The 72,089-nt window shown below is 37.2% G+C and overlaps 4 protein-coding genes and 1 long non-coding RNA gene across 5 annotated transcripts; 2 read left to right on the forward strand and 3 right to left on the reverse strand.

Annotated features, from left to right (window-relative positions):
* Positions 1-2,999: 2,999 nt before the first annotated feature.
* Positions 3,000-4,586, forward strand: irgq2 (immunity-related GTPase family, q2). The gene is made up of 2 exons (XM_059339211.1): positions 3,000-3,182; positions 3,438-4,586. The coding sequence occupies exon 2, from the start codon at positions 3,440-3,442 to the stop codon at positions 4,577-4,579; it is 1,140 nt and encodes a 379-aa protein (XP_059195194.1). The 5' UTR covers positions 3,000-3,182; positions 3,438-3,439; the 3' UTR covers positions 4,580-4,586.
* Positions 4,587-9,906: 5,320 nt separating this feature from the next.
* On the forward strand, positions 9,907-27,754 carry si:dkey-24p1.1 (uncharacterized protein LOC556718 homolog). The gene is made up of 15 exons (XM_059339080.1): positions 9,907-10,381; positions 11,543-11,833; positions 12,676-12,930; positions 13,082-13,348; positions 13,471-13,770; positions 16,187-16,480; positions 17,483-17,755; positions 20,597-20,866; positions 20,978-21,056; positions 21,458-21,521; positions 22,068-22,204; positions 22,380-22,437; positions 26,015-26,088; positions 26,176-26,239; positions 27,314-27,754. Exons 1-15 carry the CDS (start codon positions 9,907-9,909, stop codon positions 27,530-27,532), a joined length of 3,120 nt encoding a protein of 1,039 aa, XP_059195063.1. The 3' UTR covers positions 27,533-27,754.
* A 452-nt stretch (positions 27,755-28,206) lies between these two features.
* On the reverse strand, positions 28,207-43,105 carry LOC131975709 (myelin-associated glycoprotein-like). Its single transcript, XM_059338451.1, has 11 exons — positions 43,061-43,105; positions 38,793-38,874; positions 38,281-38,622; positions 37,277-37,579; positions 36,343-36,600; positions 35,999-36,262; positions 33,045-33,311; positions 31,527-31,826; positions 31,332-31,422; positions 31,097-31,151; positions 28,207-28,958 (listed from the first exon to the last, which is right to left on the reverse strand). Exons 2-11 carry the CDS (start codon positions 38,836-38,838, stop codon positions 28,749-28,751), a joined length of 2,136 nt encoding a protein of 711 aa, XP_059194434.1. The 5' UTR covers positions 38,839-38,874; positions 43,061-43,105; the 3' UTR covers positions 28,207-28,748.
* A 1,575-nt stretch (positions 43,106-44,680) lies between these two features.
* LOC131976160 (myelin-associated glycoprotein-like) lies at positions 44,681-57,063 on the reverse strand. Its single transcript, XM_059339081.1, has 8 exons — positions 57,036-57,063; positions 55,237-55,533; positions 52,261-52,518; positions 51,923-52,180; positions 47,978-48,277; positions 47,783-47,873; positions 47,548-47,602; positions 44,681-45,530 (listed from the first exon to the last, which is right to left on the reverse strand). Exons 1-8 carry the CDS (start codon positions 57,061-57,063, stop codon positions 45,216-45,218), a joined length of 1,602 nt encoding a protein of 533 aa, XP_059195064.1. The 3' UTR covers positions 44,681-45,215.
* A 5,536-nt stretch (positions 57,064-62,599) lies between these two features.
* LOC131975710 (uncharacterized) lies at positions 62,600-65,518 on the reverse strand. Its single transcript, XR_009394746.1, has 3 exons — positions 65,460-65,518; positions 63,003-63,084; positions 62,600-62,831 (listed from the first exon to the last, which is right to left on the reverse strand). It is a non-coding gene; the product is annotated as an uncharacterized LOC131975710 (long non-coding RNA).
* Positions 65,519-72,089: the final 6,571 nt, after the last annotated feature.

Genomic DNA, 72,089 nt, shown 5'->3' on the forward strand with positions numbered 1-72,089 from the left:
AAAAAAGTACATTTTGCGCTATTTTGGAGCATTTTAAAATTTGACCATTTTTGACTTTTTGTTATAGTAGGCTATGACTTTTTTTGAGGGGGTCATTTTTGGACATCACATAATATGGTGTGTTTCTGTCATTTCTGGCCATATTATGCTCTAATATGTATCAACAGAATATAATTGGGCCATTTCTAGCATTTTATAATTTGACCTTTTTTGACAAAAGTCAACATACTATAGTATGAGAAACTCTTAAAAAGTGTGTTGAGTGAATGTTAATCTTTTTTTGTATAAAGCATTTATTTAAACTGGGTACAAAAAAAGTATCTTCTACTCCTCTGACTCTGTAAAGACATTAGCATCACAAAAAGACTGCAACTTGTTACTTTTAGCAAGACAATGCTAACAAATTTAACTTGGAAATAAACTCGTATACGGTGTAAAAACCAAACCAAACTAATTCTCAGCACTGTCTTCTGCTGATACAAAGAGAGGAAATCATTGTGTGGCAGGATGTGAGCCAAAAATAGCATCTGAGAAAGCAACCAGGTGGCAGATGTTTTGCATATTAGGTTCCTCTTAACAGAAAAGAAAGCAAGACTGCAGCTTGGTGCACATACCGTGTACAGGCCTCCCTTCTTTGTTCCTCTTTACTGGTAATGGCTTCATCAGGCCTGTGTTGGGAAACCCAAACTCAGAACAACTTTCACATTTATATCTTCATGAAAAGACGGTCGAACTGCCATATTTATGATTATGTTTCATGTTCAGTGAATCAGCATTAAAGGAGGGCAGTGCATTCAAATGATTATTGTTGCATTTTTTTTAAATTATTAATTATTCAGAAAGTAGCAGGCTCAATTTGAAGAGTATACTGAGGATACTGATATCAGATCTAAGGAATCTATAGAGCCCAAGCATGTTAGGACACCATGTCGGTTGTTTAAAAAAATGCTGCAAAGTTATTGGCTGTTTTGGCCATTTTCAAAGCGTCATGTGACCTCAATGAACATGCAGTTTAAGGCAAAAACCACATCGTTTTTCTCATGTTGCACAAGTGTTCCATTTCCGTCTACTGTATGTGAATATTTGTGCACACTGAGATCCCTAAACAGGCTGAATGACATAAACTGGGTATCAGTGGAAAGCTGAGACTCTTGTGGATTCAATGAGTCCAGTTCTCTTCATGTGGGACAAACTAGAGAGCGTCAAAAATATATGGGACATGAAAATGGACTTTAGAAAGCTTGTTATGACCCATTATACACCATAATATGCTTCAATAAATAAATAATTCATTCATTAAGTCATTTTAATTAGATGTTTTTGACCAGAACAACTTGATACACAGTGCTGGACTTCATCCCAAATGAATCTTCAGGTTCACAGCTTTCAAATGATGTCACCACTTCTATGTGGTATTTATTGTTGACCTGCTATCTCCCCCTAAACATCCACTGCCCACAACCACCAATTCTCAAAAAAAAGGAATGGTAATTGGATAAAGAGACAGGAAACATTAAAAAAGAGACAGAGAGTTTGAAATGTAAGTTCTCCAGATAGAATTGAACTGTGGAAATGTGATATGTTTTATATATATATATATATATATATATATATATATATATATATATATATATATATATATATATATATATATATATATATATATATACAATTGAGTTTCTTTTTTTATAGAATATACATTTATTTTTCTTTTTTTAAAGGCTTTCTCTGCTGATTAGTTTTTCCTTGTCTGTTGTGCTTATTAGTACTGTAATAATAATGATGTAAGCTGTTTAAAAATAAATGTAAATGTTGCACAAATGATGCTTTATGTTCATATTTTGCTCTACATGTGTGTGCCTTCATGTACTTATGTTGGCTCATGCATGCAGGAAGATGACTTTACATGAACACACACAGAGGGATTTTGGATTAAGGTTGAGCTAACGGGATTAGAATGTTCCACTCGCTGGACGGACACCTTTAAATAGATCAACCTGTTGGTGCTGGAGCTGCAGAGCTGCAGAAGATTCAACAGTTTTCAACCTCAGGGCTGCTTCTCCTGCAGATCTCCTGGTAAGTGTGTGCAGGATTGTGTTGAATTTAAACTTTGCGTTACCAGAAAGTACATTTTCATTGTGAATTATTTCATTACAGATAGAGAATCAGACTAACAGTCCCACTGATAAGTGACAGTAATGCATTTCTAGCATTTCATTCTAGGATTTTTACATGGACCCTAGCCTGTGGTTTATTGCTATAGTATAAATGGATCATGTTAACCTTAAGTACATGTGTAAAAACTCACACACTAGTAGTGAATGAGCAAGTTCTCCCTGTGACACCAGAAATGTTATTTGTTTTCAGGTTTATTCTGCAAGTACATGCAAACTATTTATTTTATTATTTTTATTGATATACAGTCAAATTATAAAACCACCCTTGTTTTCTTCAGTTTCGTGTTCATTTTAATGCCTGGTACAACTAAAGGTACATTTTGTTTTTACTGTTTTCAATGAATCAAACTGATGCAGAAGGGCTTAAATCTCCGCTTAGCATGCTAATGGTGAGATAGCACATTATGCAGTATGCTGCACTAAAATTACATTAACAAGAACCCAATTAGCTGATATACTATATTGCATGTAGGTATCCCATATCAAATGATTATGGGCATTACGCTAAGCAACATGAATGTCATCCCTGAATTACATAGTAATGCAACATAAGAAGTGAATGAAGCTAAATCTCCGCTTAGTATGCTAATCATGCTAATCATGCTACAACAACGTCTGCAACTCCATAAAACAGTTACTTTTCATAAGGTACCACACCATCCAGCACATACACATTGAACATTGATATTCGCTGGAAACTATTTGAATATTATTGGAAAATTGAACCTTGTAGCCACTTTAAAACTCCTAAAGTAGGTAGGCTAAATAGACTTACAGATGACATGAGTCAGGGTGGAAATCCAGAGTGAATTGTGTTACTGACCAGGTGTAGGCCTATCACACAATGGGGCGGAGCTCCCCTAAAAGGTGTCAGATTGGAAACAAATCGACAATGCCGCAACACGTCCTACATGAATAATGATATTTTGAAAAATGAATTAATAAATCTTCAAAATTGAGGATGCACACCTTCGTGCCATGCGCAAGACACATACGAAATCTGAGGTCAGTCTAACTAATGTTTAGCGAGATTGTTCATTATTGATCATTATTTGTCCAAACTGTACCTTTAGTTGTATCAGGCATTAAAATGAACAAGAAATTAAAGAAAAGAAGGGTCTAATGATTTTTTCCATGACCAATGGAAAATTAAATTTCATTGCCTCTTTTTCTTGTCTTTTCTTGGGTGGGAAAATATCCTTAAAGTATCCTTAAATCCTTTGTGGTCTGTTCTGTTAACTATCTATGTTTTTTTCACAGACATGGCTGATGTCATCAAAAGCCTGAACCTCCTTGAGACTCTCAAAGAGTCTATAGAGAACAACAAGTTGTCCGATGTCAAGGATGCAGTGGAAGATCTCCTCATCAGCAGGATCAACCTGGCTGTGGTGGGGGACCGCGGAGATGAAAAAGCTACCTTCATAAACTGCCTCCTTGGCCTCGGTCCTGGGGACGATGGATCAGCTCCATCTCCGTCTCCTGCTGCCCCGGAGGAAGTGGCGTGCTACCTGAACCCTAAACATCCCGACTTCCGCTTGTGGGATCTGCCACCGGTCCCATCCACCTCTCCATTCCAACCTGAGGGCTACATGGAGAAAGTTAAGTTCCCTCGCTACAATGCTGTCTTCGTTACATTCACACAGACGCCTCATCCCCACAGTGTGGAGGTGTTCCTGGAGGCCCGGTCGCTGCAGCAACAAACCGTCTACTTCATTCTCTTCACTTCGGCAAAAGACACAGAAAAAAACCTGGAGGAAAAGAGGAAAGCAAGTCTGGTGGCGCTGACTTCACACGGTGTGAGTCTGCCTAAAGTCTACCTGGTGCGACCCTCCACGCTGGAGAAGTTGGACTTCCCCGGCCTGTTGGAAGAAATGGCAAGGGACCTTCCAGAGATCCGAGCCCACGCTCTTCTTCTGGCTCTCCCGACTCTAACGCCCACCCTGATCACTCAAAAAAAGGAGTCGTTTAAGGCACTAGTATGGGCAGCTGCCTCTCTATCTGGCGGGGTTTCTGCTATCCCTGTTCCCTTTGTGGCCTCGATGGTGGACTCAAGCGTTGGAGTTCGGATTCTAACAAAAGCACAATCATCTCTGTGCCTGGACAATGAATCCGTCGAGCGGTTGGCCCGGCAGCGGGGCGCGGATCCCGCACGACTCAAAGAGCTGCGGACTTGCGTTCTGTCGGTAGAAGTCACTAAAGGTGAAGTGAAAAAGCGGCTGGCGGCTGCAGAAAAGGAAATAGCCACGGTTTCGTCCAAGCTGGTGGAGATGGCGATGCCCAGACACGCCCGCTCTGTCAGCCGCTCCTTCGCCGCCATGCTGCAGGCCTTAAATGGCGCCATCGACGAAATGGCGGCTGATGCTGAGAAGATAATGGCTGCCGCACTCGGGAAGGGGAAGTGAACTCTGTTTTTTTTTTATTTCTTTGTGTAAGATTTCCTGTTTATGTGTGGTTTATCTCTACTTTTATGTTTTTGCATATAAAACACTATAGAAATGGGGTTTTTTTAAATACGTTTTCACTAATTTACTCAATGTGATATTGGTTTTTAAGAGAAAGCTGAAATCACATTAAGTTCACTGAGACTTTATTCTGATGTTTTCTCTCTATGCACAAGAGCATTTTGTATAGTGTTTATTTGTACACATGTCATATACTATGATTGAAGTTAATGCAGTGCTTTTAAAAGCGATGCACCTGTTTTAGGCTCTTCCCTGAATTGAGAAGATTGATAGTTAGCCTAGCTTAGCATAAAAACTGGAAAAGGGTGAAAAGCTCACCTGGCTCTGTGTTAATTTAAAAAATTTTTTGAATATCACCCCCTCGAAAGCTCAGAATTTTCCTTCAAATAAACAAAGAGAAATGTAAAAAAGTACAATTTGTAGTTTTTGGATGGTTTGTGGCAAATTCACTGCAGCCATGTATCAACAGACCATAATTGACCCATTTGACTATTTTTGACAAAAATCGACATGCTATAGTATGACTTTTTTTGAGGGGGTCATTTTTTGGACATCCCATAATATGGTGTTTTTACTATACTATACTATTCTAACAAAAGCACAATCATCTCTGTGCCTGGACAATGAATCCGTCGAGTGGTCGGCCCGGCAGCGGGGCGCGGATCCCGCACGACTCAAAGAACTGCGGACTTGCGTTCTGTCGGTAGAAGTCACAAAAGGTGAAGTGAAAAAGCGTCTGGCGGCTGCAGAAAAGGAACTAGCCACGGTTTCGTCCAAGCTGGTAGAGATGACGATGCCCGTTTTGTCAGCCGCTGCAGGCCTTAAATAGCGTCGAAATGGCGGCTGAGGCTGAGAAGATAGTGGCTGCCGCACTCGGGGAGGGGAAGTTAACGCTGGGGTTTTTTTTATTTTTATTTCTTTGTGTATGACTTCCATTTTTTTTAACCATGTGTGGTTTATCTTTACTTTTATGTTTTTGCATATAAAACACTAAATGTTTGTTTGATACGTTTTCACTCTTTGCAATGATCTTGAGGTTTTAAATGACGCTGTAAAGACTTTGTAAGCATTCATTCTGCTCATAGATGTCAAAAAAAGTGTGAACGGCTCAGTGCCTAGTGTTGAAACCACTGTGAACAGTGGCTGTCACTCATGATTAAAGCAATAAATAGAGGAAGTGGGAGGAGGCTGCATACATAGTTGACACAGAGAATACTATATCTCCTTCAGTAATGTAACTATAAAAGATTTTGTTCTCTGGCTTGCATGATTGGGCATGCAAATTTGACTTTAGATTTTAGATCGACTGTGAAAACTTCCTTTTTTTAAAAAGCTTACTCTTAGTTAAGCAGGGATGACGTGTGACTGTTATAAGTGGATTCTCTGAGGTAAGAACAAGCTTATTTTTATTTCTTTCAATCTGAAATGTTTCCTCTATTTGACTGCCTCATATAAAGGAAACATACTCTCTGTTTGTAAAGACTTAGCTCACTCAATAAGGTGGTACAGGGTCCAAAGTTGATTTTTTTTTTTTTTTTTAAAGGATAATAATGATAATCACTGGCATTTGTAAGTGAAGTATATACTGTATGGAGCTTAAAATGATTAACTCTTGACAATATGATGTTTACATTTTGAGTAGAGGGATCTGAATCTGTATTGTAAACGCACTACATAGAGTGTGGGACTTCTTTGAATGCATGTTTCTGTTTCTCCAAGTCGTATTTGAGGTAGTCAAAGGAAAAAGAAACTGAATCTGTGGCCTGAAATATAAAAATGTAATATTTGGGCTCTGTTTTAGCAAGAAACTGGGGGTGTGTAAAAAAACAACAACATTTGGCCTCAATATTTTGTTTGGCTCCTTCTCTCAGTCTCAAAAATATATATTTTAAAGAAATTCTACTATTTGTGTTCAAAAAGATAACCCACATTTACGCACTTTTGGAGGATTCCCAGCTATCTTGAGCTGTGGAGGAAAGGCAGACTCTCAAAGTGTCAGGGGAAAAAAAGAGGAAGTAGAAAAATGTAATTTGCACTGAATAAATAACTAAAGACCCATCTGCACTGCATCTTCCTATATCTAGCTATAGTATCTTAATTATATTGTTTTGAGGATAATTGATCTACTGACCATAGCTTTGTGTGCTTATTTAATTATTAGTAGTATCATTATGTGCTTATTTAATTATGTTATTGTTAATAGGATTGACATTATTAGCTTTTTCATGCTTTTCAAGCTACTCAGCTGTTGAATATGGTGATTTGTTACCTAAAATATTTATTTAATATAATTATTCTTCTTTTCGAACTGAAAAATAAACATCAACATAAACAACAACGTAGGCTAGATGCATATACATACACATAAACACATAGACACATTATACAGATGTACATATAAACATATAGACATTTACACACATACAGTAAAAATAGACCTATACATGTACATGCATATGCCCCGTCTAAGTAATGAACCAGTTGACTTAATATTCAATATGCATTTCCTTATATCATTTTGGTCCGAAAAAAAAGGGAAGAGGCTGAAATAAAAAATACTTCTCTAGGCCTCTCCCCTGGTACTCCACACTTCAAATAAGAGAGTTTCTCTATATATAGCCACTTAATGTCAAATAAATGTAGATTATTATTATTATAATTATCTATTTATTTTTATTTTTTCAGGCAACCATAGTACATCAAACAATTTAGATCTGAGAATTTCTACTACTCCCGCAAAGAAAACAAACAAACAACAACAACAAAACACAACACTGAAGGCTGTTACAAGAACGTCCTCATCCAGTTTGCAACCTTTACTTATTAAGCATATCATTTTTCATAAGCCTTTTGAACTTGACAATTGTTGTGCATGACTTCATTTCACCGCTGCAGTTGTTCCATTTTCTCTTTTACTTGTAGTGCAATGCAACTTAGAATTAGTCCTTATCATAGGTGTTTTCAGTACACATATACCTGGCAGGGCATGTGTACTTACTCTGACCTGAAACAACCCCTGGATACTTTGTGGAACTTTTTGATGAATTACTTCAAACATAAACTGTGATATTTTAAAATCAACTAAGTCTCTAAATTTGAGCGTTTCCAATCTGATAAAGAGTTGGTTTGTTGGCTGTGTGTAGTCAGCGTTACAAACAATTCTAATAGCTCTTTTCTGCACAATATATATAGACTCCGTGTTTGTTTTGTAAGTGCTTCCTCATATCTCGACACAATAGCTCAAGTAGCCGAGTATAAAAGAGCAATACAATGTATATAATGAGGCCAGACTGACCAGGTGCTTAGCTCTGAGTAGCACTGCAGTTGATTTTGATACCTTCAACTTAATGTAGCTTATGTGTGCCTTTCAATTTAATTCATCATCAATTATAACTCCTAGAAATGTAATAGTAGTTACTTGTTTAATTTCTGTGTTATTTATCCTCAGTTTCTTATTTGTCTTGATTTGGCGATTACCAAAAATAATACATTTAGTCTTACTTAGATTCAATGTCAATTTGTTCTCGTCAAACCACGCCTTTAACATTGAAAGTTCTCTTTCCACCGTATCCAGGAGTTGCTGCAAGTTTTCCCCTCAACAAAATAATTTTCTATCATCTGCAAATATAATGGGCTTCAAATTATCACATACTTCACCTATATTATTTATGTACAAAATAAACAGAAAAGGGCCCAACGCAGACCCCTGGGGAACCCCACAAGTAATATTCTGTATTTTAGATCTTGTTCCTCGTAGTTCCACATATTGCTTGTTTGTCCTGTAAATAGCTCAATATCCAATTATATGCTGTTCCTCTGATTCCATATCTTATCAACTTTCTCATCAACAATTCATGGTCTACGGTATCAAATGCTTTTTTTCAGATCAAGAAACACACCTATTGCATATTCTTTCTTTTCTATTGCTGATGTTATCTTGCATACTGCATGTGTAGTTGGCCTGTTGGTTCTGAATCCATATTGCTGTTCCTACAGTATGTTGTGTTTTGTTATAAAACCCTCTAGTCTTTTAATGAATATTTTTTTCAAATATTTTCGACAGTTGTGGTAGCAATGAAACAAGTCTATAGTTTGATAATACATTTTTTTTCTCCTGTCTTGTAGATAGGCACGACTTTAGCTAATTTCATTTTTTGAGGAAATTCACCAGTTATTAGGGAATGATTACAGATGTTTGTGAGGGGTTTTGTTAAACATTAAATTATGTATTTTTAAGGACATACTGAGTCCATCACAATCTACCGATTTCTTACTTCTTAATTAGTTTTTTTAACGATCAATAATCAATTATGATTGAGAGAAAGTCAAGACTTTTTTTTATCTCCTCAAGCTCCTCAGGGGATACACGACTCTTCTTAGTCACCATATTGATTTATTATATATTTTTACTTATTTAAAGAATTCTTACAAAGAAAAAATTACTTGCTGCACTGGCAGATAATTTTACTTGTTTCGAGCATGTATTTGCTTAATTCTAGTTATTTATTTCTTCTTTTTTGTCAGTTGGTTTTTGCAGTGTGGTCACATGGTGAGTTTATACACTGTAAAAAATGTCTGTAGATTTTACAGTGAAAAACTGCTAAACCACGACAGTAAAAGACCGTAAAATGGCAAATGGGTTAATTTGGTTTCATTTACAATGAAGCACCGTAAATGTATATATCAGCCAAAACAGTATTTTTTACATTAAAAAAAATACATTACTGTAATACAAGCCATGACTGCAATTTTTGCATTTATTTTTTGTAAAAATATTTTTTCTCACTGTTAAATGTACTAAACACCATATCTCTAACAGAAATATACTGTAATATTTAATGGTAAAATCTTTAATTTATGCGGCATTTATAAATAATTTTCTTGTCAATTATATGGCAGAACAGCGTATCTTTTGATGAAAAAACTTTTTATTTTTTACGGTAAAATATGGAATAAAATGGCAATCTTGAACGTGAAATCAACAGTGCTAATATAATTTTACCGTGATATTACAATTAGTTGCACCGTATTTATTACGGTAAAGTTTTGGCAACCACAGCTGCTGGTTTTTTACCGTAAAACAACACTTGTTTTTTTACAGTGTACAGTAACGTCCTTTTTAAAAGCTGTTCCCTGTGGTTTTCATCTTTTATTTGTGTTGTTTCAGGTATCAACCTTTAGTGCCACATTAAGATGAATCCCCCGACTGCCGGCTGGCTGGTACTTCTGGCCCTAATAACAAGTAGGAGGAGTTTTATTACGCCACTATGACCATAATGTTTGCTTCTCTCAAGTCACATACATTACTTGACTTTTCCAATTGTGTTTTCACCTCCACAGATATCTGTGGCCAACCACAGACCTTCAGACTAGCAGACACTAGCTTGAGAGCTACAGAGGGGTCCTGCGTCGAAATGAAATGCAGTGTCAGTTATGGAGGTGTCACTGCTAATGCATACTTCTTTTGGATAATGAATTCAACTTGGAATGACAAGGTGCTAAGTGGCACTGTCATTTACAGCACAAATGTTAGAGTACGTCCTGTCAGTCAAGGCTTTGCAGACAGAGTGACATATACCGGCTCTTCATCTTCAACTTGGAACAGTTATGACCCACCAGAGTCCTGCAGTATTTCAATTTGCAACCTGAAGAAAAGTGACAGTGGAGACTATCTTTTTAGATATCTAGATGAAAAGACACCTTATAAATACATGACTGATAAGTTGACCCTCACTGTTACAGGTAAGTGCAAACATTTGAATACTGAAATATATTTAAGGAAAATGCATAGAAAATATATTGAGAGATATGCTGGTCTGGAGGCAGAAATGATCTGATTGGTTGAGTAGACATTTAATAACATGAATATAATAATATAATAACATAATAACATTTACAGGATATTTTGTTTTATATTTCCAGAAAAAGAAATAGGATTATCAGAATTCAGTTGTTGAGGGAAAAAGCATTTTAAAGGGTAAAGTTCTACATTTATGATAGTCAGTGTTTTGGAAAGTGGAGGTTTTAATGGTATATTAAAACAGTGACATTATGAGGCATGAATTTTATACCGAACAGGGACAGCTCTCCCTCCTTTGTGAGTCAATGCACTTCTGATGCCGTATTGATAGCCAGACAAAGATTATTAGTTCCTTTAGAGATTTTGAGATTACCCAACAGCATCAGTGGAGTGGATGGAAATATTGTGGGGGTGTTGAGTTTAACAGCTCCGTCACAGCCCACAAATTGACATTAAAAATTAAAGGCAGCTGAACCCATTTTATTTTTTCTAAAATCTTCATCAATAATTTCTGACATTTCACTGGAGTATACAGTACATGATTGTATTTGTTTTTTGACATTTTTAAAATAAAATGACAAAAAACACCTCAAAACGGACTGTCTGTGTTGGCTGTTCACCTACAGTCATGGACATAATTATTAAACCACCTTTTTCCTTCAATTTCTTGTTCAACTAAAGGTACATTTGTTTGGACAAATATAATGATAACAGCAAAAATAGCTCATAAGAGTTTAATTTAAGAGCTGACATCTAGACATTTAAAATGTTTTTTTCAATGATGATTTTGGTTATTATCAAGAAAACCATGGAAAATGTCTAGATAGGATATATCTGTTAAAGAGAGTATGCAGTTTTTAAGAGTCAATACTGCAAATTTAGTTTTTCAGACACACATTAGGAAAGAATAAGAATATAATCTAGTGTGTTTTAGACTTGAACTTGTGCGTTTGTCCATTGGCTCCATGAATTTTAACTCATCACAATGCTCCAGAGCAGTCAGATATTAATTAATTCATTAATGAATTAATTCAGTATTCACCTCTGTAACAAATTTTCCCCATTAAATCACACCTAATATATTCTCCTTTTCATATTTTCAGCAAATCCATGCCCCATCACTTTTGACAAACCGGCCGTCGTAGTTGAAAATGCCCCTGTGACACTCAAATGCTCAACTTTGAGTTCATGTTCTTCAAACCTACAAATTGGAGGTTTGGAACAACTTGATCCATCTCCGACCTCAGGGCCTCAACCACCATATACCAGAAATCGGAAAACCACTACCGTCAGTTTTACAGCAAACTGGCAGGATGATGGGAAGGAGTTTTCATGCCAAACACAAGACAACACCGACACACATTTGATCCGGAAAATCAAAACAACTGTGGAATGTAAGTTCATGAAGTTTATTTTTGGTCATATTTATTATTTATCTAAAAAATTGAACACAAGTTTGGGACCCTCTCAAATAGATTTTTTATACATGTATAGAGTAACTAATACTGGGAAACTAGTTTTTCTTAATATGATTTTTTTTAATGTAATACAAACTATCTGTCAAAATATCAAAATACCTGTATACCTCTAATTTATATGGTAACTGTTGCTAAATATTTGCTAAATATTTTCAACATTAAATTAAGGAGTGGAACCCAAGCTGAGCAAAATGGTCGGGTGATGCAATCAGTTATAACCATTGCACTTTTAAATGTGTCTTGTTTTAACATCAGAATTAGCCAGCAGAATTATTTTTTTACTTTTTAGGAGTAATAGAAGAATAAGAACATTTGGGGGATGTTTGTTAATTTAAATGGTCAGAATTGTGGTATGCAAAACAACTTTATTGCATAATTCCCATGCTCTAACAGGTTTTATTAATGAACAGCTTTGATACCGTAAAGAGATAAAAAAAATTCTAAATAAAAAGTAAAATTTATGAGATAAAACTCGAAATTATGACATAAAATGTTGAAATCATGAGATAAAAATTCAAAATGATGAGATAAAAAGTCCAAATTATGAGATAAAAAGTCAAAATTATGAGATATAAAGTCATAATTTTGAGATACTACTGTGGTTATATGTTAGACCACGTTAGATACCTACAGTAATGAAACTGCATGTTTATTACAGTATGGCTCTATTCTGCACATTTCATTTTGGTAAAAGTCCACATATGCTGTGTGTTGATTTGTCTGATTTCTTCTGATTGGTATTACATTCGTTGACACAGATCCTCCCAAAGACACATCGGCTAAAAAAAGCAATGAAAACGATGTGGAAGGACAAACTGTGACTTTAACTTGCGCTGCCAAAGGAAATCCTGCTCCCACCTTTACCTGGTTTAAAAATAAAAATGCAAAACTTGGACAAGGGGCAGAATGGACGATTAGATCAATTACGGAGTCAGAGAATGGAGAATATCATTGTGAAGCTACAAACAAATATAACACAGAAAAGTCCAACCCAGTCTTCATAAATGTTAAATGTGAGTACTTGTTTTTTTTTCTTTAATCAATTTCATGTGGTGGGTTTGAGAAGTATATATATATATTTATATATATATATATATTAGTTTGATTTATTTTCTAGTAACATCATGATTTGAGATATGATTGTGAGTCAATCTTTTGTTTCAGATAAGCCTGAAGTCAGGTTGACGCCCTCTGCTTCTGAAGTAACACAAGGAGATAAAGTGACTTTAACATGTGAAGTGAAGAGAGCAAACCCAAACCCAGCTCCTTACAGCTTTACTTGGCTTCTAAATGGTACAACTATTGTTCAGGGGTGGACGAACCGGTATGTCATCGAACGAATCGAGCCTGAGCAAAGAGGCAGATACAAATGTCAAACCACTAACGATGCCGGTACTGGAACATCATATGAACGTCAAATTAAAGTTAAATGTAAGTTCTGCAGCTCCTTCTTCTGCATATATGTCAGAGAGTTGTACTGACAGAGAAAATTAAATAAATCCACTAACTGCATCAGCATAGAAAGCATAATAAAAGTGATTTCTTCCTTCCAGACGGCCCAAGGACGACGAAAATATCCATCGGTCAACATGATAATAAAGTGAAAGTTGGTGCCTCTCTGACATTCACCTGCAACACTGATGCCAATCCTGCCCCACATACGTACTTCTGGTCCCGCCGATACAAGGAAAACCGTAAACAGACGTCACAGTGGCAGTTCAAGACAACTTCTACTGGAAATGAACAATATTTAAATTCAGTACAAAGAGGAGATGAAGCATGTTACACATGCAATGCAACCAACAACATCAATGGAGGGAAAGACAGTGAGCGGCTGTGCATAGAAGTCCTCTGTAAGTAATTTTGTTGTTTCCTTGGGTTGTTTAATTTTCTTTAAACTTTTACATCAAAGTACTGAAACTCAGTATTTACACCTGATTGGGAAAAATATCTGTTTGCTCTCTGGAGGAGATTTAACAAGATGAAAAATATCAATAAATGGCTAATATGATTCTGCAGCCAACAGCTGTTTTACAGTTACTAATTCACCTAATATATATAAACATGTTCTATATTATTTTTGGCCCTGAGAGCTCACAGCGCTGTAACTTAAGAAAACACATGTAAATACACAAAACACAAGAAAATTGAGAAAACATCTTCATCAATTTGACAACGCAAGAGCAGCATTTAGAAACGCTGCAAAGACCACAACACAACAGAAGTGTTTCCAGAGGACACTTAAAAACAATGCACACGTCTGGACACGATTGTGATATTATCACGTTATTTAAAGATCATTTTATATCACACTTAAATGCTCAATCAAAACTGTTTTACAGGAGGAGGATTTTAAACAGCTGTTCTATTGCATCTTGCTTTTTTTTGTCCTTTCAATTATTATTTTTTTTTTTTTGCAAAGCTTGTCTTTACTCTCTAAAATAATCGAGCATCTACATAACTTTTCATAACTGTCTTCCTTATTATTAAGTAAACCTACAAGTAAAGTACAAGTAAACCTTTTATAAGAAAATAGAAATAAAAAAATACATCAACAAACAGCCCCAGGATTAAATAACAATGGGTGCAAATCTCTAGGCCTATAGTGCTTTGCCTTATTAAAAAAATGAACAACAAACAGAACAAGCATCAAACAAACAACACCAACTTAGTGATCTCTGTTTGTTTACAAAAAGCACCTTACCATCACTATGTTTAGGATCAAGCGGAGACTCTGTGAATAATTAGCCATGCTGCCGTGTTTAATCCGTCGCGCATGTGATCAAGGATCACGGTCGAAACTGTCACTAAGCGATTATGTGACGATTGAAAACCATACGTCACCTCCGGAGTCCAGACACGCAGAGTGAGCGGACATTTGAGAGGGCGTGGCCTGAGACTTTCCCAGCAGCAACTCTTCCCCTTAAAGGTAACACGGCTATGTATGTCATAAGTGGCCTCTGTGAACTCCGAATGACGGAAATCTGTCGTAGTGATGGAGAACTTTAATCCATGAGCCCGCTAATGTTACCACGATATGGTTCGCGGCTAACGTTAGCACGCTATCTATCGGCCGTTAACGTTAGCATGCTGTCGGTCGGCCGCTAACGTTAGCATGCTATCGATCGGCCGCTAACGTTAGCATGCTGTCGGTCGGCCGCTAATGTTAGCATGCTGTCGGTCGGCCGCTAACGTTAGCATGCTACCGATTGGCCGCTAACGTTAGCACGCTATCTATCGGCCGCTAACGTTAGCATGCTATCGATCGGCCGCTAACGTTAGCATGCTATCGATCGGCCGCTTACGTTAGCATGCTATCGATCGGCCGCTAACGTTAGCATGCTATCGATCGGCCGCTTACGTTAGCATGCTATCAATCGGCCGCTAACGTTAGCATGCTGTCGGTCGGCCGCTAACGTTAGCATGCTACCGATTGGCCGCTAACGTTAGCATGCTATGATCGTTATAACATTGATCATTATCTTGAAATAACGTGATAATGTCACAAGCGTGTCCAGACGTGTGCATTGTGTTGTGGTCTTTCTGTGCAGCGTTTTCTAAATGCTTCGCTTGTGTTGGCAAATTGATGAAGATGTTTTTTCTTTGCTTGTGTTTTATGTATTTGCATGTGTTTTCGTAAGTTGCAGCGCTGTGAGCTCTCAGGGACACTATATTATTATTTTTAATCCATGCAAATAAAGGGCACATTTTCATTTTTACGCTTCAGTTTCTATACAGATTGAACAACAAGATATGTGTTGATTAGAGACGTGTCTTCTTTTCCTTTTCTTTTTTCCTCCATGTTATGTTGAAATAATGAGATAGAAAGTAGAAATTTTAGGATAAAAAGTTAAAATTACGAGATAAAAAGTCAAAATGATGTGATAGAAAGTCAAATTATGAGAGAAAAATTCAGAATTATGAAATAGAAAGTCATAATTATGAGATAAAAAGTAGAAATCATGAGATAGAAAGTTGAAATTATGAGATTAAACCTCGAAATTATGAGATAAAAAGTCATGATTATGAAATTATGAAATAAAAAGTCACAATTATGAGATACAAAGAAATTATGACTTTTATCTCATAATTTTAACTTTTTAAACTCATAATTTAGACTTAATATGGGCAAAAAAGCGCCAAGTTTTCATTTTTATAACTGGCGAATATGGGCTACCGTAGTTTGAACTTTAAGTTTAAGACTCCTGTAATTAGAAAAAAGAAGAATGTTTTCCTCCTGAAAATCTCACAGCTGCTTTTTCTCCTCAGATGCTCCAACCAAACCCTTGCTGTCTATGGTTACTGAGGCCAGGGAGGGTCAGCCCATCACCATCACCTGCACTGTTGAAAGTTCCCCACAGTCAATACTGGAGTTGATGAGGACTTCTAGTTCTAATCCCAAATCTACAAAATGGCCTTACACTCCACTAGATTTTCACGGCTCCCCCAACACTCTCCTGCACACATTTAATGTAACTTCAGACGACACAGGAGATTACACCTGCAACGCCGCCAACGACCTCGGCTCAGAGAAGAGCAACCCAGTCAGGCTGGTGGTAAAATGTGAGTGATTCAGCAACAACAACAAACAAATCATCTAAAACATCCATCTGACTTTTCTCTTTTTAAAAAGTCATAAATATGAGATAAAATGTTGAAATTATGAGACACAATCTGCTACCAACACAAACATTTAAATCATCTTCTCCATAATCAAACAATGTTTGGATCTGACTTTTCTCATTTTTCAAAATCATAATTATGAGATAAAATGTAGAAATTGAGATAAATATGAGATAAAAAGTCAAAATTATGAGATAAAATGTCGAAATTGAGATAAATATGAGATAAAAAGTCAAAATTATGAGATAAAAAGTCATAAATATGAGTTAAAAAATCATAATTATGAGATAAAAAGTCAAAATTATGAGATAAAAAGACATAAATATGAGATAAAAAGTCAGAATTTTGAGATAAAATGTCAAAATAACTAGATAAAAAGTCATATATAAGATGAAAAGTCAAAATTATGAGAAAAAAATCATAATTCAAGATAAAAAGTCAAAATTATTTGATAAAAAGTGTCAAATTATGAAATAGAAACCGAAATGAGATAAAAAGTAAAATAAAATGAGATAAAAAGTAAAATTAAGAGATAAAAAGTCATTATTATGAGATTAAGAGTCATAATTATGAGATAAAAAGTCATTATTATGGGATAAAATGTTGAAATTCTGAGATGAAAGTCATAATTTTTAAATAAAAAAATATCAAAATTATGAGATAAAAAGTCACAATTATTTGATAACAAAGTCAAAATTATGAGATAAAAAGTAATTATTATGGGATAAAATGTTGAAATTCTGAAATGAAAGTCATAATTTTTAGATAAAAAAATATCAAAATTATGAGATAAAAAGTCACAATTATTTGATAAAAAAGTCAAAATTATGAGATAAAAAGTCGAAATTATGAGATAAATAATTTTTAAATTAAGAGACATAATCTATGCCAATGTTTGGATCTGACTTTTCTCTTCTTTTACTGTATTCTTGGTAAATGCAGATCGTCCCAAAGACGTGACTGTAGAACCTCGACCGTCCCTTGTTGTGAAGGAAAACACGTCGTTGACGCTGAAGTGCAGTGTCAAATCCCACCCAGCAGCAACAAGAGTCTCATGGACGAAGACGACAGTTGGGAAAGGAAGTGAAATCATCCGGACGGGTTTGGAATTCACTCTGAAGTCTGTCAGTCCTTCTGACAGTGGAAAGTACAGCTGCACTGCCACTAATGAGATAGGAACCGGAAACTCACAGCAAGCTGAGGTTAAAGTCAAGTGTGAGTACAGTGATGCACTAACATACTATTAGACATTACATAACACATTGTCAATGCTGTAAATACTGACTCTGAGAGCAAAACAAACAAAAAAATTAAGAATCTGAATGAACGTTACTAGAAGGTGCTGTAAATTTCAAGTGTAATTTGAGTTCTTATAAAAACAAATTACGTGAATTAATCAAAAGTTTACTCACCCAATCCTATTTTCTGGCACGATGACAATAAAAATAGCTCGTAAGAGTTAAATTTAACCCATTTTGGCCTAAAACGCCTGAAAAAAAAATGCCTGTAAAACCTCTGGGTGATTTTAAAATAAGCCCCTAAAACCTGAAGTTTTTCTGCAAATTCAACAAAAGTGTCAACTCTTCCTACTAAATAATAGATTTTTCAGCCTCTGTAGCAGATAGAAATGAAATTCAAAAAGTATTTGAGAGCTTATAGCTGTTAAATCTGAGCTCCCTCCGCTATAGTTGTCTTCCCCCATGTTTTCAGTTTTGGAAAAGTCCCATGTTGCATTGCGACACTCCCACATGTATTCTCATTTTGTGTCTTTTTGTGTCTTTTGTTGGTCATTTTGTGTCTTTTTTTAGTCATTTTGTGTCATTTTTAGTCATTTTGTGTCTTTTTTGAGTCATTTTGTGGATTTTTTTGGTCATTTTGTGTCTTTCTTTGGTGATGATTTCAAAGTTCTGGAAAAGTCCCATGTTGCATTGCGACACTCCCACGTGTATTCTGATGCATTTCATTGGCCGAGAGACCCAAAATAGGTGGAAATAACTACAAATACTACAAAACGACGTATCCGCTTTCCCGGCTTTAATGGTAGAATAACGCGACATTGCCCCCGGTTTTAATGATAGAAATGCGGTAATTCTTTCCCGGCTTAAATGGGTTAAGAGCTGATATCTAGACATTTTAGCCACTGGAGCCAAGGGTCAGCACGCCCAGGTACCCGCCTTTGCCTGCCGGCCGACTCACTATGCACCCGACCCTTAAGCCTAACTCTGCAGGTGGCGGGCCCACAGTTTGGTGGGTCCACGGCCGGGCCCCGTGGACAAAGGTAGGAGGAGGCCCCGGGGAAGACCCAGAACACGGTGGAGGGATTATATCTCTCTCCTGGCCTGGGAACGCCTCGGGGTCCCCCAGGAGGAGCTGGACGTTGTGTCTGGGGAGAGGGACGTCTGGAGGGCCTTTATCCTGCTGCCCCCGCGATCCGGCTCCAGATAAGCGGAGACATTTTCCATGGTTTTCTTGATAATGATTTTGGTTATTATCAAGAAAACCATGAAAAAATGGCTAGGTATCAGCCCTTAAATTAAACTCGTATCAGCTATTTTAGTTGTTATCATTATATTTGTCCAAACAAATGAACCTTTAGTTGTACCAGGCATTAAAATGAACAAGAAATTGAAGAAAAAGGATGTTCTAATAAGTTTTTCCATGACCTGTATTGGAGTCCTCCTGGTGTGTTCACCCCCAATGCAAAACCAATTTTTTTTTCAGGTCAATAGCATATAAAGTAAATGCAAAGACTAGAACAGATGCAACATTCAGCCCATGTCATGCAAACGACACGAATCCTGCAATGCAAATGAAGCGATATTCTTGCTCCTCAGATAGTTGCTTGAGTGTAATTTTCAGCTCAGCCGTGTCATCCCGCATCGCATAGCGCTGACCGAGAAAACAAGCACTTAAAAAGCATCTCTTATCTTTTCAGTTGTGCTGTATATAGGGATAGGTACCTTTCACATTTGAACCGATACGGTACCGATACCCGGTACCTGGGAATCGGTACCGGTACTCAATGGTACCAATTTTCGGTACTTTTGCGTTTGTTTATGTGGTAATAAATGTTAATTTGTTTAATAATAAAAAAAAAAATTCAATTCAACATATTTATTTCTCAAAATATAAACTTTAAAAAATATATCAAAACAATATAAAATCCAGGATGAGCAGTGCTTTATTGTTGAGTGAACGTGCATTTTGTAACATGAAGGTTGCAGTGTTATCAAAGAATGCAGAGGAGCGCTCTCAGGTTGCAAGTGCACAGAGGAGGAAAAAAAAAGGTTGCAAGTGCACGTGTGATTTGTTGTGATGACGTCGTAGCTGTGCGGCGCAGCACCGGTCAGACAGTATTGTGGGCGTGGCGTGGTTAATAAACAAAGTTGAGTCGGGCTGCTCTGTGCACATGTTGAGGATGACGCAGGCGTCCGAGGGATTTAATTTCAGCGAGGCAGTTTGGAGTAAAGTGGCAGGTAATATTCCTGAGTTGAAGAGCGGAGTATTAGCGGAGGACCAGAGATGCAGCAGCTAGCTGCTAGCTGTTAATGACCGGTCTACAGAAGAATGGAGAGAGCAAACGGAGTAAGGAAGGTCCAATCTGGAGGCAGACGAAGGCCAAGCCCGGGTAGAGACATTGGAGAGATAGCAGCTGGCGGCTAGCAGGCCTAGAGCCGGCTGTTGGTCTCTGCGCCGGGGTGGAAGAGGGCAGCAGCTAGTGGCTAGTGGCCGCGGTGAGCAGACAGGACCAGACGAGGAGGTAAATAAAAAAATAAAAAAGATCGTCAGCACGCTTGTTAATCAAAGACGTCAAATGAAAACAGGTTGAAATCAATGATCAGTTTAAAGTTAACGCCGTTAAGGTACCGAAACATGGTACCGTTTGATTTTACATGAATCGGTACTCGGTAGTATCGACGGAATTCGGTCGGTACCTATAAAAGTACCGAATTCGGTACCCATCCCTAGCTGTATAACTGTATGATCTTTAAACACTGAGATGTTAAGTAAATAAGCATGGCCTGCTTGCCTTTCTCCTACATTTCTTTTCCTTAGATGCTCCAAAACTCACAAAGATCACGAGAGCAGCAGAGCAGCTGAAACCTGACGGGAGCAGATCTGTGAAACTGAGCTGCAGCAGTGAAAGCTTTCCCCCAGTTACACAATACTCATGGTACAAGATAAATGCTAAGGGAGAGGATACAAAAGTGTCTGATGGTGAGAGCTACACGGTGTTCTCAGACAAGCCAGGAGACTACTACTGCAGCGCAAAAAATGAAATGAGTGTAAGAGTGACTAAATCTGTCCCAGTCCATCTGTTTGACGGTGAGTTAATTTAAATGCCTCGTCTATTTACGTGTGCTGTGTTTTCCTTTCATATGGGAGACATGTTGGAATGTTAAAAAATCATTAACTGATGCTTTCTTTTAACCACAGGAAGCTTGAAGAGGGCCCTGATTATTATCCTTTTGGTTTTCATCCTGCTTTTCATTGTCGTAGTTGTCTTTGTCTACAGGTAAAGTGTGAAAACTAGAATTCATCATTTTAGGAGTATACTAAATATAATGATATCATATGAAACTAGAAGATCTAAGAATCTACAGAGCCCAAGCATGTTAAATGTTGAAATTATGAGATTAAAAGTCATAATTATGAGATAAGAAGTCAAAATGGTGAGATAAAAAGTCAAAATTGTGAGATAAAAAGTCATAATTTTGAGATAAAAAGTCAAACTTATGAGATGTGGTATCTCAAATTAATCTTCAGGTTCACAGCTTTCAGATGATGTTCACCACTTCTATGTGGCATTTATTGTTGACCTGCTATCATCATCCACTGCCCACAACCACCAAAAAGCTCTTTGAACAATAACAGGTTAATATGTTTAACTGCTGTCATGTCTCTTTATGTCTTCAGATACAAGAGGAAGAAATCAGCCCCCCAAGGAACGACCACTACACCTTCCTGTGTTGGTTTTCTGGTGATGACTCTCTCGTGTACAATGTTTTCTGCTTTTTTAAACCTCTGAAGTCCAGGAGATTTTGGTTCAAATTTTATAAACTTCGTCTGCATTCATTTTTGTCTCTGTTTAGCATCTTTCAGTCTGTCCTTACATCACATGCATGGCTTGTTTTTCTCCACACAAACTTGGCTATCAGTCAATAAGTAATTTTATTTTAATTAACAAAGTATAAAGCTGCCAGGAACCCAAAATACAAACAAAAGACACAGGTGTCTATGGAAATGTACCATTATCCCCCATTTATACACACACAAAACAGTCATTTGCATGTAAATTTTTCATTTTTTTCATTTTTAAAATGGTCTAGAAACATAAACGGCACACTGTGAAAGCTCCTATGATTGAACTTTAACTGGCTTTCTCAGCTTGTCTACATATCATATATAAATAAAGTCATTACTGTAAATAAAACGTGTATTTTCAATAAATAGATGGACTCCAGAGGGTTATTGAATGGATCTGGAGGAAAATGACTCTTTGCATAATGTGTGTGAACTGATCCAGGGCGGGTGGAGCGGTTCCAGGAGGAATCGGATGAACAACCTGGCTACGGCAGAGCCTTTCAGGAGCAGAGACGACCTGCTGCCGGAGCAGCGGCCCTGTCCCAAGGCCCGGCGCTGCCAGACGCGTCCAGACAGCACGTAAGACAGCCGCCCCCCAGGACAAGGCCCCCTCTGTGGGACTGAGAGCTGCAATCAAAGCCTCCATTTAAGCTCCTTCAGACATGAACAGCACAATCAGACTCTCCCCTGTTGTTACTAGCATCACTCACTGAGCTTCATGTTTCTGTTCTTGTCTTCGTTGTTGTTTCCGCAGCCCCAAACCCAACATCGACAGTGTTTACTGTACTGTGAATCTGCCCTCCGCAACACAAGTGAGTCAAGCAATTCACTTCTAAAGAGAGCAGAACATGAAAGCAGTTGACTTTGCTTTAAAAATGACAATGAAAGAAGTAAAGTATATGAGCGTTTACAGGTGGAGCTAATGTTACACACATAGTTGTAAGTGTCTTCTGTGGCTCTGAGAGCAGCTTCTTAGTCTTTGAAAGAAAAACAACTGGTGATGTGTTCAGGGTTAGCTCAACGTGGGCTTGGAAACTTGAGATCAAACAGGAACAGCGTGCAGTGTGAAATATGTGGTCGTTTACCAGGTACAGGAAGTTTGTTTCTACAAGGTCTCTGTAGGGTTTTGATATCAAGCTATGACATTTTTTTTATGACATTTTGATGTCATATTATACTGTAACTGTTTCATGACATTTTGACGCCCTGTTTTTTTAATGGAATTTTGAAGTCATAGTATACCATGATGTTTTTTTTCATGTTTTTTATGCCATACTATACTACGTTTTTTTATAAAATTTTGGTGCCTTACTAGCCTGGGTATACCCAGACTGCCTTGCGCGCTCGAATTTAATTTCGAACCTCCAGGCAGTCTGGAATCCAGGAAGGATTGTCTGAGAATCCAGGCTGAGATCACCGGCGTTATGGTAGCGGGGCTATTAGCGCCGTTAGCGGCTAATAGCTAATAGCCGCTAATAGCTAATAGCCCCGTTACCGCGGACAGCGGAGCCCCCAGAGACCCGCAGCAGCTTGTTTATTGCCCATAAAATCAGTGGATGTGTGTGGCTGAATGACATGAGGGGGAATAAAGCGTGAAAATAAATAATCTTGCAGAAAGCGAGAACTGGAGAAGCAAAGCAGCAGCAACACTCTCTCACAGACACACACACAACAAACATCCATCTCTGTTGCTCTACTACGTCATCTGGTATAACTGATCTGATTGGCTAAGAGCTACCTACAGACGCTTTGATAGACATTCTAAGCGTCCAATAAACGGCTCCGGAGGATCGTAAACCACACCTCCTCTACGGAGAAAAGCATTGTTCGTTGCCAGACTAGATCTCATTTGAGAATAGTCTGGTGTTAGCCAGGCTAGTGCCTTACACTAATTTTTAACGAAATTTTGTCATACTATACTATGACCTTTTTTATACTGGGCAATTTCTTGCATTTTTAGGCATTTACAAATTTGACCATTTTTGACAAAAATCAACTTTTTTTAAGGGTGTAATTTTTGGACATCCCATAATATCGCCTCCCATCTCACTGTTACTTTGGACAGATAATATACCACATGTATCAACAGACCATAATTGATCCTTTGTTAGCATTTTTAGGCATTTTAAAATTTGACAATCTTGACAGCACAGCAAGACATCATTACTCCTGAAAGTCGTCTGCTTTCCTCTGTTTCCTTATTGTTTTTATAGATCACAACTGAACTTTTTGCCACCTGTCTGCGCACACAACTGCCAGTGACATAGCTGTAATGCCAACTCCAAATATACTAATAGTATGATGTCAAAATTTCATTAAAAAAAGGTCATAATATAGTATGGCATCAAAAACATGAAAAAGGTCATAGTACAGTAAGATATTAATATTTTATGTAAAAAAAAAAGGTCATAGTGTTATGAAAACGGTCATAGTATATAAAGTATGACGTCAAAATGTCACAAAAAATGTCATATTATAGTATGTTGTCAAAATTTCATAAAAAGGTCATAATAAAGTGAGACATTAAAAAAAAAAAAAAACTCATAGATGGTATGACATCAAAATTTCATAAAAACGGCCAAGGAACAGTAAGGCTAGGGTCATTTTTGGACATCCCATAATATGGTGTTTTACTGTCATTTCTGGCAATATTATGCTCTAATATGTATCAACAGACTATAGTTGATTAATCTGAAGCACTTTAGGCATTTTCAAATTTGACCATTTTTGACAAAAATCGACATACTATAGTATCCTGCATGTCTTCCCCTCTGTCTACCCCTTTTATTCTGAATTTCTCTATCAATAAAGCTATTTAAAAAATGGTCACATTTTAAAATGCCTAAAAATTACCAAAAAACACCGTATTATGCGATGTCCAAAAGCTGAAGAAAAGTCATAGTATGTCGATTTTTGTCAAAAAAGGTCAAATTTTAAAATGTCTAAAAATGCTTCAAATGGGTCAATCATATTCTGTTGATACATATAAGAGCATAAAATGGCCAGAAATGACAGAAAAACACCATATTATTGGATTTCGAAAAATTACCCCCTTAAGAAAAAGTCATTTTTTAAAATGCCTAAAAAATGGTTCAGATTGGTCTGTTGATACGTATCAGAGCATAATATGGGATGTCCAAAAATGACCCCCTCAAAAAAAGTCATACAAAAGTTGATTTTTGTCAACAAAAAAAAAAGGTCAAATTTTAAAATGCCTCAAAATGCTTGGTCAATTATACTCTGTTGATACATGTGATAGTATAGTTTGTCAAAAATAGCGGAAAAAAACATATTATGGGATGTCCAAAAATGACCCCCTAAAACAAAAGTCATACAAAATTGGTCAAATTTTAAAATGTCTAAAAATGCTTCAAATGGGTCAATTATAGTCTGTTGATACATATTAGATACAAATTTTTGCCAAAAATGACAGAAAAACACCATATTATGGGATGTCCAAAAGCTGAAAAAAGTCATACTGTCAATTTTTTGTTAAAAATTGTCAAATTTTAAAATGACTAAAAATGCTTAAAATGGGTCAATTATACTATTGATACACATTAGAGCATAATTTGTCCAGAAATCACTGATTAAAAAAAAGTCATACTATAGTATGTCGATTTTTGTCAGAAATGGTCAAATTTTAAAATGCCTAAAAATGCTTCAAATGGGTCAGTTTATACTCTGTTGATACATATTAGAGCATAATATATAAATGACAGAAAAACACCATATTATGGGATGTCAAAAAATTCCCCCCTTAAGAAAAAGTCATACCTACGTATGACTTTTCAGTTTGTTGATTTCTGTCAGAAATGGTCAAATTTTAAAATGCCTAAAAAATGCTTCAAATTAGTCTGTTGATACTTATTAGAGCATAATATGGCCAGACATGACAGAAAAACACCATATTATGCGATGTCCAAAAGCCGAAAAAAAGTCATAATATGTCGATTTTTGTCAGAAATGGTCAAATTTTAAAATGGGTCAGTTTATATTCTGTATATATATATATATATATATATATATATATATATATATACAGAAAAACACCATATTATGCCGATTTTTGTCAAAATATACCTAAAATACCTTTTGTTATACATTATTGATGCATCATTTAAACATTAACCAGGCTGTGCTTACATCCACATTAGGTTTAATCATTAGTGTAGGTTTGTGTTAGAAAGGCAAATGTGCCATCAGATGATGGCGCTGTGGCTCGGGCCCATTGTGCTCTAGCTTTGTCTTGACTGTTTGCCAGAACAGTTTGGCTTTCACTATTCAAAGTGGTGAAGCCATGAATGCCCAGCTTCCTCTTTTCAGGCTGAATGAACAGTTTGAGCTGTGACTGTACATGAACTGTGTCTTGTGTCCACATGTGCTCAGGGTCCTTCTGCAGCCAGGCAGCCACAGGACGACTCTCTCCACTACGCTTCTGTACACTTTGGAAATAAGCAAATGTGAGAATATGTCTCTTTTTATATAATCCCAGAACAGTAAAGGTTGTCCTACGTGTCAAACTCATGATCAAATGTGTTTTTTTATAGGAACAAAGGGGCAAAAGTGGAGGATGTTTATGCCATAGTGTCCAAGCAGAAACAACCTAATAAGGTCAGAAATCCATAAACCAAGTTATTTTCATGTAACATTCAGTGTCGCTTTGGTGCTTTTCTCACATCACTATTTACATTTGCACAACAGTTAGTTCAACCTCAACAACATTTAGTCATTTGTGCTCATCATAGTAGCAGTTTATAACATTATCATTTGCTTATGTCATGTCAGTCAAAATTATTACACTGCAAAAAATTAAATGTAAGTAAGATTAAATATCTTAGATCAAGGGGATATATGCTTATTTGACAGAACAAAAACTAAATTACTTAAAAAAGACACAAAATGACCAAAAAAGAAAAAAAAATTTTTTTTAAAAGGCACAAAATTATTAAAAAAAGACACACTATTATAAAAAAAAGACACAAAATAATAAAAAAGACACAAAATAATAAAAAAGGCACACTATTATTAAAAAAGACACAAAATAATTAAAAAAGACACAAAATTATTAAAAAAGACACAAATGTACTAAAAAAAGACACAAAATGACTGAAAAAGACACACAATTATTTAAAAAAGACACAAAATTATTTAAAAAAAGACAAAATTGTTAAAAAAGACACAAATTTACTAAAAAAAGACACAAAATTACTAAAAAAAGACACAAAATTATTAAAAAAGACACAAATTTACTAAAAAAAGACACAAAATTACTAAAAAAAGACACAAAATTATTAAAAAAAGACACAAAATTACCAAAAAAGACACAAAATTATTAAAAAAGACACAAATTTACTAAAAAAAGACACAAAATTACTAAAAAAGACACAAAATTATTAAAAAAAGACACAAAATTACCAAAAAAGACACAAAATTATTAAAAAAAAGACACAACATTTTTCACTGTAAAATCTACAGACATTTTTTTACAGTAACCACAATACTGTAGCAAAGAAGATGCTTCCTGCTTATAATTTCCTGTAATAGACAGATAATATCATCAAGCAAAGCACATTCAAGTCTTCAAAAGCACAAATTGTGTGTGTGTGTGTGTGTGTCAGTATGAATTTTGCGGTGCAACGTGTGAGAACAGGAATAATCTGGTGACGATCTCTGTTCTGCTCCTAGAATGAGGAAACGCTGGAGGACTACGAGAACGTTAGCGCGGTGCACGCCAGATCTCCAAACCCTCCAAACTACGACACAGACAGCAGTGAGGAGGAAGTAGAGATTAATTATTCTGAGGTGAGCTTCAAACCGAAGCCTGGACGCCAGAGAGCCTGCAGGGACTCAGACAGCAGCACCTCTGACGAGGACCCCACCCAGTACTCAGACGTCAAAATATGACTCACAACAGCCACTCATCTTACTGCGCAGTAACAAGTCAAGTAAGGAAAGTGTATATACACCAGGGGTCTCAAACTCGCGGCCCGCGGGCCAATTGCGGCCCTCGTGACGATATTTTGTGGCCCCCACCTTGATATGAAAGTTTAATGTGAGTTTTATATGAATGGCACTTTACTGTGTTGTGTGTGGAAGGTCCCTTTTTGGTAATTTTGTGTCTTTTTTAAAATAATTTTGTGTCTTTTTTAATAACCTGTGTATTTAAAAAAAAAGTGTCTTTTTTGGTCATTTTGTGTCTTTTTTTGTCGTTTTGTGTCTTTTTAAAGTAATTTAGTTATTTTTCAGTCATTTTGTGTCTTTTTTTTTGTAATTTTGTTTCTTTTTTTGGTCATTTTGTGTCTTTTTTAAATAATTTTGTGTCTTTTTGGGGTCATTTTTTAAAATAATTTTGTGTCTTTTTTAATAATTTTGTGTCTTTGGTAATTCTGTGAAATGTTTTGGTCATTTTGTGTCTTTTTTTATCATTTTGTGTCTTTTTTTTGTCATTTTGTACCTTTTTTTTTGGTCATTTTGATACTGCCTCCAGCGGCCCCCAGGAAATTTGAGTTTGAGACCCCTGATCTATACTGAGAATTATGAATTATAAAACAAAGAATGCATTGGCAAATGTACATATTTGTAAAATTTATTGAAATTTTTTATGACATTTGTGAACAGCACAAGATAACACAGCTTCGATGTTGTAACGCTGTGCAGAAGTTGCTTTACTGAGCCTCATTTACAAAATGCTGCATTTCATAATATGCTTTGACTTCAGCTCCTGCAGTGCCAAGTGAAGTGCAGGAAGAATGTCTTTATATGTTGTTTTTTTTAAAAACAAGCACAAATATGTATTATAACAACAACAAAAAAATCAATAAAAAAGTGTGACAACCTGTAAATGCTTCTTTCTCTGCACAAAGATTTAAAATAATAAATTAACAGACGTGAAAGACAAGAGTTAGCATTGAAATATTACATATAAAACAAATATAATAGCATTTATCTATACTAGTGAACCACATAGAAAAATAAATGTCATGTATTTCAAGGGAACATTTACTGTTATGGTTGATTATGGGGTAACTTTTAATGGTGACGTGCCAGACTCATAAGAAAAAGAGTTAGAGTGATTATTATTTTGCTTATCGTTAAGCCATAACCTTCCCACCAGCTTGTCCTATGAGACCAACCGTGTCTTCAGACGAATCTCGGCGTACTCCGTCGTCCTGGAGTCCGGACCTCTGATCTCTCCGTCCCCAAGCTTCCCCTCTGACTCGACCTGGCGTTTAACGAAGTTCAAGTTGGCGTAGTGGAGAGAGTCATCCTCACCTTCGTCTTTCAGCACGGCTTTGTTGTCATAAATTACATGCACCATTGAAGAATTGGTCTGCAGAGAAACAAGAGAGAAAAGACAGTATTTCTTGTCACACAAACAACACCTTAGAATAGTACGTTGACCATGGTAACAGTATTGTATTTCCAAAACATCAACAAAAACACCGTATTGTAGTATGACTTAAAATTGAAGAAAAAATATATTGAATTGATCACAAATTCCACAGAACTTTGCAACACACCTCTTTTCTCTCCCTGAAATATCCACACATATATACAAGCACTTATAAATACTAAGTACACGCACACTTTCACACACACTCACACACACATACACATCTATAGCATTTGCATAAAATTTCCCCATTGGTCTTGTCTGTCTATCTGTCTGTCTGCTGAATTGCTTATCAGCATGTATGTCTGGCCACACAATAACCCTCCTCCTACTTATTAACTATCAGAAATCAATGTTAACAACAAATGGTAAATGGACCTGCACTTATTTTGCGCTTTTCTAGTCGCTTTTGCGACCACTCAAAGCTCTTTACACTACAGACTGCACTCATTCACCCGTTCACACTGGTGGCAGAGGCTACCCTACACGGTGCCACCTGCCACCATTGGGAATTCATTCACACACCGATGAACACAGCACATCGGGAGCTCATGGGGTTCAGTATCTTGCTCAAGGATACTTCGACATGTAGGCTGCCATGGTCAGGGATCGAACCACCAACCTTTCGGTTGAGGGCCAACCAACTCTCCCAACTGAGCCAAGTTGGGGTTCTGTTTAAGTTGTCTGACCTTTTCTTGTTCTGTAAATAAAAATAAAGTTGTCCTCCAAAAGTGGGGTGGTGGTGGTGGTGGGCCAAAAAAAGAAAAAAAGAAAAATTGAAGAAAAAAGTATTGCATGTCAAATAACCAAAAAAAATGGTCATGATGTTTTTTTGTCCAAAATTGACGCCATAGAATAGTACATTGTCGTTTTTTTGTCAGAAATGGTCAAATTTTAAAATGACAAAAAATGACCCCTTTAAAAAAAGTCATACATATATATATATATATATATATATATATATATATATATATATATATATATATATATAGTATGTCGATTTATATATATATAGTATGTCGATAGTATGTCGATTTTAGTCAAAAATGGTGAAATTTTAAAATGCTTCAAATGGGTAAATTTTAGTCTGTTGATACAAATTAGAGCATAATTTGACCAAAAAATAATAGAAAAACACCATAATAAGGGATGTCCAAAAATAAGCCCTTCAAACAACAACAAGATTTTTGTCCCAAAAAAATTGTCAAATTTTAAAATGCGTAAAAATCCTAGAAGTGGGTCAATTATACTCTGTTGATACATATTTAGGCATAATATGGCCAGGAAATGACAGAAAAACACCATATTATGGGATGTCCAAAAATGACCCCCTTAAAAAAAAGAGTCATACTATAGTATGTCGATTTTTGTCAAAAATGGTAAAATTGTAAAATGCCTAAAAATGCTTCCAATGGGTCAATTATAGTCTGTTGATATATATTAGAGCATAATTTGGCCAGAAAAACACCATATTATGCAATGTCAAAAAGCTGAAAAAAGAAGTCATACATATATATGCATGTGTTTTTTTGTCAAAAAATTGTAAAATTCAAAATTCCTAAAAATGCTTCCAATGGGTGAGTTATACTATACTATGTATATTAGGGCATACTATGACCAGAAATAACAGAAAAACACCATATTATGGGATATCAAAAAATGACCCCCTCAAACAAAAGTCATACTAAAATGCTTCAAATGGGTCAATTTTAATCTGTTGATACATATTAGAGCATAATTTGGCCAGGAATGACAGAAAAACACCATATTATGCGATGTCCAAAAGCTCACAAAAATTATTTAAAAAAAACACCAAATTATATTTTGTCCAAATTTTAAAAAATAAAAAAAGGCCATAGTCTAGTATGTCTAAAAAAAAAAAGAGAGAAAAAGAAAAGGCCATAGTGTTTTTTGTCCATAAACGCCGCCCAAAATCCCCAACCCTAATACAGCACGTTGATCAAAAAGCAAATTTCCTGATATTCTTTGGACTGGTTGACTTGCTTGTAGGATGTGAGATGTTTGTTATTGTTTGTGTAAAAGTTATAAACATGTGTGCGACGATTCAGACTTACCCCGTTAGTGACTACAACGTCAGAAGCGTCCACTAATCCTTTGCCTTTACTTTTCCTACAACCAACACAAAAAATACATTTTAATTTTTACAATATTATTTGTTTTAAAGACTCTCATTCCATGGGCATATTCAACAATAATCACATGTTGTTTTGTGTTGTTTTGAAACCAGTTTCCAAAATGACCCAAAGGGTTTTAGCTTCTCTTTCCAGCTTGTGCTTCCATGTTTCTCACCTGTAGAAGAAGAGCAGCAGAGGGATACAAACCAGCAGCATCCCCACTGCTCCCAGTGCAAAGCCGCCCAGAAGAGACGGAGCGTCAACGCCTGAAAAAAGTCGCCATAAACCATATTTATCAGTAAAACCAGAGAGAGGCGGACTATGGAAATAAGAGGCAAATATAAATGCAGCATCCTGCAGATTAGTTTACCTGGAGGCTCAGTTTCACTGTATTTCACGTTGAACTCAAAACTATCAGAGCCCAGTGAGTTGAGGCTGAGGCAGACTACTGAGGACATGCAATCATCCCGATGGTTCAGGGTGATGATGCTCCTCATTTCCATACTCCCAAGGGGAACTTCCATGATTGAGATGGCGGCAGAGTGCTGGACCTTCTTCCCGGCCAATTCCCAAACCAGGGAGGGGAGCGGGTTCCCCTGGCTGTTACAGGTGCATCGGATCTGGGATGAAATCGTGACGCAGCTGGAAGAAGTCAGGATCTCTGGAGCAACTGAGACAGAGAAGAAAAATGTAGCTTTTTAAGTAAAATAAGAACTTACAACTAGAAAATTTCCAAAGAAATTTTGAGTGTGCTTGACTCTGACCCGTGACTTTCATCCATAGATTATTGACACTACCGAGTAGTTTACAGGATATTATCTCTACTGTCTGTCTGTGTCTGTGTGGCGGCTACCAATCAGAGCAGAGCAATCAACTGCAATCAACTGCTCCTCTGACATTTGACGCCACTGAGAGAGACAAAAAAACAGGTGAGAGTTGACCTTGAACAGAAAGCATTTTTGGCCAAACCGTAGCTCCCATCATTGAACCGACTTCACTTTGAGCATCCCGAGTTCTTCCTGAACGTCTAAATATGTGTTTTGGGAAGAAAAATGAAGGAATTTGCTTTTTAGAGCGATCAGAAATTTTCCCGCCATTTTAAAATGGTGGTCTATGAGGCTGTTGGTGCATGTTGGTGGTGCATCTATGCGTCCTACGCCCAAACTATAACTCTGATAGCTTTACCAGACCAATGTGAGTGAGAAGACGAATTTTCCTACGTTTCTATGTATAAATTATTTCTGTAGAGTGGCATTTGCGGCCTTGAGCGCAGTTTCCAAATTTTTCTCTCCCTCTGTACTCTAGCAATGATGTCATCCACTCTAGCCTCTCTATTAGGTAGCGTTGTCATGGCCGAGCCGGTCGATTTGATACCTTTTTGTGTATGTGCAACCAAAACTCTGGGAGGAGTAGTCGACCGGAAAAAAACAGAGAAGAAACGGAAGAATAAGAATAAGCCCGCGGAATAACAATTAGTGTGCTTTTGCAAGCATGCACACAAAATAAGCCCGCGGAATAACAATTAGTGTGCTTTTGCAAGCAAGCACACAAAATAAGCCCGCGGAATAATTAGTGTGCTGTGGGAGTGGGGGTACTCAGGTTGCCTGAGACTTAAAATTCTGACCTGATCTGGGTCATACACTGACAGGACTGGTCATTTACGGTTAGGAGACATGATTCTTTCAATAAATGGTTGACTTTATTCATTTGTCCTGAGTGTTTTGTAAAACCAAGTTTAGGAAAAAGAACCCGGGTGAGAGGTAGAAGCTGTAAAAGCTTTACGCTCTAACAGTGCTTTTGCAAGCAAGCACACAAAATAAGCCCGGTGAATAGTATATAGTGTGCTCATTCAAGCACATTCAATTAATAAAAAGATAATAAATCTCACATGTGACATCAATATTGGCAGGCTCTGAGTATTGATATCCGTGGACGTTCTGAGCTTTACAGTAATACAGATCCTTGGAGAGTTTGGTCACATTGAAGGTGAAGTCTTGTTCAGAGCCCACCATCTCCTTTTCTCTTCCAGCTGCTTTGAACCAGCTGAAGTTCACTGCTGCTGGATCGGCGATGGTGGTGCAGGTCAGAGTCACAGAGCTGCCGTCCGGCACCGGACCAGAGGGGTCGACTGATAGTGAGGTGTTCTTAGGGGGATCTGGAAAGGATAGTGTGTTGTTAGTCTTGAATGCACACTGAATTTTGATTAATGAGGTTGATTAACGGGCTGTAGCATACTGTAGTATACAAAACAAGGCCTTTTGTTTCAAATGTTGGACAGAATATTGATATTGTCCCATGCCTATATGTGATACGATTTTCTAGTATTAAAGATTTATGCAGGCTACAGTACAGTTTATTGATACGATAATATTACTTTATATAATAATAATAATGATGATGATGATGATGATGATAATAATAACAAGGAAGAGAAAAAGTAAAGAAAGAAAATAATGAATATAAACTTATATTGTCTACAGTCATGGAAACAATTATTAGACCACGGTTATTATGAAGAAAACCATGTTAAATGTCTAGATATCAGCTCTTAAATTAAACTCTTATGAGCTATTTTTGTTGTTTTCATTATATTTGTCCAAACAAATGTACCTTTAGTTGTACCAGGCATTAAAATGAACAAGAAATTGAAGGAAAAGGGTGGTCTAATCATTTTTTCCATGACTGTCTATACATTAAATTTTGAGTTGTTTTTCCGATAAACTAAACATTTTCTTAATAAGGACAGAAAACAAACAAAACATCTACACAGATTAACACACTGCCACACATGTGGACGTGCTGTACAACAGAGCTCAGTCAAGATGGACTGCTGACGTAGAAAGGATTTTGAGGTTGTCATGCAATGCGACAATGCGTTAGTGTCCACAGTCCAGACACTGTGGTGTTGCCCTGTGACTGAGTCTTGGCTGCAGCTCATGTTTCGGTGAGCACAGCTGGATATATACAGTGGAGCCATATTCAGCACAGTGGAAACATGCAGTTCTGTTGTTTGTTCTCTATCGTCTCTAGACTATCTCTTCACTCCCTTACATATTTCATATGTACAGGGTACCTGGAGCTCTTCACTCAGAGAACCAAGGTTACTATGGTGGAAGATGTATTCAGATCCATTACTTAAGTAAAAGTACTAATATCACACTGTGAAATTACTCCACTATAAGTTAAAGGACAAAAGTATCAGCATCAAAATGTACTTAAAGTATATAAAGTATGCATTATGCAGAACTGCCCCACTCAGATTGTTTTATATATTTTAAATATCTTATCGGATTATTATTATTGATGCATTTAAGTAAGCAGCGTTTTAATTTTCTCAATCCAGGCGGCCCTGAGAGCTCACAGCACTGCAACTTAAGAAAACACATGCAAATACACAAAACACATCTTCATCAATTTGACAACACAAGCGAAGCATTTAGAAAACGTGCAGCAAAGACCACAACACAACAGAAGTGTTTCCAGAGGACACTTAAAAGTGATGCACACGTCTGGACACGATTGTGATATTATCACATTATTTCAAGATAATGATAATTTCAATGTCATGACGATCGAAAGCATGCTAACGTTAGCGGCCGATCATAGCGTGCTAACGTTAGCGGGCTAGCAAGACCAAGACCAACTCGGTGTCATTGAGAGAGACCAACTAAAATGTGTATCATTCATTTATTTGATTTGTTTGACTGCAATGTGATTGATACGAGCTAGCGGGCTAACGCTATATATCACGTTATAGAGACTGTATATCAAATCGGACACATCTGCAATGCCGAACTGTCCGGTGTTTTCACGGTCATTTTGAATAAGATCGCCACCACCAGTGTAGGTATAATTGATTTGTACATATTTAACAATCTACATGTGAAATTTCATTTATCTACATGGAGATTTACATGTCTAATTACAATACAAAAGTAACTCTGATGAGAAATCAGTAAGAACGCTTGGGCGATGATCTTAAAAGTACATCTGTATTTTCACTGTACTGAGTTTTACTGTATTTTGTTATTTTAAATAATGGTGTTATTTATTTGGCTTACCCAGAAACATCCAATTTCCCCCAAAAAACTCAGCAGCCCCCATTGTTTTACAGTGAGGAGATCCAAATGTCCAATTTAGGATACAGTTAGCGCGCGGCTAATTACCGGCGTTAGCCGACTCTTGTAAACCCGAGGCCAACGTACATGGTTAAAACAATATACTGTTCGAAAGATAAGATGTTAGACTTTAGTTTCACACCACTTAATTAATTGGAAGCATAACATGATCGTTTATATTAGTAGTTAATGTGAAATCCAATTTGGGATACAGTTACGCTATAACATGAAAATATCATGATCTTGAAATAACGTGATAATATCACAAGCGTGTCCAGACGTGTGCATCACTGTTAAGTGTCCTCTGGAAACACTTCTGTTGTGTTGTGGTCTTTGCATCGCTTTTTTCTAAATGCTGAGCTTGTGTTGTCAAATTGATGAAGATGTTTTCTCAATGTGCTTGTGTTTTGTGTATTTGCATGTGTTTTCTTCAGCTGCAGCACTGTGAGCTCTCTGGGCCACCGTAGGGGTAGGCCACTTTAAATTGATCATGTTTTTTTCATGTTACATCTCGACCTGAAAAGTAACTAAAGCTGTCAGCTAAATGTAGTGGAGTAAAACTTACAATATATGCCTTAAAATGTAGTGGAGTAAAAGTATAAAGTTACATAAAGTAGAAGTAAAAAAGCACCTCAAAAGTGCACCCAAAAAGTACTTGAGTAAATGTACTTATATACCCAGTGGTGGAATGTAACTAAGTATTTTCTGTGTGAAATAAACTTACACTGAACGTCCAGCTGAATCGATGCTGATGTTTCCTCCCCCAGCTCATTTCTTGCTGCACAGTGGTAGGTACCACTGTAGCTCGGGTCGACATGGTTTATAACCCAGCTCTCTCCAGACTCGTCCTCTTCGTCATCTTTGAACCAGGTGTAGTTGGACACAGCCACAGGTGGGTTGGCACGGCTACTGCAGAGCAGAGTAACAGAGCTGCCCTCCAGTATTGGACCTTCAGGCTGGACGACTACTGTGACTTCCTTGGGAGGAACTGGAAAAACAAAACAAAAGCTTTGGTCAATGGTGGTCCTCACGTTTATTCATCCATGGTTCTGTTTTACTCTCACTTACATTGTACGTCCATCTCAGTAACAGAGGAGTTCTGGGTTCCATATTTGTTAGCGACTTTGCAGTAAAATTGTTCGTCCGCTTCTGAGACCGTAGTTAAAGCCTGGTTATTTGAACCCACTTCTGTCTCCTGATCTCCATCCACTTTGTACCAGGTGTAGCTGTTCACAGCTGGATTTGCGTTGGCGCTGCAGGTCAGGGTCACCGAGGTTCCCTCTCTTACAGGACTAGGGTAGCTGACTGATGTGTTTTTAGGAGGATCTGGAAAGGAAGTTTTGAAAATCTAGTAAGCTTTAGAGATGATGGGAGGCAAAGATTTTTGTTTTATTTTAATGTTGAGATACAGAAGAAAAATGTGTTAATATACAGTTATTAATGTCTGGTACAACTAAAGGTACATTTGTTTGGACAAATATAATAATAACAACAAAAATAGCTTATAAGAATTTAATTTGAGAGCTGATATCTAGACGTTTTCCATGGTTTTCTTGATCCCGTTTTTTTGGTTATTATGATGAGATGAGATGAGATTCAACTTTATTGTCACTGAACAGAGTAACAAGTGCTAGGACAACGAAATGACCATCAACCCGTCCATACATATACATAAACATACATACAATATGACAAAGGGGTGGACAGGACAGGAAGACAGGAATGGAAGAAATACAGCATAAAAATGAAGTATGAATGTATGCTATCAATAAAAAAATGGAAAATGTCTAGATATCAGCTCTTAAATTAAACTCTTATCAGCTATTTTTGTTGTTATAATTATATTTGTCCAAACAAATGTATCTTTAGTTGTACCAAGCATTCAAATGAACAATTAACTTTTCCATTATATTCTGTGTATATATGTATTGAGATGCACCTGTATGAAATGAGATGACATGATATGATGAGATCTGAAACAAGAAATAAAAAATGTACTCACAAAGAACTTGGAGGGTCAAACTTGTATCAGTTTCAAAGGGACTGCTGGCACTTTGTGCACTTCGGTTGTAGAGAGCAGCACACACGAGTCTCTGTCCGTTGTGGAGGTCAGAAGCAGTGAAGCTGATAGCAGAGGTCATGAATTCAGTTTCCGGGTTCTCCTCAACGTCACCTATAGTTGGGGTCCAAGTCAGAGCCGGGGGAAGAATGGGACAGGGAGCTTCAGCGGAGCACTTTAACCTCACTGGAGCCCCTTCTTCCACCTCGAGACTGGAGGGAGTTATTGAAGGACTGGGCAAGGAATCTGAGGAGTAGAAACAACAAGGAAATGGTAAGAGAGACACCAAAAGATGAAGAAGTGTACAGTGTGAACAGCAGTGGAGCCAGAACAGTGCCTTGTGGAACCCCTGTGCTGCTCATTAATGTCCCAGAAACACAGTTCCCCATTTTAAATGGACCACATTTCTCTGCATGGAGCAGAAAAAAACCCTCACTTTCACCCTGAGCAGAGAAGAGGAAGTGTCCCTTTTTCAGTGTGACTCTAAGGATGGAAATATTAGTCTTGTCTGTTGGTGGGTCTGTCAGACCGCTTTGGTTTGGACTGAAATACAGTCAATGAAAAAATTATCAGACCATCCGTGTTTTCTCCTTGCTTTCTTTTTCATTTTAATGTCTGGTACAACTAAACTATTTGTTTGGACAAATCTAATGATAACAACAAAAATATCTCACAAGAGTTAAATTTAAGAGCTGATATCTAGACATTTTCCATGGTTATCTTGATGATGGTTTTGGTTATTATCAAGAAAACCATGGAAAATGTGTCAATATCAGCTCTTAAATTAAACTCTTATGAGCTATTTTTGTTGTTATCATTATATTGGTCCAAACAAATGTATATTTAGTTGTACCAGGCATAAAAATGAACAAGAAATTGAAAAAGGGTGGTCTAATCATTTTTTCCATGATTGTATATGTGTAAGAGTGACAGCAAATAACACAAACCTTGAACAGTGATTTGGGTCTCCGCATTCTCAAAGTTATACTTCAGATCATTGTTACACTGCAGTCTGAAGCGATAGGTTCCAGAATCGGTCGATTGCAGGTTGTTGAAGGTGGTGGTGCAGTCCTTCTGAAGCAGGTTCCCCGTCAGGTCTGCTCTTCCTCCAGTCTTGCTAGTATCAAACATCTCTGTCCCGCCTCTCTTCCAAATGGCTCTACACGAAGGATTCAAGCTTGAATCCCATCCTGAGGGAATGGTGAAACTGCAGGAGACTCTCACACAAGATCCACTTAGTCCCTGGACTGGCCGAGGCAGGAAGCTGGCCCATCGTTGGCAAAAGCTACCTGAGGTGAGACGTTAACACAAAAACACAAAGTAGGTAATCCACAAATTATAAATGTCACAAACAAGGAAAATCACACCAGCCAAAAATTACACACACAGAAGTTCATTTTGCAATATTTGTGAGTAATTTTTTAAACATTTGTAAGACATCAAATGTGAGAATGCATACCTTGAAGCAGACAGCATACGAGGAAAACCTTTACAGCAGCTGTCATGTTTTTCTGTCAGGTTGGAGATCCGACAGTGAGGTACTGGACACACACGGAAGAATATATTCAATTATATATCCTGGTTAACTATTAACTGGGGTAATGTCTAATAAATTAGTTTTTTAGAGTGAAAGTATGTTTCCTTTTGTTACATAACAGCTCCTCCCAAACATATAACGCAGGGGTCTCAAACTCAAATTACCTGGGGGCCGCTGGAGGCAGTATCAAAATGACCAAAAAAGACACAAAATGACTAAAAAAGGACACTAAATTACAAAAAAAGACACAAAATGACCAAAAAAGACACAAAATGACAAAAAAAGACATTAAATTACTTAAAGAAGATACAAAAAGACCCAAAATGACAAAAAAAATCACAGAATTACCAAAAAGGACACAAAAGTATTTAAAAAAGACACAAAATTACCCCAAAAAGACACAAAATGACCAAAAAAGACACACATTTATTTTAAAAAAAGACATAAAATGACCCAAAAGACACAGAATTACCAAAAAAAGTAATTAAAGGGACCTTCCACACACAACACGGTAAAGTGCCATTCATATAAAACTCACATTAAACTTTCATATCAAGGTGGCGGCCACAAAATATCGTCACGAGGGCCGCAATTGGCCCGCGGGCCGCGAGTTTGAGACCAATGATATAACGCCAATATCATGTTGTTTTTGTTGTTTCTATATGATATATATGTGATATGTGATATGATATGATATATGATGATACTCTATGATAACGTGGCTTTTTTCAAATTGCATAACAAAAAACGAGGTCACGTGGAGCGCCGCTGTTGACTTCACTCCAAATTACAGATTTGAAACTTTCTCCAGTTTTTTATTTGACGTGCCGAGGTCATGTAAAACCAAAGATATGATCGTTTTAATTTGATAGTACAAAAATATTTATTCAAGTGTAGAAGTAGGATGGGACGAGGCAGGCGTCTAATCATCTAACACTGTTCCTATAAATAAACATGTTTTTATGGTAATTTTTTGTGTATAGTTGTATTATATTTGAATTTTACCTTTATATGTTCATATTTGCAACCTATGTTTTACATTTTTCAGGTCTTAAACAGTTCATTGAGCATATTTGTGGTTTATATTGTCATAAATAGTATAATTTTATTTCAGATTTCCAGATTTTTGTCTATTTTTGGGCTCAATATGTTAATAAAGTGGGTTAAAGTGAAAAAATAATTGTCAGATCATGTTGAAGTTTTGCTGAGAGAAAAACAAATACCAAACATGTGTATAGTGAATATTATGTATTATATAAAGGGCAAATAGGCTCAGACCCCAGAGGGTTAATTAAGTAACTGCTCTCTGCAGTGCAATAATTTAAATAAAAAAAATGCATTAACTAAAAACATTTGCAGAGGTGAAACTAAACTAAACAGAAAATAACAACTTGTGAATAAAAAATAAATAGTTAAATTGGTCTTAACTGCTGCATTTATCAGCAGGCAGCAATTTGTAAAATAATATTAATAAAAAAAATATAGGTAACACTTTACAATAACCAGTAATAACCAACTAAGTGATGTTTATAGATAGTTTATTAATCATTTACAAAGTGCTATACATATTTAGTCTTTAAATGTTTTCAACCGATTTCTTACAGGTATATGAATAATTTCAAAATACTTAATATGGTGTTAAAAATGGTAAAATGAGTGCAACTAAAACTATTAATAAACTATTAATTAAAATGTTATTGTTTGTTAATGGTAAATTAACTCTAAACTTACATTAATATACCATCTATTTGTCATTTATAAATGATGTAGTGTCTTAAACATAATAAATAAATAAAATAAAATAAAAATTAAATTAAATTAAAAAATAAATAATGTATTTACCATTCTAAATGGCCTATATATGGTTTATAAATGATGATTAAACATTAATAAACTATCTGTTTACCATTTATAAATGATGTAGTTTCTTAAACATAATAAATGAAATAAAAATTTAATAAAATTAAAAACTAGAAAATTTCTAAAGAAATTTTGATTGTGTGCTTGCCTCTGGACCGTGATTCTCGTGGCTTAAATCAGCAGTTAAACAGGGACTCTGTCCTGAGTTCACAGACACCTCATACAAGTCTCTAGGACAAACGGTTCATAAGTTAGTAAAAGGGGGCGTGGCTAATCAAAAGGGGCGGGGCATCCATCACCAGTTAAACAGGGACTCTATGCCGTGTAATCTGACACCTCATACAAGTTTCTAGGACAAACGGTTCATTAGTTATGAAAGGGGGCGTGGTTAATCAAAAAGGGCGGGACTTTATGAAATAGTGTTTGCACTATGCAAGTTTGAGGCAGTTTAACAATATATGGTCAAGTTATAAGATCTCATGTTTTATGAAAAAACACCATGTCTGTTCAGTTAGAGTAAACTGACAGTTTTCAGTTAGAATGTCTGTGTTGGAGGAGGGGGGGAGGCTTTGGTAGCTAAGCAACCAGGTGGCCAGGTCGAGTCGACCAATCAGAGCAGAGCAATCAACAGAATTAACTGCCACATTAGAATGTTCGTCACAGTGAGGGCAGCCAGAGGTGGACTGGAATTTCTGGCCTCGAACAGAAAGCATTTTTGGCAAAACCATAATACCTATCATTGATCCGATTTCACTTTGAGCATCCTGAGTTTTTCCTGAACGTCTACATATATTTTTTGTGAAGAAAAATTAAGAAATAACTTTGTAAGAGCGATGTAAAGAAACTGTTACATCTCCATTTTTCAGCGTCTTTAATATGGGAGCCAATGGGGCAGTTGGTGCATGTTGGTGGCGCATCTGTGCGTCCTACGCCCAAACTATAACTCTGACAGCTTTACCAGAGGACTGTGAGTGAGAGGACAAATTTTCCTACGTTTCTATTTATAAGTTATTTCTGTAGAGTGGATTTTGCGGCCTGGAGCGTAGTTTTCAAATTTATTTTTTGACTATTTCTTCTCTCCCTCTACACTTTGCGCGATGACCTCATCACTCTTACTCTCCATAGGGTTACATTGGGGGGATTTTTTGACGTGTTTTTTCCCAATAATTTGAAAACCGTTTGTCGAAACCCTTAGAAAAGTCATAGCACACTGGTCATGGCCGAGCCGGTTGATTTCTCAGCGAAATATCATGATAAATAAATAATAATTATACTTCTTGAGTGCTGGCACCGACTGTTTTTTATTTATATATAAAGCATCCAGAAATATATTTCAGAAAACTTGTTTTGCAGTGAAATTGAACTAAATGTGAAAAGTTGTCATTGCACAGAATTGCTCTTGTGACATTGCATGAACTTGTTCTGCATGAGGAAGCAAACATGAAGATGGTGGCAGTGATAACCACTCACAGAGCATGTTGAAATGTTTTGCATATGTTTTGCAAAACTGTATTCTGGAAAGCAATAAGCAGCTACTAATGTCAGAAGAGACAGTGTACAGCATAATAAAATGACAAAATGTGACATTTAAAAGTATACAAGTCATGCTCAAGTTCATCAACTTAAATCTGTGAAAAATACATTTATTTCTGCAAAAACCTGCTGAAGTAATCACATACAGTCATGGATAATATTATTAGACCCTTGTTTTCTTCAGTTTATTGTTCATTGTAATACCTGGTACAACTAAAGGTACATTTGTTTGGACAAACATGATGATAACAACAAAAATAGTTCATAAGAGTTTAATTTAAGAGCTGATATCTAGACATTTAACATGGTTTCCTTAATAATGATTTTGGTTATTATCAAGAAAACCATAGAAAATGGCTAATAATAGTCTAATGGTCTCTTCCATCACTGTATATTCTTCTCTTAAAGACAGACTTTATTTACAGCTACTGAATTTATTTTCTAAAGTATAAAGTTGTTTTACTTATGTGAAGTTTTCGATGAAAACAGCACTTCTGCTTCGCCTGTTCCTTTATTTTCCTTTTATTTTATCTATTTATAATAACCAAAACCATCATCAAGAAAACCATGTTAAATCTCTAGATATCAGCTCTTAAATTAAACTCTTATGAGCTATTTTTGTTGTTATTATTATATTTGTCCAAACAACTGTACCTTTAGTTGTACCAGGCATTAAAATCAACAAGAAATTAAAGCTCTAATAATATTTTTTTTCCAAGACTGTATTTGAATAAAATATCAATTAGATTTTGCAGCTTGCAATAATACGATTTTTTTTTCAGAAAATTCAGTCTTACCTTACAGCCAACAACGAAGTTCAGCATGCAATATCTGTAAGTTCTGGAAAAAAAAAAAATAATAATAATAATAAAAAATAATTGAGATTTAAATACACGACTTCCGCCTCGTGAAGTAAGGTTTACCAGCATTGAAGGGTCAGTGGTAATAACCCAACTGAGTCATGTCAGACTGGTTACAGGTCTAGCTTTGTGTGGGGGCGTGGCTTTTAGCAAAACAAACAAACACAGCTTTTCATGCTCACTCTCTCTCTCTCTCTCTCTCTCTCTCTCTCTCTCTTTCTCTGTGCTGCAGCAACACAGTTAGTCTCCTCACTTGTTTTCTACATGTGTAAAATATGCAGTTTTCTCTCACCGACATTTTATAATAAAACATAAATGTGATTTTAACCCTCTGGAGTCTCCAAAAGCTCCAAGTCATGACTTGTTGCCTCCATCAGACTAGAAAACAAAGCAGCGTGGAGCCCTACTGTAAATTTACCTCTAAAGTTCTGGCTGTAAACTCCATGAGGCCAGTTTCAGTTTGATGATGATATACTAAGTAAAACTGGAGACAAGATCAAATATATTTAGTATCAAATGATAGAACTGGATGGAACCCTCTTATATGTTAGATTTGCAAACTTTGTTCACATTTGCAACATTTAATTTTTTTTATTGAGCATGATAGAGTTTTGAAAGTTAAAAAAAGATTCCAAATTACATTTTATGTCAAGTCAAGTCAAACTTTATTTATAGAGCACATTTAAAACAACCGGGGTTGACCAAAGTGCTGTACAGATATCACAGTTGCAGGAAATATGGTAAAAACTAAAATACTAAAATACATAAACACAGTGCAACAATAGAATAAAATAAATAAAAATAATAATAAAATAAATTAAAAATTTAAATAAAATTTAGTTTTTTGCAAGATGTCCACTTAAACTTGATTAAAAGCCAGGGAGAAAAAGTGTGTTTTTAAGGAGGATTTAAAAACTTCAAAAGATCCTGCAGATCGGATGTGCCAAGGCAGATTATTCCAGAGCCTCGGGGCCGCTGCCACAAAGGCACGGTCCCCTTTGGTTTTGAGTCTGGTTTTAGGGGCGGCCAGTAGCAGCTGACTGGAGGATCTCAATGTTCTGGCAGGGGCGTGGGTTTTAAGGAGCTCGGTCAAATATTGAGGGGCGAGGCCATTAAGAGCTTTAAAAACAAACAATAACATTTTAAAATCTATTCTAAAAGATGTGTGGGACTAAAGGACGAAAAAAGACACAAAATTACCAAAAAAAGACACAAAATGACTTAAAAAAAGACATAAAATGACTAAAAAGGCAAACATGGTCTCACAGGAATCCGTGAAATAGCCACGGTAATTGGTAATTTTGTGTCTTTTTTTGTCATTGTGTGTGTTTTTAAAGTAATTTAGTGGAGTTTTTTCAGTCATTTTGTGTCTTTTTTGGTCATTTTGTGTCTTTTTTGGTCATTTTGTGTCTTTTTTTTAGTAATTTTGTACTTTTCTTGGTCATTTTGATACTGCCTCCAGCGGCCCCCAGGAAATTTGAGTTTGTGACCCCTGATCTATACTGAGAATTATGAATTATAAAACAAAGAATGCATGGGCAAATGTACATATTTGTAAAATTTATTGACATTTTTTATGACAGCATGTGAACAGCACAAGATAACACGACTTCGATGTTGTAACGCTGTGCAGAAGTTGCTTTACTGAGCCTCATTTACAAAATGTGTGTTGACACAATGTGCCATATGCATAATGCTGCATTTCATAATGTGCTTTGACTTCAGCTCTTGTAAGTGAAGTGCAGGAAGAATGTCTTTATTTGTTTGTTTTTTTAAACATGCACAAATATGTATTTTAACAACAACAACAAAAAATCAATAAAAAAGTGTGACAACCTGTAAATGCTTCTTTCTCTGCACAAAGATTTAAAATAATAAATTAACAGACATGCAAGATAAGAGTTAGCATTGAAATATTACATATACAACAAATATAATAGCATTTATCTATACTAGTGAACCACATAGAAAAATAAATGTCATGTATTTCAAGGGAACATTTACTGTTATGGTTGATTATGGGGTAACTTTTAATGGTGACGTGCCAGACTCATAAGAAAAAGAGTTAGAGTGATTATTATTTTGCTTATCGTTAAGCCATAACCTTCCCACCAGCTTGTCCTATGAGACCAACCGTGTCTTCCCCTGGTCTCAAATGAGTGTCAGCGAGTGTCTCTTCTTCCTTCGTGGCTCCTTCTCCGTTGTTTCCTCTCGACTGCAGACGAATCTCGGCGTACTCAGTCGTCCTGGAGTCCAGACCTCTGATCTCTCCTTCCCCAAGCTTCCCCTCTGACTCGACCTGGCGTTTAACGAAGTTCACGTTGGCGTAGTGGAGAGAGTCATCCTCATCTTCGTCTTTCAGCACGGCTTTGTTGTCATAAATTGCATGCACCATTGAAGAATTGGTCTGCAGAGAAACAAGAGGCAGAGAAAGGATACACAAATAATACCTTAGAATAGTACGTTGATCATGGTAACAGTAGGCTATATTATTTCCAAAAGATCAACAAAAACACCGTATTGTAGTGTGACTTAAAATTGAAAAAAAAAACAACTACCAAAAAAAACGCCAGAGTATTGCATGTCAAATAACTAAAAAAAATGGTCATGATGTATTTTGTCCAAAATTGACGCCATAGAATAGTACATCGACGATTTTTGTCAGAAATGGTCAAATTTTGAAATGCCTAAAAATGCTTAAAATGGGTCAAATGTGGTCTAGTTATACATGTGGTAGTATAGTTTTTCCAAAAATAGCGAAAAAACACCATGTTATGGGATGTCCAAAAATGACACCCCTAAAAAAAGTCATACTATAGCATGTCGATTTTTGTCAAAAATGTTAAAATTTTAAAATGCCTAAAAATGCTTTAAATGTGTCAATTATACTGCGTTGATACATATTAAGGCATAATATGGCCAGAAATGACAGAAAAACACCATATTATGGGATGTCCAAAAATGACCCCCTCAAATAAAATATAGTTTGTCGATTTTTGTATAAAAAAAAAAGAAAGAAAAAGGTAAAATTTTAAAATGCATAAAAATCCTACAAATGGGTCAATTATAGTCTATTGATACATATTAGACCATAATTTGGCTAGAAATGACAGAAAAACACCTTATTATGCAATGTCCAAAATCTGGGGGGAAAAGTCATACTATAGCATGTTGATTTTTGTCAAAATTGTTCAAATTTTAAAATTCCTAAAAATGCTTAAAATAGGTCAATTATAGTCTGTTGATACATATTAGAGCATAATATGGCCAGAAATTATAGAAAACCACCATATTATGGGATGTCCAAAATCACCCCCTTAAAAAAAAGTCATACTATAACATGTTGATTTCTGTCAAAAATGGTCAAATTTCAAAATGCTTCAAATGGGTCAATTATACTCTGTTGATACATATGATAGTATAGTTTGTCAAAAATAGTGGGGGAAAAAAACATCATATTACGGGGTCACAGACATGACCCCCTAGAAAAAAAGTCATACTATAGTATGTGGATTTCAGTCAAAAATGGCGAAATTTTAAAATGCCTAAAAATAAGAACAGAAATCACAGAAAAACACCATATTATGGGATGTCCAAAAATGACTCCCTCAAAAAAAGAGTCCTACTTTTTGTGTCATTTTTATGTCAACATTGGTCAGATTTTTAAAATGCCTAACTAAAAATGCTTCAAATTTGTCAATTATAGTCTGTTGATTCATATTAGAGCATAATATGACCAGAAATTACAAAAAAACACCATATTATGGGAAGTCCAAAAATGCCCCCCTGGAAAAAAAAATCATACTATATAGTATGTCGAATATTGTCAAAAATTGACAAATTTTAAAATGCCTTAAAATGCGTCAAATGGGTCAATAATACTCTGTTGATACATATGATTAGCCTGGGTATACCCATGCTGTTTTGCATGATAGTATAGTTTGTCAAATATAGCGAAAAAACACCATATTATGGGATGTCCAAACATGACCCCATCAAACAAAAGTCAGTACAGTATAGTCTACATTATGTCGATTTTTGTCAAAAATGGTCAAATTTTAAAATGGCTAAAAATGCTTCAAAATGGGTGAATTATAGTCTGTTGATATGTATTAGAGCATAATATGGCCAGAATTATAGTATGTCGAAGTCGATGTGCAAAAAACACCAAATTATAGTATGTCCCAAATTAAAAAAAACAATAATACCACAGTATAATTTGCCTAAAAAGGAAAGAAAAAAAAGGTCAATAATGTTTTTTGTCCATCAACACCAAAAAAAAACAAAAAAACGAATTAAGCATGTTGATCAAAAAGCAATTTTCCTGAAATGTTTTGACTGGTTTACTTGCTTGTAGGATGTGAGATGTTTGTTATTGTTTGTGTATCTGTAAGTTAAAAACGTGTGTGATGGTTCAGACTTACCCCGTTAGTGACTACAACGTCAGAAGCGTCCACTAATCCTTTGCCTTTACTTTTCCTACAACCAACACAAAAAATAAATTGTAACTTTTACAATATTATTTGTTTTAAAGACTCTCATTCCATGGTCATATTCAACAATAATCACATGTTGTTTTGTGTTGTTTTGAAACCAGTTTCAAAAATGACCCAAGGGGTTTTAGCTTCTCTTTCCAGCTTGTGCTTCCATGTTTCTCACCTGTAGAAGAAGAGCAGCAGAGGGATACAAACCAGCAGCATCCCCACTGCTCCCAGTGCAAAGCCGCCCAGAAGAGACGGAGCGTCAACGCCTGAAAAAAGTCGCCATAAACCATATTCATCAGTAAAACCAGAGAGAGGCGGACTATGTAAATAAGAGGCAAATATAAATGCAGCATCCTGCAGATTAGTTTACCTGGAGGCTCAGTTTCACTGTAGGTCACGTTGAACTCAAAACTATCAGAGCCCAGTGAGTTGAGGCTGAGGCAGACTACTGAGGACATGCAATCATCCCGATGGTTCAGGGTGATGATGCTCCTCATTTCCATACTCCCAAGGGGAACTTCCATGATTGGGATGGCGGCAGAGTGCTGGACCTTCTTCCCGGCCAATTCCCAAACCAGGGAGGGGAGCGGGTTCCCCTGGCTGTTACAGGTGCATCGGATCTGGGATGAAATCGTGACGCAGCTGGAAGAAGTCAGGATCTCTGGAGCAACTGAGACAGAGAAGAAAAATGTAGCTTTTTAAGTAAAATAAGAACTTACAACTAGAAAATTTCAAAATAAATTTTGAGTGTGCTTGACTCTGGCTGGTGACTTTCATCCATACATTATTGACACTGCCGAGTAGTTTACAGGATATTATCTCTACTGTCTGTCTGTGTCACTGCTCCTCTGACATTTGATGCCACTGAGAGAGACAGAAAAACAGGTGAAAGTTCCCCTCGAACAGAAAGCCTTTTTGGCCAAATTTTGGCTCCTATTATTGAACTAACTTCACTTTGAGCATCCTGTGTTCTTCCTGAATGTCTAAATATTTGTTTTGTGAAGAAAAAATGAAGAAATCCATTTTTTAGAGCGAACAGAAGAAACTGGGACCTGCGCCAGAAATGTTCCCGCCTTTTTAACGTGGCAGTCTATGAGGCTGTTGGTGCATGTCGGTGGCGCATCTGTGCGTCCTACGCCCAAACTATAACTCTGACAGCTTTAGCAGACGAATGTGAGTGACTGTAGAGTGGCATTTGCGGCCTCGAGCGCAGTTTCCAAATTTTTCTCTCCCTCTGCACTCTAGCAATGATGTCATCCACTGTAGCCTCTCTATGAGGTAACGTTGGGGGGATTTTTTGGCGAGTTTTTGCCAAGTAATTTGAAAACCGAAAAAAATTTTTTTTGAAATACCTAGAAAAAGTCATAGCACACTTGTCATGGCTGAGCCGGTCAATTTGATGCCTTTTCAGTGTATGTGCGACAAAAACTCTGGGAGGAGTAGTCGACCGAAAGATTACCCATTGAAGAATAACAATAAGCCCATTGAATAACAATTAGTGTGCTTTTGCAAGCAAGCACACAAAATAGGCCCGGGGAATAACAATTAGTGTGCTTTTGCAAGCAAGCACACAAAATAAGCCCAGTGAATAGTAGTTAGTGTGCTCTTTCAAGCACATTCAATTAATAAAAAGATAATAAATCTTAAAAAAAAAAAGCTTTTTGTTTTTGTTATTGCTGTATTAAGCATAAATGAATGATTATTAGGATAATATTGCAATGTAAATCACAAATATTTTGACAAATGTTGGACAGAATATTGATGTTGTCCCATGCCTATATGTGATAAGATACATTTTCTAGTATTAAAGATTAATGCAGGCTACAGTACATTTTATTGATACAATAATATTACTTTATATACTAATAATGATGATGATGATAATAATAATAATAATAATAATAATAATAATAATAATAATAATAATATATTGTAAAATAATATTACATTCAATTTTGAGTTGTTTTTCGGATAAACTAAAGATTTTCATTTTCTATGCTGGAAACGACTTCTAAATAAGGACAGAAAACAAACAAAACATCTACACAGATTAACACACTGCCACACATGTGGACGTGCTGTACAACAGAGCTCAGTCAAGATGGACTGCTGACGTAGAAAGGATTTTGAGGTTGTCATGCAATGCGACAATGCGTTAGTGTCCACAGTCCAGACACTGTGGTGTTGCCCTGTGACTGAGTCTTGGCTGCAGCTCATGTTTCGGTGAGCACAGCTGGATATATACAGTGGAGCCATATTCAGCACAGTGGAAACATGCAGTTCTGTTGTTTGTTCTCTATCGTCTCTAGACTATCTCTTCACTCCCTTACATATTTCATATGTACAGGGTACCTGGAGCTCTTCACTCAGAGAACCAAGGTTACTATGTAACCATACATTATCACCAACGGTGGAAGAAGTGTTCAGATCCATTACTTAAATAAAAGTACTAATGTCACACTGTGAAATTACTCCACTACAAGTTAAAGTACAAAAGTATCAGCATCAAAATGTTCTTAAAATATATAAAGTATGCATTATGCAGAACTGCCCCACTCAGATTGTTTTATATATTTTAAATATCTTAGATTATTTTTATTGATGCATTTAAGTAAGCAGCGTTTTAATTTTCTCAAGCCAGGTGGCCACATGCCACATGCAAATACACAAAACACATCTTCATCAATTTGACAACACAAGCGCAGCATTTAGACCACAACACAACAGAAGTGTTTCCAGAGGACACTTAAAAATGATGCACACGTCTGGACACGCATGTCATATTATCACATTATTTCAAGATAATGATAATTTCAATGTCATACAATCGATAGCGTGCTAACGTTAGCGGCCGATCAATAGCATGCTAACATTAACCAGAGACTGATAGTGTGCTAACGTTAGCGGGCTAGCAAGACCAAGACCAACTCGATGCGTTGAGAGAGACCAACTAAAACGTGTATCATTAATTTATTTGATTTGTTTAACTGCAATGTGATTGATACGGGCTAGCAGGCTAACGCTATATATCAAGTCATCACATGAAAATATCATTATCATGAAAATATCATTATCATGAAATAACGTTCATTATCTTGAAATAACTTGATGATATCACAATCGTGTCCAGACGTGTGCATCACTTCTAACTGGGGATTTCCACCGGGCGCGTTACAGCAGCAGCACGTCAGTTTAGCGAACCGGCCGTATACACGCGAGATAACGAGATCACGCGATAATCCTGACCATACGGGAGACCGCAAGATCCCGTGATAAACTTTAAACTCTATTTATACAGTCTATGGATAAACTGTGTGTATAAAGTAAACAACAACAACAAAAAACCAACTTACTTTGCTTCTCTGAGGTGAAAGATCTGTTGATCTGACCATCTATCCTTATAAAAACAATATGTTATGTCATAAATGATTGTATGATGTTCCACTTCAACAATCAGTCTCTTGTCGTCCGTGTCGCCGATCCTCTGAGACCCTTTGATTGATTGATTGATTGCTGATCTGGTGCCCCGGTCATAACATAATGTTGATGTGAAGTAGTTTTAGGCTGCATGAACTGCGTATTGTGTTTTATTTTGAAAGGGGCGGAAGTGTTTTACGCTGATTCTGAGTCGGACTTCCTGTCTGGTGCGATCTGCTCTGTTGAGATTCACGCAATTTGGCAGCGTCTCGCGGAGAAATAGAAGTCCTACCTAATGCTCGCGTAGAGACGCTGACGCGACGCTGCTGTAACGTTACGCTACACGCCCGGTGGAAACGCTCTCATTGATTAGAGTGTTACCTATTTGCAACGTCATACGCGACGCTGACGTTACGCTGACGTTACGCTGCAGTAACGCGTCCGGTGGAAATCAGGCTTAAGTGTCCTCTGGAAACACTTCTGTTGTGTTGTGGTCTTTGCAGCGTTTTATAAATGCTGCGCTTGTGTTGTCAAAATGATGAAGATGTTTTCTCAATTTGCTTGTGTTTTGTGCATTTGCATGTGTTTTCTGTGTGCTCTCATGGCCACCATAGAGGTAGGCCATTTTAACTCCTTCATAAAATGTTATGAGGTAATCACTTTAAATTGATCATGTTTTTTTCATGTTACATCTCGACCTGAAAAGTAACTAAAGCTGTCAGGTAAATGTAGTGCAGTAAAAAGTACAATATTTGCCTCAAAATGTAGTGGAGTAAAAGTATAAAGTTACATAAAATAGAAGTACAAGCACCTCAAAATTGTACCTAAGTGCAGTACTTCAGTAAATGTACATTCCACCACTGGGTATTTAAGTAGTTTCTGTGTGAAATAAACTTACACTGAACGTCCAGCTGAATCGATGCTGATGTTTCCTCCCCCAGCTCATTTCTTGCTGCACAGTGGTAGGCACCACTGTAGCTCGGGTCGACATGGTTTATAACCCAGCTCTCTCCAGACTCGTCCTCTTTGTCATCTTTGTACCAGGTGTAGTTGGACACAGGTGGGTTGGCACTGGTCTTGCAGAGCAGAGTAACAGAGCTGCCCTTCAGTATTGGACCTTCAGGCTGGACAACTACTGTGACTTCCTTGGGAGGAACTGGAAAAACAAAACAAAAGCTTTGGTCAATGGTGGTCTTCACGTTTATTCATCCATGGTTCTGTTTTACTCTCACTTACATTGTACGTCCATATCAGTAATAGAGGAGTTCTGGGTTCCATATCTGTTAGCGACTTTGCAGTAAAATTGTTCGTCCGCTTCTGAGACCGTAGTTAAAACCTGGTTATTTGAACCCACTTCTGTCTCCTGACCTCCATCCACTTTGTACCAGGTGTAGTTGTTCACAGCTGGATTTGCGTTGGCGCTGCAGTTCAGGGTCACCGAGGTTCCCTCTCTTACAGGACTAGGGTAGCTGACTGATGTGTTTTTAGGAGAATCTGGAAAGGAAGTTTTGAAAATCTAGTAAGCTTTAGAGATGATGGGAGGCAGATATTTCTTCTTTTTTTTAACCTTGAGATACAGAAGAAAATGTGTTAATGTACAGTTATGGAAAAAATTATTAGACCACCCTTGTTTTCTCATTGCTTTCTTGTTCATTTTAATGCCTGGTACATTTGTTTGGACAAATAAAATGAAAGCAACAAAAATAGCTCATAAGAGTTTAATTTGAGAGCTGACATCTAGACCAGTGGTTCCCAACCTTTTTCTTGAGGGTTTTTACCATTGTAAACTTTGGCGACCCCCCCATTGTCCTTTGCTTCTATGAAGCCGAACTCATTGTGACTTTCATGGTACCCTCTCTTTTTCTTTTTGAGACATTCAGTATTTTCGTCTCCTTGACGCTTCGCCGTTTTTCCATTAACTCTGTGTTTCTGTTGTTAGGTGAGGTTACCACTAGGTGAGGTTACTGCAAGGTGAGGTTACCGCTAGGTGAGGTTACCACTAGGTGAGGTTACCGCTAGGTGAGGTTACCACTAGGTGAGGTTACCGCTAGGTGAGGTTACCACTAGGTGAGGTTACCACTAGGTGAGGTTACCACTAGGTGAGGTTACCGCTAGGTGAGGTTACCACTAGGTGAGGTTACCGCAAGGTGAGGTTACCACTAGGTGAGGTTACCACTAGGTGAGGTTACCGCTAGGTGAGGTTACTACTAGGTGAGGTTACCGCTAGGTGAGGTTACCACTAGGTGAGATTACTGCTAGGTGAGGTTACCTCTAGGTGAGGTTACTGCTAGGTGAGGTTACCACTAGGTGAGGTTACCGCAAGGTGAGGTTACCACTAGGTGAGGTTACCGCTAGGTGAGGTTACTACTAGGTGAGGTTACCGCTAGGTGAGGTTACCTCTAGGTGAGGTTACCGCTAGGTGAGGTTACCACTAGGTGAGGTTACCGCTAGGTGAGGTTACCTGTGTCTACTGCAGGAGGGATGTTTCACATGTCCTTATTCTCGCGATATAGCCTTTATTTTAAAACTTTTCTATAGTGATTTTTCTATTTAAATAAATGAATAAACGTTTAATGTTGCCCTTATTTAGTTGTTTTTGTCCCACTAATGAATTAAATGCTGACTCATCTATATTTAACACATTAGATTTATTACATCCCTTAAAATCAAAAACGGCTTCACAACCCCCCATGGATCTTTGCCGCCCCCCTGGGGGGGTCGGGCCCCCCCTGTTGGGAATCACTGATCTAGACGTTTTCCATGGTTTCTTTTTTGGTTATTATGATGAGATGAGATGAGATTCAACTTTATTGTCATTGAACAGAGTAACAAGTACTAGGACAACGAAATGACCATCAACCCGTCCATACATAAACATACATACAATATGACAAAGGGGTGGACAGGACAGGAAGACAGGAATGGAAGTAATACAGCATAAAAATAAGTGAAGTATGAATGTATGCTATCAATAAAAAAATGGAAAATGTCTAGATATCAGCTCTTAAATTAAGCTCTTATCAGCAATTTTTGTTGTTGTCATTATATGTGTCCAAACAAATGTACCTTTAGTTCTACCAGGCATTAAAATGAACAATAAATTGAAGATTAAAAGGGTGGTCTAATGATTTTTTCCATGACTGTAGTCCTTGCAAAATGTGATGATTTAAGTTTTGAAAAAGACTCATGCCACAGTGCACAATAAAGCCAAAAGGTGGCAGCAAGGGCTGATCAACATTACACCAACAGCATGTCTTATATTAGTGTATTCTGTTTGCACTTATTAATAACTTTGGGATTAGAAATAGATCATTTGATTTTTACTTTTATACTCTCAGTCTGTGTTTTAAGATGTGTGATCGCTGTTAAAACAGCTGCTGTATTACATTCTGAGTTTGAAAAGATTCGGAAAAACAAGTCCCACAAAGAACACGGCTTAAAAATGTGTATTTTGAAATCCTTATAATTAGCATACACTTCTAAAAGGCAATATATCTATAGATTTGATGTCATATTTCTCTTAATGCCATTTAACATGTTGAGGCTTGAATAGACTGCATGCATTATGTTATAAATAAAGGCCTCAGTGTCATGTCCCCCACAGAGGACAAATAGGAATTGGTTGGTCTCCAGAGAGTGCACTCCTTACTAAGAACAACTTTTGGTTTGCCGGATTGGGAAAAAACATTAATTTGGTTATATTTTTATCAAGTAATAATATTTTCATCAAGTGTGCAGCTGTTAGAATAGTATAATAATACGCTTATTATGGCATTATTATGACAGTGCACTGATGGATGATTTCCAAAATGTCACAAAATCACATTATACAGGTGCATCTCAATAAATTAGAATATCATAGAAAAGTGTATTTATGTCAGTAATTCAATTCAAAAGGTGGAAATAACACATTTTATTTACTTTCATCTAATTAAAATGATTATGGCTTACATTTAATGAAGACCTAAAATTCAGTGTCTCAAAAAATGCCAATATTACAAAGACCAATTTCAAAAAGTATGTTTAGTAGGCAAATGTTGGCCTCTGAAAAGTATGTCCATCTATATGACTCAATGCTTGGTTGGGGCTGTTTGACTTGAACTACTGGAAATTGACTTTTCCATTATATTCTAATGTATTGAGATGCACCTGTATAAATTGAGATGACATGATATGACAAGATCTGAAACAAGACATAAAAAATGTACTCACAAAGAACTCGGAGGGTCAAAGTTGTATCAGTCTCAAAGGGACTGCCGGCACTTTGTTGGTTGTAGAGAGCAGCACACACGAGTCTCTGTCCGTTGTGGAGGTCAGAAGCGGTGAAGTTGATAGCAGAGGTCATGAATTTAGTTTCCAGGTTCTCCTCAACGTCACCTATAGTTGGGGTCCAAGTCAGAGCCGGGGGAAGAATGGGACAGGGAGCTCCAGCGGAGCACTTTAACCTCACTGGAGTCCCTTCTTCCACCTCCAGACTGGAGGGAGTTATTGAAGGACTGGGCAAAGAATCTGAGGAGTAGAAACAACAAGGAAATGGTAAGAGAGACACCAAAAGATGAAGAAGTGTACAGTGTGAACAGCAGTGGAGCCAGAACAGTGCCTTGTGGAACCCCTGTGCTGCTCATTAATGTCCCAGAAACACAGTTCCCCATTTTAAACCCTAAATGTCTCTGTGGTCGGGCCAAAGTTCTTCAGAATGGACCACATTTCTTTGCATGGGGCATAAATAAACCCTCACTTTCACCCTGAGCAGAGAAAAGGAAGTGTCCCTTTTTCAGCGTGACTCTAAGGATGGAAATATTAGTCTTGTCTGTTGGTGGGTCTGTCAGACCACTTTGGTCATGGAAAAAATTATTAGACCACCCGTGTTTTCTCCTTGCTTTCTTGTTCATTTTAATGCCTGGTACAACTAAAGGTACATTTTTTTGGCAAATATAATGATAACTAGGACTGCGCGCAGTACTGAACGGGCCCTCGCAGTACACGCGTGTCGGGGTATGCTGCCGTCGGGGTGTGTGCGTTACAGGGGCCAGTCTATACCACCCCTATGAATTTCATTGCCTTAAGTCTTATGGTCTGGGCACAGTGGCACTCATTTAATTAAACTGCCGCCAGAGCGCCACCTAGGGGCTGATCAATAATATCTTCAAGGGTTATCCTCAGGAGGGCATTGACAATAAGTATACCAAGTTTGGTGTTAATCCGACCAACCACTGTGCTCGGGGTAGGTGTAAAACATAATACTTCCTGTTGCCATCGGGGGGCGCTATGACTGTGTGTCAATATTGACATGAGGGTGTGTTTAGGGCTAGACCCTCATCACGTGTGTGAAATTTGGGACAGATTGGACAATGTATGGTCAAGTTATCCAGTGTGGTGTTAGATGGCGAGACGCCATATTTTGCGGCCATGCCACGCCCACATAGTGTGACCGTCGGTAAAGCTTTATACAACTTTTGATCCCAAAGGCCTTGTGATGCTACTGACAAAGTTTGAAGTCAATCGGGTGAAATCTGTAGGAGGAGTTCGTTAAAGTATGCGGCATGGAAATGGGCAAAAACAACAGGAAACGCCATTTTCGATCCAAGATGGCCGACTTCCTGTACGTTTTAGGGTATGGGTTCTTGAGACTTTTTGGTGCGTCTTGCCATGATACATGTATGTACCAAATTTCGTGTCTCTACGACATTCCTGTGCAAGGGGCTGAATTTTCTTGACTTTCAAGGGGGCGCTGTTGAGTCATTTTGCCACGCCCATTCCCGCGACCACTAGAATATGTAAATTTCAGCTGAGATTTATGTATATTCCAAAAATGGGGACTTTTTGAATATGATAAAGCCTCCAAAAAGGCGATTTACTTTTGTGAAAAAAAAGAATAACTAGGCCTGTAAACAGGACTGAACGGGACCGAGCCGAGTGGAGCCGTCGGGGGAGGCTATGTCAGCGGAGGCCACGTCGGGCGTGGAGCTGTAGGCTCAGTCCCTATGCGTTGTAAATGGCGTGTCTCCTACCACTGTGCTCGGGGTAGGGGTAAAACATGTTAGTTGCTGTAGCCAACAGGGGGCGCTATAACTGTGTGTCAATATTGACATGTGGGTGTGTTCCGGACTGGACCCTAATCACGTGTGTGAAATTTGGGACAGATTGGACAATGTATGGTCAAGTTATCCAGTCTGGTGTTAGATGGCGAGACGGCATATTTTGCTGGCCTGCCACGCCCACATAGTGTGACCGTGGGTAAAGCTTTCAATAACTTTTGATCCCAAAGGCCTTGTGATGCTACTGACCAAGTTTGAAGTCAATGGGGTGAAATCTGTAGGAGGAGTTCGTTAAAGTATGCGACCTGGAAATGGGCAAAAACGATGACAAGTGCAGTATTCAAACCAAGGTGGCGGACGTCCTGTTGCGTTTGAGGTATGGCTCCAAGAGGCTTTTTGGTGCGTCTCCACATGATTCATATGTATACCAAATGTTCTGTCTCTACGTGAAACCTACTGCTGGGGCTAGGTGTAGAACATGTGACTTCCTGTTGCCAGTGGGGGGCGCTATGGCTGTGTGTCAGTATTGACACGTAGGTGTGTTCAGGGCTGGCCCCTCAGCACGGGTGAGAAATTTGGGACAGATTGGAAAATGTATGGTGAAGTTATCCAGTCTGGTGTTAGATGGCGAGACGCCATATTTTGCTGCCATGTCACGCCCACATAGTGTGAAGGTCAGTAAAGGTGTTGATAAGTTGTGTTCCACAAGGCCTTCCGATGATACTGACCAAGTTTGAAGTAAATGGGATGAAATCTGTTGGAGGAGTTATGTAAAGTATGCAATGTGGTCATTTTATGAAAGGGGGCGTGTCTAAGGCATAAGTGGCGGGGCTTTATGAAATATTGTAATTTTGAAGTGTTAAAGGCTGGAGTCTGATGAAGCATGAGAAGTTTGGAGCAGATTGGACAAAGTATGTAAAAGTTATCAAGATCAGTTGTTTTTTGGCGAGACGCCATATTTTGCTGCCATGCCACGGCCACATAGTGTGACCGGCGGTAAAGCTTTCAATAACTTTTGATCCCAAATGCCTTGTGATGCTATGTACCAAGTTTGAAGAGAATTGGGTGAAATCTGTAGGAGGAGTTCGTTCAAGTATGCGGCATGGAAATGGGCAAAAACAGCAGGAAATGCCATGTTTGACTCAAAATAGCCGACTTCCTGTACGTTTTAGGGTATGGGTTGTTGTTACATTCCGGTGCGTCTTGCCATGATACATGTATGTAGAAAAATTTGTGTCTCTACGACATTCCTGTGCGAGGGGCTTCATTTTCTTGACTTTCCAGGGGGCGCTGTTGAGTCATTTTACCGCGCCCTTTACCGGGCCCACTAGAATACGTAAATTTCACCGGAGATTTATGTCTATGCGAAAAATGGTGAGTTTTTGAATATGATAAAGGTTTCAAATTAGCGATTTAGTTTTGGGAATAATAATAATAACTAGGACTGCGCGCAGTACTGAACGGGCCCTCGCAGAGTGGAGCCGTCGGGGGAGGGCACATCGGACGCGGCGCTGTTGGATCAGTCCCTATGCATACCAAATTGCGTGTCTCCTCCAACTGTGCTTGTGGTAGGTGTAAAACATGTTACTTCCTGTAGCCAGCAGGGGGCGCTATGACTGTGTGTGAAGATGGACATGTGGGTGTGTCCCGGGCTGGACCCTAATCACGTGTGTGAAATTTGGGACAGATTGGACAATGTATGGTCAAGTTATGCAGTCTCGTGTGTTATGGCGAGATGCCATATTTTGCCGCCATGCCACGGCCACATAGTGTGAGCGGCGGTAAAGATTTCAATAACTTTTGATCCCAAAGGCCTTGTGATGGTACTGACCAAGTTTGAAGTCCATGGGATGAAATCTGTAGGAGGAGTTCGTTAAAGTATGCGACCTGGAAATGGCCAAAAACGATGACAAGTGCGATATTCAAACCAAGATGGCGGACTTCCTGTTGGGTTTGAGGTATGGGTCCAAGAGGCTTTTTGGTGCGTCTCCACATGATTAATGTGTGTACCAAATTTCGTGTCTCTACGTGAAACCTACTGCTGGGGCTAGGCGTTAAAGTTGTTACTTCCTGTTGCCAGCTGGGGGCGCTATGACTGTGTGTCAATATTGACATGTTGGTGTGTTCAGAGGTGGACCCTTATCACGTGTAAGAATTTTGGGCCAGATGAGACAATGTATGGTGAAGTTATACAGTCTCGTGTTTCATGGCGAGACGCCATATTTTGCCGCCATGCCACGCCCACATACTGTGACCGTCTGTAAAGCTTTCAATAACTTTTGATCCCAAAGGCCTTGTAATGGTACTGACCAAGTTTGAAGTCAATGGTACGAAATCTGTTGGAGGAGTTATGTAAAATACGCAACGTGGTGATTTTGTAAAAGGGGGCGTTGATAAAGCATAAGGGGCGGGGCTTTATGAAATATTGTTATGTAGAAGTGTTAAGGGCTGGACTGTGATGAAGCATGAGAAATTTGTAGCAGATAGGACAAAGAATGGGAAAGTTATAACGATCTCGTGTTTTATGGCGAGACGCCATATTTTGCCGCCATGCCACGCCCACATAGTGTGACCGTCGGTAAAGCTTTCAATAACTTTTGATCCCAAAAGTCTTGTGATGGTACTGACCAAGTTTGAAGTTGATCGGGTCAAATATGTAGGAGGAGTTCGTTAAAGTATGCGACGTGGAAATGGGCAAAAACAGCAGGAAATGCCATTTTCGATCCAAGATGGCCGACTTCCTGTACATTTTAGGGTATGGGTTCTTGAGACTTTTTGGTGCGTCTTCCCATGATATATGTATGTACCAAATTTCGTGTCTCTACGACATTCCTGTGCGAGGGGCTGAATTTTCTTGACTTTCAAGGGGGCGCTGTTGAGTCATTTTGCCACGCCCATTCCCGCGACAACTAGAATATGTAAATTTCACGTGAGATTTATGTATATTCCAAATTTGATGACTTTTTGAATATGATAAAGCCCCCAAAAAGGCAATTACTCTTGGTTATGAAAAAGAATAATAATAACTAGGACTGCGCGCAGTACTGAACGGGCCCTCGCAGTACACGCGTGTCGGGGCATGCTACCGTCGGGGTGTGTGCGTTACAGGGGCCAGTCTATACCACCCCTATGAATTTCATTGCCTTAAGACTTATGGTCTGGGCACAGTGGCACTCATTAAATTAAACTGCCGCCAGAGCGCCACCTAGGGGCCGATCAATAATATCTTCAAGGGTTATCCTCAGGAGGGCATTGACAATAAGTATATCAAGTTTGGTGTTAATCCGACCAACCACTGTGCTCGGGGTAGGTGTAAAACATAATACTTGCTGTAGCCAGCAGGGGGCGCTATGACTGTGTGTAAGTATTGACATGTGGGTGTGTCCCGGGATGGATCCTAATCACGTGTGTGAAATTTGGGACGGATTGGACAATGTATGGTCAAGTTATACAGTCTGGTGTTAGATGGCGAGACGCCATGATTTGCCGCCATGCCACGCCCACATAGTGTGACCATCGGTAAAGATTTATACAACTTTTGATCCCAAAGGCCTTGTGATGGTACTGACCAAGTTTGAAGTAAATCGGGTGAAATCTGTAGGAGGAGTTTGTTAAAGTATGCAACATGGAAATGGCCAAAAACAATGAATGCTGCGATTTTCAAACCAAGATGGCGGACTTCCGGTTTGGTTTGAGGTATGGGTCCAAGAGGCTTTTTGGTGCGTCTCCACATGAAGCATGTGTGTACCAAATTTTGTGTCTGTACGTGAAACCTGCTGCTGGGGCTAGGCATAAAAGTTGTTACTTCCTGTTGCCAGCGGGGGGCGCAATGACAGTGTATCAATATTGACATGTGGGTGTGTTCAGAGGTGGACCCTCATCACGTGTGAGAAATTAGGGACAGATTGGACAATGTATGGTCAAGTTATCCAGTCTGGTGTTAGATGGCGAGACGCCATATTTTGCCGCCATGCCACGCCGACATAGTGTGACCGTCGGTTAAGATTTATACAACTTTTGATCCCAAAGGCCTTGTGATGGTACTGAGCAAATTTGAAGTAAATCGGGTGAAATCTGTAGGAGGAGTTCGTTAAAGTATACGACATGGAAATGGCCAAAAACAATGAATGCTGCGATTTTCAAACCAAGATGGCGGACTTCCGGTTTGGTTTGAGGTATGGGTCCAAGAGGCTTTTTGGTGCGTCTACACATGAAGCACGTGTGTACCAAATTTCGTGTCTGTACGTGAAACCTGCTGCTGGGGCTAGGCATAAAAGTTGTTACTTCCTGTTGCCAGCGGGGGGCGCAATGACAGTGTATCAATATTGACATGTGGGTGTGTTCAGAGGTGGACCCTCATCACGTGTGAGAAATTAGGGACAGATTGGACAATGTATAGTCAAGTTATACAGTCTCGTGTTTTCATATTTTGCCGCCATGCCACGCCCATGTAGTGTGACGGTCAGTCAAGATTTTGAGTATGTTTCATCCCAAAGGCCTCATGATGACACTGACCAAGTTAGAAGTGGATAGGGTTTAATGGGTAGGAGTAATGCCTTCATGGTAGAAAAGTTTGTAGGGGGCGCTGGTGAGCCATTGTGCCACGCCCATTCCCGCAACCACTAGAATACGTAAATTTCACAAGAGATTTATGTATATTCCAAATATCAGGAGTTTTTGAATATGATAAAGGCCCCAAAAAGGCGATTCATTTGGGAGATGAATAATAATAATAATCCCTTCAATTACAATAGGGTCCTTGCACCGTTAGTGCTCGGTCCCTAATAAGAATAGACGGACCAATTACAATAGGGTCCTCGCACCGTTAGTGCTCGGTCCCTAACAATAAAAATAGTTGATAAGAGTTAAATTTAAGAGCTGATATTGACACATTTTCCATGGTTTTCTTGATACCGTTTTTTTGGTTTTTATCAAGAAAACCATGGAAAATGGCTCAATATCAGCTCTTAAATTAATCTCTTATGAATTATTTTTGTTGTTATCATTTTATTTGTGCAAACAGACGTACCTCTAGTTGTACCAGGCATTAAAATGAATAAGAAACTGAAGAAAACAAGGCTGGTCTAATCATTATTTCCATGACTGTAGGTGCATTTTGCATATTTTGTAACACAACATATTGATAACATAAATCAGGTTTGATTTATGTCGAAAACCATCCGTTATATATATTAAAAGGCTATGATACAAAATATACATATCACTTCTGTGCAGGTGCCAGATGTTGTCGGTGACTAATCAGTAAATAAAGTCATGGGAAAAAATTATTAGACCACACTTTATCTTTTTCTTGTTCATTGTAATGCCTGGTACAACTAAAGGTACATTTGTTTGGACAACACAGGGTGGTCTAATCATTTTTTCCATGATTGTATATGTGTAAGAGTGACAGGAAATAACACAAACCTGTAATGGTGATTTTGGTCTTCACAACCGCAAAGCTGAACCTCAGACCGTTGTTACAGTCCAGTCTGAAGTGATAGGTTCCAGAATCGGCCGTTTTCAGGTTTTTTAAGATGGTGGTGCAGTCCTTCTGAAGCAGGTCCCCCGTCAGGTCTGCTCTTCCTCCAGTCTTGCTAGTATCAAACATCTCTGTCCTGCCTCTCTTCCAAATGGCTCTACACGAAGGATTCAAGCTTGAATCCCATCCTGAGGGAATGGTGAACCTGCAGGAGACTCTCACACAAGATCCACTTAGTCCCTGGACTGACTGAGGCAGGAAGCTGGCCCATTGTTGGCAAAAGCTACCTGAGGTGAGACGTTAACACAAAAACACAAAATAGGTATTCCAACAAGTTATTAATGTCACAAACAAGGGAAACTACACCAGCCAAAAATAACACACACAGAAGTTAATTTTGCAATATTTGTGAGTAATTTTTTAAACATTTGTAAGACATCAAATGTGAGAATGCATACCTTGAAGCAGACAGCATACGAGGAAAACCTTTACAGCAGCTGTCATGTTTTTCTGTCAGGTTGGAGATCCAACAGTGAGGTACTGGACACACATGGAAGAATATATTCAATTATATATCCTGGTTAACTATTAACTGGGGTAATGTCTAATAAATTCGTTTTTTAGGGTGAAAATATGTTTCTTTTTGTTACATAACAGCTCCTCCCAAACATATAACGCAGGGGTCTCAAACTCAAATTACCTGGGGGCCACTGGAGGCAGTATCAAAATGACCAAAAAAAGACACGAAATTACAAAAAAAAGACACAAAATGACCAAAAAAAGAGACAAAATTACTAAAAAAGGACATAAAATTATTGAAAAAAGACACAAAATGACCCAAAAAAGACACAAAATGACCAAAAAAATACACAAAATTACAAAAAAAGACACGAAATTACTAAAAAAAGACACAGAATTACCAAAAAACACACAAAATTATTTAAAAAAGACACAAAATGACAAAAAAGACACAAAATTACCAAAAAAAAGTAATTAAAGGGACCTTCCACACACAACACAATATTTTGTGGGGGCCACAAAATATCGTCACGAGGGCCACAATTGGCCCGCGGGCTGCGAGTTTGAGACCCATGAACTAAAACTATTAATAAACTATTATCTAAATGGCCTATATATGGTTTATAAATGATGATTAAACATTAATAAACTATCTGTTTACCATTTATAAATGAGGGTTATTGTAAAGTGTTACCAAATTATATTAGGAAAAAATATAGTGTTAATGTAGCGGCCTTACATGGGGCTTTCTCAGTGAAATATTATCATAAATAAATAAATAATAATTAAACTTCTTGAGTGCTGGCACCGACTGATGCCAGTTATCTTAAAAAGACATTTATCAGCTGATTTATCCGTCTGCCAGTAATATAAAGCATCCAGAAATATATTCAGAAAACTTTTTTGCAGTGAAATTGAACTAAATGTGAAAAGTTGTCATTGCACAGAATTGCTCTTGTGAAATTGCATGAACTTGTTCTGCATGAGGAAGCAAACATGAAGATGGTGGCAGTGATAACCACCCACAGAGCATGTTGAAATGTTTTGCATATGTTTTGCAAAACTGTATTCTGGAAAGCAATAAGCAGCTACTAATGTCAGGAGAGACACAAAAGGTGACATTTAAAAGTGCACAAGTCATGCAAATGATGCAGACTTCACTAATGTACCGGAATTTTAAAACTGTTTATGTAAACTGCTAAAGTTCTTCAACTTAAATCTGTGAAAAATACATTTATTTCTGCAAAAAGTAGGCAACACCTGCTGAAGTAATCACATACAGTCATGGATAATATTATTAGACCCTTGTTTTCTTCAGTTTCTTGTTTATTTTAATGCCTGGTACAACTAAAGGTACATTTGTTTGGACACATATAATGATAACAACAAAAATAGCTGATAAGAGTTTAATTTAAGAGCTGATATCTAGACATTTAACATGGTTTTCTTGGTAATGAGTTTGGTTATTATCAAGAATGAAGAATTCCATCACTGTAGATGTTAAAATGACCAAAAAAGACACAAAATGACAAAAAAAAACCACACACACACACACACACACAAAATGACAAAAAATAACTGTAAAATTGACCAAAAAAGACACAAAATGACAAAAAATAACTGTAAAAATGACTAAAAAAGGACACAAAGTTATTGAAATAGACACAAATTGACCCAAAATACAGTCATGGAAAGTTAAATTTATCTGTTTAAACAAATAAAATGACAACAACAAAAATAGCTGATGAGAGTTTAATATAAGAGCTGATATCTAGACATTTAACATGGTTTTCTTCATGTTCTGTAAAAAAAAATCTGTTTAATTTACGGAAAAATACCAGCAGCTGTGGTTTTTGACAGAATTTCACTGTAAAAAATACAATGAGTGGGTTTTCTATATTAACTTTTAATGTAAATATCAGCAAAAACTGTAATTTAGACTGAATAATCCTGTTATTTTAAGGGTAAATGTGTCTTTGTGTTTGTTATCCTTTAATTTTACATACATTTTTTATTTTTCACAGTTTTAGTTCTGTACTATTCCTTTATTTACAGCAATTAAGTGTCTCCTACTGTGATACACAATTTTTTATTTTACGTCCTATTTCTGATGCTATTTGACAGTGTTTTATTGTTATTGCTACAAACATTTTTTACAGTGTAATAACCAAAATCATTATGAAGGAAATTATGGAAAATATCTAGATATCAGCTCTTAAATTGAGTTCTCATCATTAAATTTGTCCAAACAAATGCCCCATTAGTTGCACCAGGCATTAAAATCAACAACAAATTAAAGCTCTAATATTTTTTTTCCATGACTGTATTTCATTAAAGTATCAATTAGATTTTCCAGCTTGCAATAATTAGATTTTTTTCAGAAAATTCAGTCTTACCTTAGAGCCAACAACGAAGTTCAGCATGCAATATCTGTAAGTTCTAAAAAAAAAAAAAAAAAAAAATATTTGAGATTTAAATACACAACTTTCGCCTCATGAAGTAAAAACTCTACTTGTAGCAGATTAAATGTTTCTGAAATAGCTTAAAAAGAAAAAAGGAGCAAATGAAGGTTTTACCAGCATTGAAGGGTGAGTGGTAATAACCCAACTGAGTCATGTCAGATTGGTTACATGCCTCGATTTGTGCGTGGGCGTGGCTTTTAGCAAAACAAAGAGATTTTGATGCTCTCTCTCTCTCTCTCTCTCTCTGTGCTGCAGCAATGCAGAAAGTCTCCTCACTTGTTTTCTACATGTGTAAAATGTGCAATTTTCTCTCACCGGCATTTTATAATAAAACATAAATGTGATTTCAACAGTGAGCTCTTGATTTGCAAATTTTACACTCACACACACACAAAAAGAACCTTAATTGCTTCTTGTTTTCCTCACACAAGTACTCACTGTTTGATCGTAACGTACAGAGGAAGTGAAGAGATTAAAAGTTAACATTCAAACAATATGAGGAAATAAACGACCTACGTGTATCAATTTCTACAGAAAAGAGAAGTTAGTTTTTTCTCTCTTGAGTTGAAGTGGTAGAGGTCATCCAGTGAAAACACATCATGCACTTTAAATGCTTTAACAAGAATAAGGGACATGACAAAACATGTTGAAAGCCAACGAATGTAAGCAAATTTAACCCTTTGATGCACAACATATGGACACCTTCTAATCCACAACATGGTTAAAAATGACCTGCATTCATTTCTCATGTTATTTCATGCTGCTGTGTGTTTCTGTGCTCTATCTTAATCAATCTATTTTATGATTGAATAGTCCAAGTATTATTTGAATATGTGTTTTTACTACAACAGATCATGATATTCATTTTTCCTTTCATACTTCATTAGGGCCTCGGGGCAATCGCCCCGAGCACTACTGTTATACTGTGGATTTTTTCTTCTTCCTCTTGCGGACGTAATTTCGTCCCGCGACTAGTCCTACAACTTGAAGAGTTGCAGGACAAATTATATATCAAAACATGCAGTTTGATCGGGACGTAAGTCGCGAATGCCCAAAATTTTGCATTGAAGTGAATGGGACGGCCGGAAAAAAATGAGCGAAAAAGAACATTAATTAGAGATTTTTAAATGTCTACTTCTCCGGCATAATTTCACCTAGAGACTCCATTTAAACTTTAAACAGTAGACACAAGTCTTGTGTATCGGTGTATTAATCCACGTTTCGATAGGTCATATAGTTTTTTATCAATCCCTGTTGAATGACCATGATCATTTTTGGAGAAATTCTGAGATTATAATGGGTGTGTATTGCACGGAATGTTCGTGTCACAGTGTGTGACATCATCGCCAGAGTGTAGAGGGAGAGAAAAAAATTTCAAAAAATGAATTTGAAAACTGCGCTCCAGGCTGCAAATTCCACTCTACAGAAATAATTTATACATAGAAACGTAGGAAAATTTGTCTTCTCCCTCACAATCCTCTGGTAAAGCTGTCAGAGTTATAGTTTGGGCGTAGGACACACAGATGCGCCACCAACACCACCAACAGCCTCATTGGCTCCCATATTAAAAACGCAGGGAGATTTCTGTAGAAAAGCATATTTAACAGTTTTTCAGATCACTCTTACAAAGCTATTTCTTCATTTTTCTTCACAAAAAACATATGTAGCTGTTCAGGAAGAACTCAGGGTGCTCAAAGTGAAGTGAAAATGCTTTTTGTTCGAGGCCAGAAATTCCAGTCCACCTCTGGCTGCTGTCACTGTTCTGGAACATTCTATAGCTGAAGTCAATTCCGTTGATTGCTCTGCTGTGATTGGTCGACCACAAAGCCTTTGATCCTTTGATGATGGTGATTACAGTTACAGATACACGCACACACGCACGCGCACACACACACGCGTAACTTTATTTGATTTTAGTTACACACACACACACACACACGCGTGCGTAAGTGCAAACACTGCTCCAGATACATGTTTCACACACACATTTTGAGGTTAAAGGTCATAGGTTGCTGTATAGATAAATACTTGTAAAGGAATGCTTGTTGTAGGTGTGCTCCTTGTATATAATATAGTATCATAACATTACTAGTATTAATTGTTCGAAATCTCTGAAGAATCTTTCAGATTGTCCCAGAGGAAATTTTCTAGTTTTTTGTATTATTACATCAAGTCTACACACATGGGTCAAAAATGTGATTTAAAATTAAATGACCTAATACTATAATAATAATAATAATAATAATAATAATAATACCTGAATACCTGGACTATTAAATGATAAAATACATTTATTTCACAGATGTATGATAGAAACTCAGCCATACATGAAATAAAATTGAAAATGGATACGGGTCATTTTTGACCCATGTTGTGCATTACAAGCGTAGTGATTGGTTTTTTTATTCAAAAAGTAAGAAATGAAAACAAAAAATTAGGATGTGTGATGATCAAAAACAAACTTATTGAGGAAAACCTGGAATACTGAATGATAAAATTAATTTTTTGCAAAGATATAGAAAATAAAAACCCAGTCGGGTCACTTTAGAGCAGCTATTCTCAACCTTGGGGTCGGGACCCCAATTGGGGTCCTGAGATGATTTCTGGGGGTCGCCAAATGATTTTATAAGTCAGCTCCACAGTCTCCACTGTGTTAAAGTGTTCATGAGTTAATGTGTTTTAGTCTTTTTGGTCATTTAATGTCTTTTTTTGGTCATTTTGTGTTGTTGTTTTTTGTCATTTTGTGTCTTTTTTGGTCATTTTGTGTCTTTTTTTTTTATCATTTTGTGGTCAATTTGTGTCTTTTTTGGTCATTTTGTTAACTTTTTTTGGTCATTTTGTGTGCTTTTTTAGTCATTTTGTGTCTTTTTTGGTCATTTTGTGTCTTTTTTTGTCATTTAGTGTATTTTTTTGGTCATTTTGTGGTCAATTTGTGTCTTTTTTTGATCATTTTGTGGTCAATTTGTGTCTTTTTGGGTAATTTTGTGTCTTTTTTGTTCATTTTGTGTCTTTTTTGATCATTTTGTGGCCAATTTGTGTCTTTTTTTGTGTGCTTGCTTGCAAAAGCACACTAACTATTATTCACCGGGTCTATTTCTTATTTTGTGTGCACATTTTGATTAGCCACGCCCCTTTCACTTACTAGTCAACGTTTGTCCTAGAGACTTGTATGAGGTGTGTTAAAATAATTTTTTTTTTTCTATTTTGGTAAATAATTTGATTGCTTGATTTCTGCTTCTCTGTTGTTTGACTCCCTGTTGTCTGTCTCTGTGCGTGACGCAGGTCACTATCAAAGGTCAAACCTTGGGTGTAATATCTCTCTCTCTATGCATTTATATTGATTTAGAAACTGTGATTATGACATCCAGATGTATTGGTGCACAATTTGTGAGTGTGTGTGTGTGTGTGTCTGGAGAGAGCGATGACCACAGAAGGCCGAATGAAAATCCCGTGTGAAGAGATCTCTGTAAAGACATAACAAGGCAGAATGTTTGTCCTAACAAAGTTTGTTAGCAGGTCAGGGCAAGGCAAGGCCTTGTTCCGGCAGCAAGCAACAGGTGGCATGACGTGTATTGATTAAAACCTGTTTAATCCCCGCCCCTTTTGATAAACCACGAGAGTCACGGTCCAGAGGCAAGCACACAATCAAAATTTCTTTAGAAATGTTCTAGTTTGGTCATTTTGTTTCTTTTTAGGGTGATCTGAACTGTGCGTGTGAAATACTGTTCAGTGAGCGGGGGTCACGGACAACATGCATGTTAAATTGGGGGTCGCGACTCAAAAAGGTTGAGAACTACTGCTTTAGAGCATGTTGTGCATCAAAGGGTTAAAAAAAACGTGTGGATTTCCCTTCTTATTATGAAAAAAGCTTGCCGTTTGACTGCTGTACGCAAGCAGGAAACGTTTCAACATGCAGCTGATTATCAAACAGCCCTCTAGTGAGCTGAGCTGGTTACATGAGGAAAAGAAAAAGTGTATGAGGTTAAAGCCTGATAAAGAGAGATTTTTATCTGTTTCAGTAGAGAGCAGGGAGTTCTCCATGACAAAGACATGTATTTGGTGTCAGTTTTATCATATTAAAAGCTCACAATCTTTCAAATGAACACCAAATAGCCAACTGTTCACTGTAAAAAAGGTGTTTAGTCTAAAAACAAGATAAAAACAGTAAATCTGAGGGAAATGATCTTGCTGCATGGACAGATAATTTACATTGACAAGATTTCTTAAATTAAGATTGTTAAATCTAGAAATAAGCATGTTGAATGCTTAAAATAAGAAATTAACTATTAAAACAAGATAAATGATCTAATACTTCTAAATCTAAAGTTTTTTTTTTTATCTTGGTAAGAAATAATCATCAGGTCACTCTGCTCGGGCCAGTTCATCGCTGCTGGCAGCTGTAATTTATCTCTTTTGTAAATTTTTTGTCTTTTTGTGTCATTTTGTGACCAAAAAGAAGACAAAAAATGACCAAGAAAAAAGACACAAAAAGACAAAAAAGACACACAAAATGACACAAAAGACGTAAAATCACAAAAAAAAGACATAAAAACGCACAAAAAAAAGACAAAAAAAAAAGTTTTTCTTAACAAATAATGATCAGGTCACTCTGCTCGGTCCAGTTCATCGCTGCTTGCAGCTTTAATTTATCTTGTTTTAAGAGTTAAATTATTATTTTAAGCGTTCAACATGCTTATTTCTAGATTTAATAATCTTAATTTAAGAAATCTTGTCAAGGGAAATTATCTGTCCATGCAGCAAGATCATTTCCCTCCTTTAATTACTTTTTTTGGTCATTTGGTGTCTTTTTCAATGTGTTTTTTCGGTCATTTTGTTTCTTTTTTAAGTAATTTAGGTTTTTTTTCTGTCATTTTGTGTCTTCTTTGGTCATTTTGTATCTTTTTAAATAATTTTGTGTCTTTTTTGGTCATTTTGATACTGCCTCCAGCGGCCCCCAGGTAATTTGAGTGTGAGACCTCTGCTACACAGGTACATCTCAAAAAATTTGAATATTGTGAAAAAGTTCAATATTTTTTGTCAATTATTTCAGAAAGTGAAGCTCGAATATTATATAGATTCATTACACATGGAGTGAAATATTTCAAGCCTGTTTGTCTTGTAATTTTGATGAGCTTTTTGTTTCCATTGTTTCTTTTCCATCTTGGTTTTCAGGTCCAGGAGTAACTAATCAAACATGGACCTGGGCCTCCTGGACTAATGCTCTCTATACATCAGAAGATTTGGAAAAGATTTTGGAAAAGTCTCCTGTAAAACTATCGTGTCACACCTGCTCACATCTAAAGACAAGAGTTTAGAGTTTTTAGTCTCACACTGAGATTTTAGACAGACTACAACTAGATTCTTTTAGCAGTTTTTCCTACCATACAAATTTTTCCCACCATGCTCTTGGTAAAACCATACAAATGGAGGAGAAGCAGCTTTTGGCTCCAGCTGCTCTAGTGTGTGACTAAGTGGTTTGTGTTGAAAAAAAAATAATAATAATAATTAGAGGAGAAGACGCCACAAAATGCCCCTCCCAATAGCTGAAAAAGGGTTTCTGTTTTTTTGACATGAAAAGTTGACTATTTTACAGTAAAAATAGATATAAGAATAATATAAGAATAAGAAGAATAAAGGAAAGGAACATTTAGAAATGAATCCATGATATTCATTTATGTCCTATTTAATTATAATGTGTTTAATGTAATAATTATATTTATCAGCTCTATCAACTTTCATTTAGTTAATCATCCATTAATCATCTATTATTTATTACATATTTATGTATACATGTATTGATACATTTTAACTGGGTCTCCTTACTGTTCTCTTTACGAAGAAACATCTAAATATATGACATCACTATATCTGTATTGAGGACTGAGCTTACTAGCATTATTGTGATGTTCCTTTTTCCTGTGGAAGTGGTTTTACTGGCCGGGTATAGATTTCTATTCATTGTTCCCATTACTGCTCATGGCCCCGCCAAACAAAATGATAGTTCCTTCTAGCTGCTTTAATAAAGAAATAAATAAAGCTGGAAATAAAGGAGCGAATTAGAGCAAACTATTTATGAATAAACATTTAATGGTGCATTCACAACAGTGTATGCCTTCATTTATTTGCATATCAACCCATATAAATTTCCAAATAATAAGTTAAAATGAAAATGTCTTTTTTTAAAACAAAGATGCAGGAGATGGATGGATGGATTAGTGGAAACACCTGACAATAGAAAACAATCCAACACAATAATTGTCACAGCACAAACACGGAGCTCTTAGACCAGGGGGCGGCAACCTTTGGCAACCTGCGGCAACCTCTGTGGCCACATGAGGCTCTTCAGGCCGTCTGCAGTGGCTCCATGTGGCTGTGACCCAAAAAAAATATGCCAAATAAAATGTATTTTCTATTTCTTTACATTTTAATTTTTATTGATTGTTGGTGTAGGCCCAAAGCAATTTATAGTCTTAAATTATAAAAATGTGTATGTACGGCATTACATTTTATGTTACTTTTACATTTTAGTCAACTAAAAAGTTCAACATAGCTTAAGAAAGTCTC

The sequence above is a fragment of the Centropristis striata genome, chromosome 8, assembly GCF_030273125.1.
Source record: "Centropristis striata isolate RG_2023a ecotype Rhode Island chromosome 8, C.striata_1.0, whole genome shotgun sequence".
NCBI lineage: Eukaryota > Metazoa > Chordata > Actinopteri > Perciformes > Serranidae > Centropristis > Centropristis striata.

Excerpts from the sequence above, each read along its gene's own strand:
- irgq2 (XM_059339211.1), top strand. The coding sequence starts at position 3,440 with ATGGCTGATGTCATCAAAAGCCTGAACCTCCTTGAGACTCTCAAAGAG.
- si:dkey-24p1.1 (XM_059339080.1), top strand. The coding sequence starts at position 9,907 with ATGACCATAATGTTTGCTTCTCTCAAGTCACATACATTACTTGACTTT. Across the intron at positions 21,057-21,457 it reads GTAGTTGTCTTTGTCTACAG|ATACAAGAGGAAGAAATCAG; the intron begins GTAAAGTGTGAA and ends TTATGTCTTCAG. Across the intron at positions 26,089-26,175 it reads CACTTTGGAAATAAGCAAAT|GAACAAAGGGGCAAAAGTGG; the intron begins GTGAGAATATGT and ends GTTTTTTTATAG.
- LOC131975709 (XM_059338451.1), bottom strand. The coding sequence starts at position 38,838 with ATGACAGCTGCTGTAAAGGTTTTCCTCGTATGCTGTCTGCTTCAAG. Across the intron at positions 38,623-38,792 it reads CGTATGCTGTCTGCTTCAAG|GTAGCTTTTGCCAACGATGG; the intron begins GTATGCATTCTC and ends GTCTCACCTCAG. Across the intron at positions 37,580-38,280 it reads GACCCAAATCACTGTTCAAG|ATTCCTTGCCCAGTCCTTCA; the intron begins GTTTGTGTTATT and ends TCTACTCCTCAG.
- LOC131976160 (XM_059339081.1), bottom strand. The coding sequence starts at position 57,063 with ATGTTTTACCCCTACCCCGAGCACAGTG. Across the intron at positions 55,534-57,035 it reads CCCCTACCCCGAGCACAGTG|ATTCTTTGCCCAGTCCTTCA; the intron begins GTAGGAGACACG and ends TCTACTCCTCAG. Across the intron at positions 52,181-52,260 it reads TACTGATATGGACGTACAAT|TTCCTCCCAAGGAAGTCACA; the intron begins GTAAGTGAGAGT and ends TTGTTTTTCCAG.